A 72,089-nucleotide genomic window follows, 5' to 3' on the forward strand; every position below is an offset into this window, starting at 1 on the left:
GACACGCAGCAAACATCTGGAATGGAATACGTTTACTTTCCACTTAAACAGTCAGAAACTACAAGAAACAATAGAAAGTTACCCACTTGATGAAGTAGTTAAACTACACTCTGTTGATTTATCCCTGAACGTTGATGGATTGCCACTGTACAAAAGCTCCAAAACATCTATGTGGCCAGTCCTTTGTGCAGTCATGCTCGATCCTGTTACCATTTTCCCCACAGCTCTGACATGTGGTGCAACTCGACCAACAGATCTTGGCTTTTTGGAAGACACAGTAAGGGACCTGGGTCATCTGATGAATGATGGGATTTCCTTCATGGGAAGAAAAATAAAAGTCAATCTGAGGTGCTTTGTGTGTGATGCTCCAGCTCGTGCATTAGTGAAAAATATCAAACAGTATTGCGGGTACTTTGGCTGTGACCGATGTGAGCAAAAAGGTGTGTGGTTAAACAGAGTCACATACCAAGAGACTGCTGACCTCATACTCCGGACAGATGAAGCATTCAGAAATCAATCACAATTTCAGCATCACCATGGGAACACACCTGTGTCTCACCTCCCCATAGACATGGTGAGGTGCTTTCCCATTGATTACATGCACCAGGCTTGTCTCGGTGTAATGAAAAGGCTCCTGCTCATCTGGACCAGAGGAGACAGAGCTGTGAGGGTTTCGGCCAGCCAAAACAAAGAAATTAGTGCAAGACTGCTGTCTCTTCGGGACTGCATACCATCTGCATTTGTGCGAAAGCCTAGGGGTCTTGAGGAGCTGGACAGATGGAAAGCAACCGAGTTTCGTTAGTTCCTTTTATACACAGGAAAGATTGTGTTAAAGGGAATACTGCCAGATGACGTGTACTTACACTTCCTTTCTTTCAATGTGGCCATGGCAATCCTAGTATGTCCATGTCTTGTGCAGGAACATTCCAAATATGCCAATGAACTGCTGCAGTACTTTGTGGAAAAAGGTAGGACACTCTAGTTCCTCGTGTACAACACCCATACCATGCTGCACATAGCAAGTGATGCAGAAAACTTTGGTTGTCTGGAAAATTGTAGTGCCTTCATGTTTGAAAACTACCTGCAGTCACTGAAGAAGATGGTGCGTTCTGGCAGACACCCACTGATTCAGGTTTCTAAGAGATTGGAAGAGATGAGCAAACAGAAAAAAAAACTCCAAACAAAACAAATGTACAGAAAATCTCTACAAAGGCCAGAGACTGTGCATACATCCTCAGTGGGGGCCGATGCTGTAAGATTCTTCAAGTGGCAGACAAGGAAGAAAGAGTGCTTTGCCGTTTGTACAGTACACCGTACCCACTGTTCCACAGCCCGTGCACGTCTTTTTTGATTGGAGCCTACACGTACAACCAAAAAAACAACACAATTAAATGGATTTCAACATCAGAACTCACAAATCATGCGATAAAGATGATTACAGAAGACAGGAGTGTGATTTTTCAGTCATTGCTCCATAAGTTATAATCAAAGGTTAAAGGTTATGTTGTATGATGTGATATGAGGCGATTGGTAAATATAATCAGCTCCTTTTCCATTTATAATTATTTTTCTTGCTTCTTGCAGAATGTATGCAATAGTTGAATTTTTAGAGGAGGAGACTTGTGATTTGGTTCTACAGACCTGGCTTTTTGAAGAAGACGAGGTATTAAATCTCATTTCATATTTTAGTTTGAATTTATTTTCTACTTCTACAATATTTATTTCATAATTGAATTGTACTATTTTAATGCAGGTACAATACTGTTACTGGCCACCAATTAATGTGACCAAAAACAGGTATCTCATTTTCCTTAAAAGGATCATTCAAACAAAATGTTAGTGCAACTACTGTAACTAAATGCTAAATTATACTCACTGTATTTGTACTTCAGGTGACTATGAAACTGCTAAAAAGTGGTCCAAAAGAGCAGCTGTGCAGTCTTCTGTGGAGAGCTCTGATGACGTTCCCAAGAGGAAAAAACGTCCAGTGTGTCTCAACAGCTCTGATGAAGGTATGAACCTGAGAATGTGAAATAAGTTTACAAGTAAACAATTAAAGTAATTCTAAAATCTTTTTTTTTTCTTTTCTTTTTTTAACAGATACTTCAGTACCACACCCCAAAAAGAAGAGCCGGGTGAACTGTATAAAACCTGGTAGGCCTTTATTTCTTTAATTCTTTTACTTTATCACTTGTGCACATTTTCATATTAAAAGCATTTTCCAGAATACCACAATTTCATTAGTTGATTGATTCCAATAACGGTACATTTTATAGCTATGCGTTTGTTCTATTTTTTTAGTAATTAACTTCTAATTTACAGTGGAACCTCAGCTGCCATTTCCCCCAGCATTTAAACCACACAAACCAGCCACACTAACGCCTTCAAGACCTGAAGATTCAGCATCAATTCTTGATGCAACATTAAGACCTGCGCCTCCTAGAGAAACCCAAAAAAATGGTAAATGTAAAACATAATTTGAAAATTATGTTTTAATAATTTTATAATTATACAACCATAATTTGTTTTTACCTTTATTTGAATGAATCAATATTGATTCTCCCAGATCACCTCCTGAGCCTACTCACTCAGAGAATCATCAGCATAGAGAGTGAGATGAAGGCGATGAGGAGCTCAACAGCAGCCCTGTATGAACTCTATGCTCGTGCCCTGGGTGATGGGACTAGTCAGCGAGTGGAGGAGATGAACCTTGATGTGTGTGGCACTATGGAGGAACTCATCTCTCTTGAGGAAAAAATTAAAGAGGAGACATTTCGGAATAGAGTGGTATGTCAATAATGAACTATCTGTAGCAATACGTGGCCGTCTAGTAGTGACTACGCCACCCCGAATTACCGGGGAAATAATCTAATAAATAGGACACAAGTCCGTTTACTCAGGAGAGGCAAGAGACGTGAGTTCACATTGAAACAGGCAATTTTTATTAAAGAAAGCAATTAACCAAATAACACAATCAATTGTGTCATTTCGTAATCAAAAAGGCAACCAAAACAAAAAGAATATGATCACTGCAGGGGCTGAGACCACAGAGAAGCAGGCTAGCTATAGGTGCATATGGCAATCAAACACACTTTGAAGAATCACTCCACTACAAAATGGTGATAAAAAGTCACACCACACTTGTAACCCCTACTTAGGGTGAAGGCCTGCAGCTAAAACCACCAGCCTGCCTCCAGGAAAACCCAGCTCCTGCAGAATACAGAAAAGAAATAAATATAGAAATTATTAGAGATAAACCAAATCACAATGAGACAAATAATGAAAACAAAAATCAAGTTATAAGATAAATGGTCATCTATAATAAAGACAAAGAAAATAAATATAAACCATTCAAACGGTCACAACACAGAAATCACACAATCAGTCCAACCTACACAAATGATGGGACCAGTTTGGTAGGCTAATTATCACTCCATGTAATAAATCACAGTTATAACAGTGATGATCATGCGGCTAAGGACTGGTAACAAGACCAGCCACATTCATACGACATAAACAAAAAAACACGAAATTATGAGACCAAGTAAAGTAATCCTTCTGGCCCACTTGAGCCCGAAAGAACAAATAAATGGCCTGAGCAATAGTAGATAAAGTGGAGTCCAGCAGTAATATTCGGCTTCCACAAAGCAGCAAACGTGGCTCAATGAAGCATGGATTGCTGACAGCAAGTTGCTAAAGTAGCTGCTCAGCCTGGCTTTAACACGGGCAAAAGAGAACTCCTAAACACAAATATTCATTAACTATCTAATTAAAAACAGTTGCAGATTAAAAGAAACGATCGTAAATGTACTCACCCTGATTCAATTTCGGCGCGCGCACACACACAATCACAGGCACACGGAAATCATATGACAGTCATCTGATGTTAGTCAATAAACAGCTGATACTCCGACGCAGCTATGAGGAGACGTCACACCAATGGGAGACCGAAGGCACGCCACACTAAAACGCATTGCAGGTCGCTTAAACAAACAAACTACACAAAAAGTTAAAAACTAACATTAGAACTTACCACGATGTGGGTGTCGCCACGAGAATGCGCACAGCCTCGATGGCCGAGTGTCACACTAAACAGATACAGATGAAGGCACAATGAAACATCACTTAATACTAACATCAAAACAACCGGCTACACGGCTGACACACATACCTCCGCGGTCTCTTGGAATGAATGACAAAGGGGCGGGCTTTCAATGACGTACTGTATCCCAGGGAGCATCCAAAGAGTCTATATACCCCGAGGGGGGGGGGGGGGGGGCAAGATGGCGACCGGCGAGGAGGTAGTTTTGAGATGCTGAGGAGAAAAGTTTGTTCCTTCACCTCATATCGTTCTTTTTGTTTAATAAATTGACCAATCTGACAGCTAAATGTAAGATCTTAGTTTTTACCAGATAATTAACACGGAGAGTTGCTGTAAATTGCTTTTGAACGATTGTCTAGAGAGACTGCAGCATTGAATGGCGGAAAAACGAGAGAGGGAGAGTAACGTTAAGGTTAAAAAAAAAAAGCTTAACAAAGTCGCTGACAAAGATGAAGAGCAAAGATGATGAAATGCAAATTTGCAGCGCTGATCTTCAAACAGAGCACGGATATGTAGTGCAAGGCATCACAGTTTCTTTACCAGATTCAACGCCCAGCACCCCTGAGCCGAAGAAAAGTAAAAATGAACCGTCTCTGTCTGAAATTCAAGAAAACATCATGCGATGCATAAATGAAAGAGTCAACGGATTAGAGGAGCTCTTAAGGGCAAATACGGTGAGCATTGAAGCTTTAAAGAAAACGACGGAATTCCTCTTCAATGAAGTAAAGGATGTCAAAGATGATGTGAAAATTTTGAAAAAGGAAACGAAGGCGATGCATGAGGTCAGTGATGCGCATAGTAAGAAAATGACGGAGTTCGATTCCAGGCTTAACGAGGTAGAAAGGTACAAGAGAAGATGGAATCTGAGATTGTACGGTCTGACTGAGCAGACAGGTGAAGATGTAAAGGCACAAGTGGTGGATATCTGTTGTGCAGTTCTTCCAGAGCTAACTACCAAAATACAACAGGATGTAGATATAGTACACCGGCTCGGAAGGAAACTTGAAGGAAACGCCACGAGAGGGAGAACCGTTATCATCCAATTTGTGTCCAGATCCTTACGAGATATGCTTTGGAAAGCGGCGAAAACCAGCACCTACCTGAGGTCCAAGGAGCTACGGTTCGGAGAAGATTTAACGACTATGGACAAAGCCTTACGCAGACAGCTGTGGCCAAAAGTGGAGGCTGCTCGGCAGGTAGGGAAGAAGGCTTACTTCGTCGGCGTACGAGCCTTTGTTGATGGAAAGGAAATACCTCCCTAGGATTTTGATCATGATTATATATGTGCATAATTCTTGATATAGAACTGCATATGGACAAAACTTCTGCACGTGTTAGTACACGGTTACAAGTGCAGTCACAATCTGGACGGAATTTTGTGACTTTTACAACAGAATATTTCTTTCAGTTTACGGTCAGAATGGATCTTTGTTAACTGATCTACAATATATTGCACTTGCACAGCATAGTTTTCGAAAGGTTTTGATTTAGTTCAAGTATTATTAAGGTCAATTTGGGTTGTAAGTTCTACTTTTGAGGTGTAGGAACTTGTTTTGTTTCATATTTGCTTAATCTTAAATTGTTAATATAGCATACTGGTATCTTTGTCAGTTTTATCGTTAAATGTCAGGGGAATTCGAGATTTGCTGAAAAGGAAAGCAGTTTTTTTGTTTTGCAGGAAATTTAAATGTGATTTTTATTATATTCAAGAAACACACGCATCTTTGTCAGATTATAATTTTTGGAAGAGCCAATGGGGGGATGATTTATGGATGTCATATGGGAGTAATCGATCAGCTGGTGTTGCAATATTAAAAGGTACATTTAAGGGGAAAATAATTCAAAACAAAATGCATGATTCAGGTCGATGGGTGATACTGGTTATAGAAAATAATTCTGAATTTTTTATTTTGGGGAATATTTACGCAAGTAATTTTACCACACAAAACAAAACTTTATTTTTGGATTTTGAAGACCAGATTGAAAAAACAGTGGAACAATATAGCAATGCGAAATTAGTACTTGGAGGGGATTTCAATACAATATGGGATTCTGAAAAGGATTGTTTTCCACCTCGTCTGAGTAACAGGTCTGTTCTTCCAGAATTGAATAGTATATGTTCTACTCTGGACTTGATTGATATATGGAGACATACGTATCCAGACAAAATTCAATTTACATGGTGTAAAGGAAACCTTTCTCAACAGTCACGCATAGACTATTGGTTAATTTCAAGGAATCTATTGGATTATGTTAATGAGGTCTCTATAGAGCCTTCTGTTCTTACAGATCACAAAGCTATTTTTCTCTCGTTAAATACAACTAAATCCAAAGATGTTAAAACTTTTACATACTGGAAAATGAACCAGAATATATTGACAGATGTGCAGTTTAGAGATAAAGCAAAAGAGATTATCATAGATTTTTGGAAGGAGGCAAATGTAACGAATTTATTTGGGGTAAATTGGGAATTAATGAAGTATAAGATTAGAACTTTAGCCATAAGGAGAGGAAAAGAATTAGCCAAATATAGAAGAGAAAACGAAGAAAAAATTATACAGGAAATTATAAGACTTTCTGGAAATTGTAATATAGATCAAGAAAATAAAAATAAATTACTACAACTACAATTAGATCTAGATAAAATATATGAATATAAAGCAAAGGGTGCCTTCATAAGATCAAGGAAGAAATGGTTAGAGGAAGGAGAAAAAAATACAAAATACTTTTTTAATATGGAAAAAAGGAATGTAGAACTTGCATCTATGGTCAAATTGAATATTAATGGACAGTTAACAGAAAATTTTAAAGAAATATCAAGATATGTGGCTGAATTTTATGAGAAATTGTATTCTTATGATAACAAACTGAGTAATGCACAGTCATTCTTAGATTCTATTAAAGATGACATTCAAAAGATAAGTGAGTCTTCTATTGAAATGTGCGACCAAGAGATTTCTTTAAATGAAATATCTCACTGTATTAATAAACTCAAAGACAATAAGTCACCCGGGAATGATGGTTTAATTAGTGAATTTTATAAATATTTTCAAAATGAATTATCCCCGTTTTTGTTAGCTGTATTTAGAGAAGCGATACAACAAGGTTATTTACCCAATTCACTGAGACAAGGTTTGATAACTTTATTACCAAAGCCCAATAAGGACATTTTATTTGTAGAGAATTGGCGTCCCATTACGCTAATCAATAATGATGCAAAAATTTTTGCACAAATATTTGCAGAAAGATTGAAGAACTGTCTTGATCCCATAATTGATGAATGTCAATCAGGGTTTATGAAAGGTCGTCACATTTGTAATAATATTAGGCTCATTTTGGATTTAATCGACTACAATGAATTTATTACAGATAATAGTTTTGTTTTATTTGTTGATTTCTTTAAAGCGTTTGATACTATCGATCATAATTTTATGTTGGAGACCTTAAATTATTTTGGTTTTGGAGTATACTTTAAAAAAGCTATTAAAACACTGTACAATGATTGTAACAGCTCAGTTAAGTTATCATATGGAACGTCATCAAGGTTTAAAATTAATAGAGGTATACGACAAGGCTGTCCCATTTCACCGTTTCTTTTCTTACTGGTAACACAAACCATGGCCATACATATTAAAAGAGATACATTTTGTGGTATTAGACTTTTGGAGAAAGAGTTAAAATGCTCTCAATTAGCGGACGACACTGCTATTTTTTTAAAAAGTGAAACTGAAGTTAAAAAAGCTATTGAGTGTCTTAATGTTTTCTCTTCTGTATCTGGTTTATGTTTAAACATTAAAAAATGTGTGTTATTCCCCTTGAAAACATGTAATCATAATAACATTTTTGGTATTCCAGTAAAGGAGTTAGTAGATTATTTAGGTATTAAGATCTGTAAAGACCAAAAAGAGAGAAATAATTTAAATTTTACACCAATTATAAGGAAAATTAAACAAAAATTTAATTCATGGTTAATGAGAGATCTCTCATTAAAAGGAAGAATATTATTATCCAAAACTGAAGGATTGTCACGCTTGGTATATACAGCTCTTGCATTAGATGTTCCACAATCAATTATAAAAGAGGTGGATACTATTTTGTTCAATTTCATTTGGAAGAACAGACCTCATTATTTAAAAAAAACTGTTTTATGCAATCCAATTGAGGATGGTGGTCTAAATGTACTTGACTTTAATACTGCTAATTGCGTATTTAAAAATAAGTGGATAAAGAACTACTTTAACTCTAAAGGCAAAATTTGGAATATCATCCCTGAGTTCATTTTTGATAAGCTGGGGGGCTTAGAATTTTTTTTGAGGTGTAATTTTGATGTAAATAAGATTCCGATAAAGCTTTCTTCTTTTCATAAACAGGTTTTTCTATTATGGATGCTCATTTTTAAGCATAATTTTTCTCCACACAAATCTGTGATTTGGAACAACAAATATATTACATTTAAAAATAAATCTTTATTTTACAGAAATTGGTACAATAACGGTATAATTTTGGTCAGACAGTTATTTAAGAATAATGGACATCTTTTTAATTACTGTGAATTCCTTAACTATTATAAGATCCCTGTAGCGGCTAAAGAGTTTGCAGTGGTTTTTGATGCCATTCCTAGTGGCCTTATTCAACTTTTATCAGGCAATGTATCTTCCGAAGCTATCCCCATATATACTACTAATCAGTTAAGTATTGATGGCGTGAAAATTATAGATAAAAAGTTTAACAACTTTTATATTAGAGAATTATGTAGGATTACGTTATTGCCTAAATGCAAACCTTTTTGGAACTCAATGTATAATCAGATTGATTGGAAAGAGGTCTGGAACTTACCCAGTAAATACTGTCTGACCAATAAAGTTAAAGAAATTACATATAAGATTATTCACTTGATTTATCCAGTGAGACAAGTAGTCTCAAGATTTTTTAGAGACATGGAAACTACATGCAACTTTTGTAATACAGAAGAAGAATCAATAAAACACTTATTCTTTGAATGTGTATTTACCCAACTGTTTTGGATTGATGTTGAATATCTGATATTTAAATTCACAAAATTAAAGATTCAACTATCTGGTAAAGATATATTTTTGTTATACAAAAATAAGAGTGTGGAACAAAATTTTGTTGTTAACTTAATAATTATGTATGGAAAATACCATATACATAAGCAGAAATGGACAAATAATAAACCTAACATTATATTATTTAAAATTGAGCTTAAACATTATATTGAAGCCCTAAAAGATGTTAGAAATAAAAAAGCAAAACAGATGTATAAAATTTTTGAATCCTTTTCTTTGTAATTTTTTATTTTTCCCCTGTTATTTTTTTATTTTATTTTATTTTAATTTTATTGTTTCTTTGATGCTATTATGAATGTAATAGATAATAATACATTGTGTTTCCTCTGTATATGTATGTTGTTATGCAATAAAAAAAAAAAAATATATATATATATATATATATATATATATATATATATATATATATATATACCCCAAGGGGCTTCCCTGATATTATGGCAATTAATTTACCCTTTAATTATATATTGTTTGTATAAGATGAATTTACTATCTCTGTACTCTGTGGCTATTTTTATTTGTATTTTATTTATTTATTTATTTATTATTTCTCTGAACTGTATATGTATGTTTGTGGGTTATTTTTTTAATATACTTACATGTTTGTGATATGAGAAATATGTTAACTCTTTTAGTTTTGTTCTATGTTCACATGTGTCTGACAAATTTTTGTAATCTATACTAAAATTTAATAATAATAATAAAAAAAAAAAATATATATATATATATATATATATATATATACCCCAAGGGGCAGAACCCTATTGGCCATGTAATGAGGGTGACGTGGCAACGAGTCACTCACTTCACCACATATCCATGAAATGTTAAAAATGTTAGAAGTAAGTTAAATAACAAAAGTTATTACCATTTTGAAAATGTATTCCATCTTGTAGACACACCATTTAAGTCTTGTTGGAGGTCCAAACCCTGGGGAAAACACCCGGCGGGTGATGAGGGCACTGGCCTCCTACAGTGTTTGGAAGGGATTTAGTCTGAAAGGGAAGAAAGGGAAGAGACCACTACTAAACATGAACATTATGAAGGTCATAAAAAGTAAGTCCAATATGTTAGTGACTCAAAAAACCTGTATTGCCAGTACTTTTTAAACCACTGCTGTATATTTATGGTATTTAATTTTACAGAGGCAGTGATGATGTCCAATACTAAAATCCAGCAAGCAACAGTGGAGGACATTGTGGCAGACACACTTAAGCATGCTCCAGCAAGGTGTCAGAATGTAAGCTCCTTTGGTGCAGTTTTCTGTAAAATAGTTGTTATTAGGGATATCAATTTTCACAAATTCCCATGATCGATCGTCGTTTAAATTAACGATCAATTAATCGTTAGCCTTAATACTGTGATATGCGTCTACTACTGGAGTGGCATAATATGGCCAACAGCATGACAGTCTGCAAATGCTGCTCAAAACGCTATGTAACTTACATCATATCTTGGCCACAACATATCACGTTACAGTGATGAAGTCTAATAAAGCCAAACATTGCTCTCGTGCTATAAGCTAACATGATTAGCGCATCTCACCCATAGACAGAATATCTCACCTCGGCATAATTTACATGTAGTTGACATCTGACATTAATAGTAACAAATAAAATATTTAAATGAAAGATATGAATCATGGTTACTCACATAGAGCGCAGCTGCAGTTTTTTCTTGTTTCGTTCACCAACAACTGCCGAACAACCGTCCGTTCTTCTTCATTTGGTTTAATCATGGTTTAATGGCGGGTTGCGAACCATGTTATCATTTCTGATAGGTGCATGCCGCCACCTACTGTTATGAAGTGTGAAGAGAACTGGTTTTCTCACGTAATCCCTATATCCTATTTTTTAATCCACTTTTCCTAATAAACTGACTATTGCATTTATTTGTTTCCTGCATTTTAGCCATTTAGTAAATACAATTACATGTGTTCGTTTTAAAATTTGCATTTTTCGATGTATTTTTTAAGATTAATTTATTTATTTAATTATTAGTTATGGATTTATATTATATTTATAGTTATCTTACATGATTAATATAATTAAACCATCATATTTGTAATAAATTATATTGACCAGCTGAATCTAACACTTAATTTCAACAAATGTAAAAGTCAATTGAAAAAAGATATGTGCAATTACTTGTATATACTGAAATATACTTTTCATTTTGCAGCAGCAGGACCAGAGAACAGGTGTGCAGCAGCATGACGATGACGATGATGATGATGATGAAACACTCCTACTTTTTGACGACGAATAAGACTTTTTTATTCAGTAGAAATTTGTTTTCATTTTTTTAAGATCAAATTAATTAAAATTAATGCCAAATTGTCACTTCTCAATAACTTTGTCAACTTTTAATATATATATATATATGGTAAAAAGTATATGTTAATTGTTTATTATCTGGAAAATGTCATTAACTAACTGCTGATTAATAAATTATATAAATGTTTTCTAGTTGATTGATTCTTGAGGCACACATGTGTGTGACACATTGATCCATGCGGTCCACACACACAATAGTACAGGTAACACACTGAATAAATGCTGATTAAATGTAGGCCTATGCAGTGTATTTTGGTCGTTGCTACGACGAATACAGGAATCACAAAGTTACGTTGCTGGAACGTTATGTGGCACGTCGCTACGACTAATATGGTCCTTTGATGTTACGTCCTCGCAACATACCAGTTTGGTCACTGAGACGTCCTCATCACATTCTTGTGACGTACCACATAACGTCGCCACGACGAATACAGGAATCACAAAGTTACGTTGCTGGAATGTTATGTGGCATTTCGCTACGACGAATATGGTCTGGTCCGGTTACGTCTTCACAACGTAACTGTGTTAGCTGGGAAGGAGCTAAGTAGCAGGCTGGGTGTTTAAAGACTGTACAGACTAGGGATGGGACGAAATATCGTTTGACAAAATATCGCGATACAAAACGTGACGAAACGCATCGAGGTCGGAAAAAATGGATCGCGAAATAAAGATAGATGGCACTGCTGCATGATTTGCGTAGTATATAAATAATTTAGTGTATTTTATGTGTGTGTATGTATATATGGTGGCAGGCTGGCAGCACCATCTGCTGATCAAGCAGGGAAAAACTAAATGAAAAAAAAAAAAGAAAAAAAAAAAATTATATCCGGGGAACGTCTACAGCGAGCTAACAAATATTAGCAAAACAGCCGACCATGGAATCAAATGAGGTCGAAATTGAGGACGCTCCGCCTGGATACAAGTCATATGTCTGGCAGTATTTTGGCTTTCTCATTAAAAAAGACAAAGACGGCAATAGAGTAACTGACAAGACTAAGACTGTGTGTAAGCTATGCCATGCTGTCATTCCGTACACCACATCCAACACATCAAACATGATCCACCACCTTCAACGTCACCATAAAAATGTGAAGACGGCCCCGGAGAAAACGAGCCTACCGAAGGGACAGCTGACCATGAAACAAGCGCTGACACCAACTCTACCTCCGTCAAGTCCGCGTGCAAAACAGATAACCAGGCTCATTGGCGAATTCATAGCGGACTATATGGCTCCATTTAACATGGTAGAGAACAGAAAATTCATCCAAATGTTCAATGTGCTGGAGCCCAAGTTTAAGATGCCATGTCGAGGACATTTTTCAGAGAAGGTAATCCCGGAAATTTACAATGAAACCAAACAAAGCGTGAAAGAGTATCTAAAAAATGCCGACTGTGTCGCCCTGACCACCGACGGCTGGACCTCGCGTGCAACACAGAGTTATATAACCATCATGGCAGAAGTCATCAACGATAAATGGGAGAGAAAAAGCTTTGTGTTGCAAACTCGTGAGCTAAGTGAAAGTCATACTGGTGTTAACATAGCTCACGTGTTGAGAAATGCACTGAGTGAGTGGGACCTAACGAGGCCACAAACAACCATTGCTTGTGTCACAGACAACGCGAGCAACATGGACATTGCTGTGAGAGAGAGCGGTCTTCACCCTCACATCAAGTGCTTAGCGCATGTTGTGAATCTGGCCAGTAAGCGAGGCTTGGCTGTATCCCGCGTCGCGCGCCTTCTTGGTCGTGTGCGAAGAATAACTACATTCTTTCACAAGAGCACCACGGCCACCGCCGTCCTGACCAACAAGCAAACCCAGTTAGAGCTGCCTTGGCATAAACTCATCTCCGATGTCCCGACCAGGTGGAATAGCACGTACGACATGCTGGCGCGCTACCTGGAGCAACAAGCAGCTGTCTCAGCAGCGCTGAGCTGCCCAGGAATCCGAAGGAATGCGAGAGAAATTGACACTGTGGATAACACTGATATATCAGATGTTGAGGACATAGTGAAACTGCTTAAGCCACTGAAGACAGCCACAACAGTTGTCTGTGATGAAAAAGAGCCCACTGTTTCACTGATAATGCCACTGAAGTTCATGATCGAGCAAAGCATGTCACCAGACGAAAATGACACACAGACCATCGCCAACATGAAAAGCGCTATTCTACTCGACATCTCGGACCGGTACTCTGGGGACTGTAATGACATGCTGCAGGAGTGCACTGCGCTTGACCCACGATTCCGAAGCCTGTCCCATCTGAATGATGAACAACGCGAGTCCGTCTATGCCCGAATACGTGAAAAAGCTTCAGCAATTCATGAGCAGCGCAACCAGGTAGGCTAACTTTTATTGAAAAAAAATGAGGTGCCCTGCGCGTGTGTTTAACTCTGTATGTGTAGGCCAGAGCCCGAAAACTTATTTCTCATATTGTTTTTTTGTTTTTTTATTAGTCAGAGAGAGAGAGAGAGAGAGTGTCTCTGTGTGCGTGTGTCTGTGAGAGAGGGAGGGAGTGAAGGATTGAAAGACAGAAATGTTTGAGCTAGTTTTATTTTATTTTTTTCAGACCAGTGACATAGATGAAAGAACCACTAGGGCCAGTGCTTCAACATCAGGGGCAGCAGCAGAGCAGGCCAGGGTCATGGTTGAGGCAGCACAGGGAGCAGAGCAGAGCCAGGAAGAGCCAGTGGAAGGAGAAAGGCAGATGCAGGACGTGACACAGCCTCCCCCACCAAAAAAGACAGCGTTAGAAGATCTCCTTGGGAGCTCCTACACTACTGTTGTTGAGACAGTGCAGTCCAGCAGAGGGATTGAAATGGAGATACTCTCCTACAGAAATGGGATTCCTATCCCACTCAATAGTAGTCCACTTGAGTGGTGGAAAGTTAATGCATATGCTTACCCCATACTTGCCCCCCTTGCCAAAGCCTACCTTTGCATTCCTGCTACGTCAGTGCCCAGTGAGCGTGTCTTTTCCACAGCAGGAGACATTGTGTCTGCTCAAAGATCACTGATTACACCAGAACATGTTGATATGTTAGTTTTTTTGAAGAAGAACCAGTCCTGAGATAACTTAACCTAGGATTAGAGCAGCACTAAGGGAGTGTACTTGTTTGTGTTTGGCCAGTTAGGCCTTGTGTTTCCCTGTGTGCAGCTGAAACAAAAATAAATAAGTTGTTGTTATACAGTAATATTTTTTTCTTTTTTTCTCTTTTTTGATATCGTATCGTGACGTATCGTATCGTGACCCTGGCATATCGAGGTGCATCGTATCGTGAGTTTAAGTGTATCGTCCCATCCCTAGTAAATACAGGACCAGTATCGCCGATACCGATACTTTTTAATAATTAAGGTGGATGTGTCTTCAACCTAAATCTAAATGAATTTTCATGACTTTTAATTTGTTTTTGTGATTTGCATTTTGGGTTATTAATCAGTACTACAAAAGCTTTTGTTCAGAAACAACTTTTGGTTACTTCAGTTTTATTTAAATAAACAAAGTTACAAAATTATTACTTCACAAATATAACAAATGTAAAAACAAATTCTCTTTTCAAGTAGCATGTTAACAAAAAATGTTTCTCCTCTTTAGTGCACTTCTTTTCAGGATTTTTTTCTTAAATAAACAAAGTCACAAAGTTTTACTTCACAATAAATATAAAAAATGTAAAACAAATTCTCCTTGTAATAAGATATAATGAGAATAAAATAACGTTTCTCCTCTTTAGTGCACTTCTTTTCAGGATTTGAAAAAAAAAATCATAAATAAAAAACAATTACTGTAAATACAAAATATAAAGTGTAAAAATTAAACAACACCCAAAGCCTTCAGTTCAAAGAAATACTCCCAGAATCCCCTGTGGTCCCTGTTTCCCTGTGCAGAAAAGAGGTTTTGGTTAGAGGTTTTTGTTCAGGAACAGAATCATGTTCACATTTTTTGCTTTTATTGCAGATCGCCTGTGACTAATTAACTGTCCTGCCTTTGAAAAAATCCTCTCAGCTGGCACTGATGTTGCAACCACTCCCAGGTTTTTCTTCGCAAGTTTGCTAAGAGAGGGGAATGTTTGTGCGTTGTTTTTCCACCAAAGTAGTGTATCCTGATTATGAGAAATTGGCCTCTCTTCTGAGTACCTGCGCAGTTCAATTAGTGCATCTGTGCTAGTTGTCCGATGCCGCTGAGATGCAAGGACCTGAGAGTCAAAATTTTCCCATATCCCACCTTTTGCTGCAGGTGGGGATGCAGGAGCCCCTGCAGACAAGCTTGAACTAGTTGTAGGGGCTGAAGCAGAGCTGGTGGCAGAGCTGGTGGCAGAGCTTAATCCAGATGTAGAGGGTGCTGAGGTCTCACTCATTGACTGCATTTCTGTAATGAGTCGAGCTTTTACAGGCTCAACATTTGCAGAGTCACGGAATCCCAGGTTTTTAAATCGAATGTCCAGATAGGTGCTGACAGCAAGACCATAAAATGTCTCAATAGCCCTGAAACGATGATGGCATTGTGCTGACAGCTCAGCAGCTAGCTTGCTACCTTGTCGCTCAGAAGCTGAAGCAGTTTTCATGAGCACTGAAACCAGGGGAATCCCCTTCGAAACTGAAACATGTTTTTCAGTAGATACCTCCCTGGTTGCTTCTTCAAATGGTCTCAGTGCGTCAATAGAGAGAGTGATAACAGACCATTGCTCCTCATTCAAGCAAAGCGAGCTCTTGCCAAGTAGACAGAGGGCTGTGGTAACTGCCTCTTTTTGCTCCAACAATCTCTCCCACATGTAGAAGACAGAGTTCCACCTTGTCTCAACTGCTTGAAGAAGTTTATGTTCAGGGAACTTCTGCTGCTTTTGGATTGCTTTTAGCTTGTCTGCAGCTCTAGTGCTGTGGTGAAAGAAAGTAACTATAGCACTACTTCTCTTCTGGAGTTCTAGTATGTCAGGGTGAGCCTTGATAGAGTCTTTCACCACCAAATTTAAAGTGTGTGCAAAACATGGGTAGTGTGACCAACCTGCTTTACGCACAGCAGCAACCATGTTGGCGCCATTGTCTGTTACTACAGCCTGAATCTTTTCTGAAATGCTCCATTCTTCCGCAATTCTGGTTAACTGCGAACAAATATTGTCTGCAGTGTGTTGTCCAGAAACAGAGCACGTTTCAAGCACGTATGCCAGCATTTGCCAGTTTTCATCTATGATGTGGCATGAAACTGTTAAATATGCCTCTGTCGCTGTTGATGTCCACATGTCAGTTGTCAGCACAACATTGTCCACACTGCTTAATGCCTTTCTGACCTTAGATCTGTTTCTTACCAAACAGATCTCAGTCCCCATTGACTACCATAGTATATATTTTTTCCTACTATGGAAGTCGATGGGGACCGAGATGATTACAAACGTTCTTCCAAATATCTTCCTTTGTGTTCAGCAGAACAAAGAAAGTCATACAGGTTTGGAACAACCTGAGGGTGAGTAAACGATGATAGAATTTTCATTTTTGGGTGAACTATCCCTTTAAGGGTAAAATTTTTTTCGATGTTCAACAAATAAAAAACAGATATAATACGGATGAACAAATGAATATTCGATCCCTTACTTCAAAAGCACTTATTGTTAATGATATGATTACAGATTATAACCTAGGTGTGCTGTGTTTGACAGAAACCTGGCTAAAACCAAACGATTACATTACATTAAATGAGTCCACCCCGCAAGATTACTGTTATAAACATGAACCTTGTCTGAAAGGCAAAGGGGGAGGTGTTGAGTCTAGTAGAGTCAAATTGTTGCTGCTTAATGTAACACTAGTGTAAGTGATAAATCCCCTTTGACATGTGTGCCTATATTTCATTCAAATGTACTGCTGTGCCAACTCACTTACTGAGATGGAATTAATGTGGTTTCTAATGGGGAATGGATCATCATAATCTGCATGGTTGTGCATGCACTCTTAGGGTACGTTTACACGACAAAGATGTAATAATGTTAACACTTTACAATAAGGTTGTTAAAGCAACAACATGGAACTTTTCCTCAGTGGTCGCCCTACAGGTTGGAAGCGGAATTGTCCATTACCGCTGTCGTAAAATGATTTACGGTTACTGTATATGAAGCATGTAGGCTTCTTTTCATATGGGCAATGATAATATTATTAATCTTCCTCCTTTTATAATTTATACATATTTAGTAGACTAAACATTTTAACTCAAACATTTGCGATTTGCATGTCGATTACAATGCTCAAATCTGAACGAGAATAATAGCGATAGCATCCTAACCATCTAAAACTAACGCATGTTAGTGTTTACTAGCTACCAGATTGATAATTCGCTCATCTACTAGCTGATTCATGAAGATAAATAAATGGAGGACCAGATAGTTTCCGTAACGTAGCCAGGCAGACAACAGATTAGAAAAACTAAAGATAGTATGCAAGCAATTTACAGTTACTTACTAGTTCAACAGCATGACGGCCAAGTCAGCATCGGTCTGGTAACACTCCTCCTCCATTAGCTCACGCCAGCGAGCAAACGCTCGACCTATATTGATCCTCGTCCTGCCTTTCAGTTTATCACTCTCCCTTTTCCTCTTCCGACTCTACTCCGACAAAACCTTGGACTTCTTACGTTTCGCTGCTGCTTCAGCCATGACGAAAACAGACGCACGAAAACAAACGCGCTGGTTGGCCACATTTGAGGAAGTGTTGGGCGAAGTGACGTATGCCGTAAAGCAGTCGAATTTTGTAGTTCTTTTTGAGCGCAGGTTACTACCCGCACCCCGAAGTTACATAGTGCCAGTAAAAGCGATACAGACCCCGTCAGGCTCTGGCAGACGTCTCATTCAACCTATTGTAAGTCGATGTACCATCACAAGGGTCTTGGAAATATATTATGAAGGTTGAAAAGTTACATGTTGTTGCTTTAACATTAGTTAATGTACAGTATTAACTATATTTAGTCACTAGAATAGAATTTATAGGGAATGGAATAAAAGAGATATTTGTCAAATAAATATGCAACGTGATCTTTTACGTAAAGAGTAGTTCTACCACACGTACATTTACTTATGTTTTATACACACAGAAACGTATAATACTGACGTATTTACAGCACAAAACGTAAAATATTTACGTATGAACTCTACCGATGTACAAATTTGTACGTATTCCTATTTATGCATACTAAAATTGTGGCATTAATGTTTTTACTATTTTATTCAATTGTTTTATCAATTACGTTTTCAGTCATATTTATTAAATGCAGTTTACTCATTTAAGAAATAATAACATTTCGTGCCTTCTGCTGCAAACTCATTTCAGTGGATTAGCCAACATGGTGTTAAACAAGACTACACTTTAAAACCCTAAAAATACCTTCTTTAATTGTTTAACCATTTTGTAATATTTAGTTTATTTACCGTGAGACACAAAAGGAGTTTTGATTAACAGACCATCACCTGCCTGTTAGCAATCCATTGACTCCCATTCATTTTGGCGTCACTTTGACAGCGAATAACTTTACATCTGAGGCGTTTAAAGACTCCATTTGTCCATTATTTATTTCAAAATGTGTTGATGTGATCAATTACGGTAGTGATTAGGGGCGGATAAGGTACGTTCAATGAGTATAAAAGATGAGATTGACATCTCACTAAGCGCGTCTTTCTTGGTCCTGGGATTGACGTCATTTCAGGCTCGCCGTTTTTGTCCAGGACCCAGATAGCAATTACATGTGGGTCACATGTGGGTATTATCAGGCACATATGGCCTAGATGTGGCATGGCTGAACAGATATGGGCCAAATCGTAGCCATATTTGTTTTGCCATAACTTTAAAATCTGCGGGAAATGCTCTCTTGGTTCACAACTGATTTTGAGGTATATGGCCCAGATAACAACGAACACATGAGGACCATATGTGGTTGAGCTATGGCACACAGTGAGAAACACCGACTTGTGGTAAACATTTGGCTTATACGTGGAAAAACACAGGAATCCTGAAATCAAGTGCGGCAAACATCCGCCGTTCCACACCTCAGGTTGCTATGCATCTTCCCTCCTATTGGTGGAGTGAGACTACGGCGCGAGTTTGACTGCGACGCTGGCCAGCTGACGCCATTTACTCTGCTTTCCTCACGACTGTGTACATTCAGGTAAGTGATGTTTTGGCATTTTAAAGTCATATAAATGAAATATACAGCATTATGTGTCAATATTGCATGTTATTATGCGTTTAGTTATTCGTTCCATCGAGGAAGGGGTTGAACTAGCTAATATTTTCTTCAGTTTACTGCTATAACTTACAATAAAGTTTAATGTAACTTAACCGTTAACTTAGGCTATATTGCAGTTCGCTGGTTTGCCGTTTTAAATTAAGATGTTTTTGTTTATAAATCAACAGCTCACTGTCGTACACAATAAAATAGTATAGTTTGTCATTGTGTTGTAGCCTATTTGTGAATTAAGGCGACGCGGTCCCAATGTCGGTGTTTTGGCGTTACTGTTTGTCAGAAAACCTAAATCCTAATTTGTGTTCACAATCATTCAACTAATCATAATAATATAAAAATGACAAGAATAAACACATTAATACGTGTGCATTATTGTATGTATCTTTATTTAACTCTGAAATGATATTCAACCAAGACTTTTTCTCATGACCTTTCCCTCTTTAAAATTAAAGTTGTAATGTTAACGTTAGGCTATTAGTGTCAAGTCACAATACCAAAATTATGACTTTCGATACAATACCTGAACATTAACATGAACTAATAATGAACTGCACTTCTACTGCATATATTAATATGTGTTAATGTTAATTTCAACATTTACTAACACATTCAATATAAAAAAATTGTACTTGTTAACTTTAGTATGCACTGTGAACTAACATGAACAAACAATGAATTGCTGTATTTCTGTTAACTATCAATTAATTGAGCAGCCATTCACTGCCATTATAAAGCTTGGAAGAGGCAGGACATTTTTATAATTACTCTAATTTCTCACGATATAGTTTATATACCATGCTATGGTATACTGTCATACCACCCAGCCCTAATGTGTGGTATGGGTGGGGCAATGACAATAATTTCCATATTAAAAACCTAGAAAATATGGTTTCAGATGGAGTAAATAATAGTTTATAGTTCATTTTTGAATATAAAAGCACTTTCATTTTAGGGTGGGGGTGGTCTATTTAAATGCATATTTCAACCACTTACACGATGTTTTTTTTTTCGTATCAGATTACCTATCTGGGTCTGGTTGGTGGCTTTGACCTGGATAACACCGTGTGGAGAGTGCTGAAAGGCACTTTTACAACTGCTGTGGCACGTTATGAATCGGAGAGAAGTCAATGGGAAGATTGGTGTCCAACGCCTGGTCGTAAAGGAAGTTGTCATTGGTGAGACCTTTTTTAGAAGTCCCTTTTATTTGTATTGCACTTTGCACAATTCACAACTTTTCAAAACCGCTTTACAGAACATTGTATTTTTATTTCTGTTATCTCAGTATCGAACCAAACAACTTTTTTTGTCATTACCTGATCACATCCGTGGCTCACTTAAGTGACTGCATTTTTTTATTTAGAAGTTTTATGTTTTGTTTTTAAAGAAAGTTATTTTTTATATATTGCGAATCATATTGTTTCAATCATACATTTTAAAGCTGTAATCACAATATAAGATTATCATTCTGTCAAAGTCTCATACCAGCGCATGCCTACAACTATCTGTATTTAGTTCATTATCACTGTGTATTTAAAAGGTTAGTTTACCCAAAAATGAAAATTCTGTCAGTAATTACTCACCCATGTTGTTCCACCCCCGTAAGACCTTCGTTCATCTTCGGAACACAAATTAAGATATTTATGATGAAATCTGAGAGCTGTCTCACTCCTCCATAGGCCTTCTCTGTTATTGAAACTTGCCAGCCCAGAAAGTTAGTAAAGACATTGTTAAAATAGTCCAAGAATACAGTGGCTGAACCTTAAGTTTATCAAGTGTCGAAAATACTTTTTGTGCGCAAAACAAGCTAAAATAAAGACTTTATTCAACGTAGTGTAACAGCACAGCGCTTCTGTGTTGTACGTCAGAACGTAGGCTCACGACTGGCCAGCATCCCACACATGACCAGCGTCGGCCAATAGTGAGTCTACGCTCTGACGTACAACCCAGGAGTTGGAAAAACTTGAGGGTAATTACAGATAGAATTTTCATTTTTGGGTGAACTAACCCTTTATGTTCCTCCTTGCATTCAGTACTTGGCCCATTATTGTTTGTGTGTTTCTGCTTCCAAATTGTCTCGCATCATTGCAGATTATTTTGTGTTAGTAAAAACACTTATTTTTGTAGACTCTGTCTTTGGACTAAAACATGACATTAATGCTATCTGTGTTGGTGTGTTTTTACATTAGAGTGTGCATGTCTTTTTTTTAAAAAAGAAGCAGAATACATGCAGTGCTGTAAATTTTATCCGGTTGTTGGTGCAAAAGTATTCTAAAAATCGAAATAATTTGTCATAAAGGAATTACGGTATAATTCTGGCCCACATATTGAAAAATACAATTTGCAATTCCTTTTGAAAATTTACTGGAAAAAAACTTTCATACACTGGTAATTCAGAGGTGTTTAATTTGTTAATAATTGCAATTAAAATATTAAAGGATATTTACATTAATGATTTTTTGTATTATCCTGCAGCTCTAGCTTCCAGGTTGTATTGCTACTAACATTATTTAAATTCTTCTTTATTGCAGGTGCAGTCAGGCAGAATCCCCTTACTGGAAAAGGCCAACACATTGGAGACTTCTCTGCACATCAACACACTTCTCAACTCTTTACCTTTCAAGTTTGCTTTAACTTTCTCAATTTCTCTTTAAAGTTCTCTTTACCAACTGTGATTTATTTGTATTACACTCATTGGACTAATTAACAGAGGTGGAAAGTAACGAATTACATTTACTCGCGTTACTGTAATTGAGTAGTTTTTTTGTGTATTTCTACTTTTTTAAGTAGTTTTTAAAATCTGTAATTTTACTTTTACTTAAGTATGTTTTGTTTAAAGTATTGTAATTCGCTACATTTTAAAACATATCCGTTACTGAGTAAAAAAAACAAAACAAAAAAAAACACATTATTAAAAAAATGAACTAGCCTACTATGGGTAAAACAGCGCGCGCGCTCGTGCTCAGCATTGATTGATTGAAGGGCGGGAGAACAGACACGCAAAAACCACAAAAAATATGGAGACGGACAACACAGATTCTTTACACACACACGTGAGGCAAACCCCTGGTAAGTATGGGGATACTTTGGATATAGAAAAACGAACGCGTGGTTGTCCTCGAGGCTCGAGCATAGCCTATTCATTTTGCAAAAATTGTGGACGCAAATTGGCTGCAAAAGAAGGAAACACATAGAACGTGTTCGGGAACACCATCCCTCCGTGCAGATTAAGATATGTCCCGTAACCGTTTATAAGTTAAGGCCGAATGATTTCTGTGATGCAGAGGGAATCCCGGAGTTTCATTATCATGAAAATGGAATTTAGCCTACAGTAACGCAGACGTCACGTAAAACACATGAAAGTAAAGCTGTACAATAAATAAATCAAATTGCGACATGGTCTGTAGTCTATATATTAAAGCACAAGAGACTGCTATATAAATGTATAATCTGCGTGTCTGTGTGAATCAGTGCGAATGAGACGAGACGTTTCGTCTACTACATACTCAAGTACGCGACGTGCTAAGTGTTTTCAGCATCTCACAAACAATATGAGAACATGAAAACATGAACATCTCCAGAGCTGCTCTGAGAGAATGACCTTTGAGAAAAACCTTGTCAAATAGCCTACACTCTGAAACAGGACTTCATTACAACCCATCAAAATTTTGGTTTAACTACGAAGAAATGATGACATAGCCTAACTGTTGTGGGCCTACAATAGAATGTACTTCTCATAATAATATTAACAACAACAATAATAATACAGATTATTTAAACATTATTTAAGGATTTTTGTCCATGGTTTAATTGAGTAAATCTGTTTTGCAGCACTTTGCCAAAAAATAAAAGGATAAAAAAATGTGTTAAACTTTTATTTGATTACCACCGTTTTGGATAATATATTTGTTTTAAATCATAAAAACAAAAAGGATTTTTCTGAATTAAATACATTTCATAGAAGTCTATTGTTATTGAACATTTTAATAAATTATTAATGATAAAAAATTAGTTAAAATGAAAATGAAAATTACCCCATGATTTATCAGCCCTGAAATCATCCTAGGTGTAGGCTATATTTCTTTCAGACGAATACAATCGGAGTTATATTATTAATAAACACTCTGATGCTTCTGAGCTTTATAATGGCAGTGGATTGCAACCATCAGTTTAAAGCTCAAAAAAGTACACCATACGCAGTCTACTTACACCTTAAACGCAACTTATGCAACTCATGACGTCAGAAGTAGTGTAGTGCGTCCTGGCGTAGCGTAAATATCAGCAGTACGTCGCATTACTCGCATAAGTTGCGCTTTAGATTTAAGTCGAATACATATGTTCGTTTGGCCGGAAGCTAGTTATTTTATTTTAGAAAGTTTTAAATATGAATATCTTTCTTCACAAACTCAACGTTTTGTTTCAGAAGGCCTTTATTAACCCCCCGTTGCCGTGTGGAGCACTTTTATGATGGATGGATGCACTTTTATGATGGATAGATGCACTTTTATGAGCTTCAAACTGATGGTTGCAATCCACACCCCCGCTGTTAAAAAAGTAACTCAGTTACTTTTACTCTGAGTACATTTTAAATGAGCTACTTTTTACTTTTACTTGAGTAGATTTTTCGACCGGTACTTTTACTTGTACTTAAGTAAAAACAAATTGTAGTAATAGTACTTTTACTTGAGTAGAATATTTTATTACTCTTTCCACCTCTGCTAATTAAACATAACATTAATACAAGCTTTGATCGAGTGTTTCGAACTTTGTTGTAAAAAATTAGCTTTGAATGCTATTTATATTATTAATTTGTATTCTTGAATGTTTTCAACTGAATTCTACTTAAAATAAGTACAACTGAGTAGCTGTAATTCTATGTATTCTTAAATGTTTTCAACTGAATACTACTGTAATTATTAAATTCAACTCTGTTGCTGTAATTATATTTATTTTGATAAATGTTTTCAACTGAATACTACTGTTATTATTCAACTCTTGCTGTAATTATATTTATTTTTATGAAATGTTTTCAACTGAATACTGCTGTAATTAAGTACAACACTTTAGCTGTAATTATTTAAATGCTTGTCAAAATAAATAGTTTTGAGTCCATTTGTTGTTGAGTGTTTAATTTACCTGTGAGTTAAGACTTTAAATACTGTCAGCTGCATGTGGGCCACATAAGGGCCGGTAGATTTTAACAGAACTCAACCATACTAAAGTTGCATACCAGGCCCACATATGGGCCACATGAATTTGTAGTATTTGGCTCATGCTTGGTGGAGTTATGGCAGTCCTTTGGTTCAGTTCTGGCAAAGGAGATGTGGGCCATATCTGGGCCGGCAAACACAAACTAATCTGGGCCACAGCTCAGCTGTTTATCTGGCCCACATCTGTGCCAAAGGTAATTTGCTGACTGGGGAGTGTGTGGCTGAGGAGTACATTAGTGTCATGATATACGAAGCGGAAGCAAAGATGCAAGTAACTTTTTATTTGTAGGGTCAAAAGAAACAAAACAGTTCAGGAACTCGGGTGGGCTGGTGGCGCAGGGACAAGATGGTCAGCGTGCAGGTGAAGAGTGGTGACGGTGAATCCAGTGTAGGTGAACATCCAGACGAGACGAGACGAACCCACGAAGACACCGAACAGGAAACTCGAACCAGGAACAGGACTGTAGACGGCACACGATGAACACACACTGAGGACACCAAACAACGATCTGACAAAGAAATGAGAGTGCGATGAGTCTTTATAGGAGAGTGAATTGGCAGCAGCTGGTGCGGGGAACGAGATCAGCTGGCGTGCTGATCAGCTGAAACGAGCAGTCACGCCCACTCACACACACCCACCCACACACACAGAACAACAAATACACGAGACACGAAGAAAACAGTGAATTCATGAACCGTGACAGTTAGACATGTCGAACAACTATTTGTCAATGTGAGGCCATAATTCGCCTTTGGCTAAGCCCCGCCCTAGAATGTAGATTGACCAATCACAGCGCAGCCAAGAACGAGCTCCGACAGAGGTCCGACACTTTTTCACAGCGCTCCATTGACTTTAACGCAGGCGTCTCATATTTTTGGTTTCGGCAGGCTATTACAGTCATAGTTGTATCAAAAATATGGTTAAACGTTGTGCCTGGGGCATTTGTAACACTGATACGCGTTTTCCAGAGAGGTTGGAGGGGGGTGTCCGTTTTTTCCCCTTCCCAAAACCGAAGTCAAATCCTGACAAGTGCCGTCTTTGGATTAAACTGTGTGGACGTCCTCACAGTCAGCTAAACCCCTCAAGGATCAACAAGCACACTTTTGTGTGCTCTAAGGTAAATTTTGCTTTTAACCTTACTGTGAAGTTATACTAGTTAGACAGTTTTATGCTGTTTTTAGGTTATGATTTCGGTTCTCTACTCTAATTAATGAAGAATCAAGGTGCTAGCAAGCAAGCTTAGCTATAGTTTAGTTATCACGTAAGTCAGGATTGTGTGTTTTGAATAGCGGCTGGATGTTAGCTAACTTTGTTATTCAAGATACAAACACATAACATTAATGTTACAGACGCTGTTGTGGTAGTTTTGAAGGTGACTAACGTTAGCGCCACCGTGTTGGCACAGTCCAACAATATTTTATATTACTATTTCATAGGGGTGTAACGGTACCCTCATGTCACGATTCGATACATATCACAATACTGAACTCACGATACGATATTATTGCGATACTCCAAGGCATACTGTATGGTAAAAGGTTAACAAAAAATGTATTGTTTATTAAATTTAATTAATAAGTTTATTAAACTGATAAATTTGATATTACATTGTGTGTATAAATAAAATATTCTTGGACTTGGAGCTGAAACCCAAAGCACAGGACAATAGAGACACCAGAATAAACAGGCTATTCACGATTCTGAAGCTTTTTCTCTGTCACTAACTAGATACATTAAAAATGGTGTAGGCCACTTTTTTTACACAGATATTCCCCTATTGCATTATTACACATTATATTCAACATTATCTATAATATTTGAATGTAGTACTGACACTAAAACTCTGAAAACCTTAACTTTTTCCTCACATAGTAATTTTTATTTTGAGTGAACTATTCAGGATACATATTGTTGCATTTTTGTATTGCCCTATATTGTGACACGATATATTGTTACACCCCTACCATTTCAGCATTTTGTCAATAGGGAACCAAGTCCCGAATTCCCAAATCCAGTCCCTGCTATTCATGTTGAAGGAAGTGCAGTCAAAGGTCGAAAACTGCCGACTAAAAGGTAAGAGTTATAATAAAATAATTAAATTGCAGAAAGAATATTACAGCCACAACACAGTATCAGAATAATTTCAAACACTTTAATCGATTTCACATATGTATTTACAGAGGCATTTCCACAGTATCAGGCTCATCAGTGCAGGATACCACATCAGAGGAGTTGTCCATGGTCATTGAAACAGGTAGGCTACAGTTCATTTGACTGTTGTGGACTCTCACTGCACATTGTAGGGAGAAAGTATTCAAAAAAGTACCAGTCAAGTTTATCTTTTATTTTCCTCCACATCTCAGGATCAAACCAAATTCGCTCCAGGTGATAGTCACTTTCACATAACAAAAAAAGGTCACACCATGGCATCCCAGTTATCCCCAATTGTCCCATGATTTGGAAGTAATATTCGTGTGTACGATTGAGCCTGTAGGTGTCATCACTAACCTGTTTAAGGTACTGGCAATCGGTGTAACTGATTTTCATTGGACATTTAATTTCTAGAAGTCCATAGGTCTCTTAACCCTTCTGTCAGGGGATGTACCCAAATAGGGGGTGTTAGGGTTGATGACAAACCCACACACTTGAACTTCATTACCAGTGATGGCAGCATACTGTACTGCAGCGGCTGGCTCAAGCTCCAGGCCTCTCTTCATGACTTTTGTCATAATGTTCTTCTTCTTCCTCTGCATGATGGTGGCAAGTTGTTCAAAGTCGGCTCTTCTAGAAAATATTCTCTTGAAGGAGGATGAGGTTAGGCGAATAGAGCGGACATGATGCCAGATATTGTTGCTACTCTGCTGTCTGTTTTTTTTCTCAAGTGCCTCTGCCTCAGGTTTTGAGACTACCATGGTACTGAACCTTTCCATCTGCACTTCATTAATATGAATCGCGAATACAAAGAAAGATTACACTGGAAATATTGTTACAATTTTAAATGTTGTTGTAATTGTATAACCTTAATTGTATATATATATATGTGATGCGATCTGGGAAAACCCACCACATGGTGAAATTTTACCTATTACAGGTTTTGATATCATATGGATGCTGGTATCAAGCCCTTTCCAAATCTGTTTTTATTTTTATCATAGCTTGTTGCTAGCAGAAGTTATGTTTATCTGAAGTCGGCCGATCTCTATGATTTTCTGGAACGGAATTTTGAGAAAAACAGGTTTAAATAACTGTCACCGTTGAGACGCGTCCATCTCGCGATTGTTATGAAACTGCGTGACGTTATAGTTTAAACAGGATTGGCGCGAAATGCGCACTATACACATTCACTGTACATGTATGCGGTTTATTTTAAAGGTAAACTATCTTTGTAGTGTTACGAGACGGACAGGTGTATGGGATATACGGCGATTGTTTTTTTGTTTTTTTTTTTTCACCTCTGCCGGGCGTTAATGGTCGCATAGAATGCATTAGAGAAAGAGAGTATTTTCAGCTTGACACTATAAATCGCTGTTTTTCTGCACTAAACAAGGGAATTTTGCCAAGATATTTTCAGAGATAAGAGAAAAGATGTTATAGAATAATAATTTAATGGGAAAAAAAATTTGACAAAAAAACTGACATTCAAACTATTTTGGAATTTACTGAAAACGGCCCAGCGCGACATCCGACGGGTTTTCCCAGATCGCATCACATATATATATATATAAGGATAGATGTAAACAAAATCTTAAAAGGTCATTATAAGCCTTCTCTTTAAATAATTTTATTATGCTTTATTAGTGACACATTTGGGAAGAGAATATATTCCAAATCTGAAAATACAGTATGAGAACAATTAACTGCACAATTACTAGAAATGTTTACCTTGGATATTGTACAATTTGCAAGCAAAATTTGTGGAAAAAAACAACAAACCAGTTATATATTGTCCTTGCATTTTTGTGGCTCATTCACACACCTGAATGAAAGGCTCATTACGTATGCAGCCTCATTATGCGGGCCCCATTGACTCCACAGGTGTGAATCACGCCCACCCGCATATGGCCTTTCCAAACAAAAAGTGTTTTACAAGATTTAAATCAATGTATTGTGTTATGTGAATGATTAGGCAGGATGATTTTCACATAATTTTGAAGAAAAAAGCCTAGGCAACGTCATCCATTAGTCAAAAGTCTTATTTACATATATTTAGAATGTGTTTTATGGCCTTATTTCAGAAACTTTAGTTTTTTGTTTTTGAAAAAACCATGCATAAACATTATTCTATCAAAAATACAAACATGTACATGCAAGTTGTTCACATATTATGGTAGCCCTGTTTGTGCTAAATAGAGTGAATTTACACCTTTGCCATTAATATGTTTATAAGCAACTGAAAAAAGCACAAATGTCAGGGCATGTCAGAACATCTCAAGGACCCCAAAAACCCCTCAGACCCCAGAGGGTTAAGGACAGTACAGAAAGAGCCTGGCTGTGGTGGCAAAGGGAATGCTGGGAAGTCAGTGGAGTTTGATTGGGAGGATGCTTGTGAAGTGTTGTCCAATAGTGGGAGCTGTAGGAGGGGAGAGAGAGAAATACATTTATTATTTACATTGTTTCCTGTTTTTATTTATTTATTTATTTATTTATTTTTAACTAGGCCTCATTTAAATAATTTCATTGTAATGTTTTTTACACAGAAAACCAGATTCACACAGCAGACCAGATTCACACAGAGGATCCACACCAGGATCACACAGAGGACCAAGAGGAAGAGGAAGTAAATCGATTAAAGAGGCAACTTGCCGATAAAGGAAAAGAAAATGCCTTGCTGAGGGAAGAGATTAAAACTTATCAAGCATCTCACCCACACCACACCCACTCAAGCTCATTACCAACTCACACCAGAGACTATATCTAACTGCAGTGTGCCTGAGTACTTTAAGTACTGCACAGGTTTTAGTTATGATGAGTTCAACAAGCTGTGTGCATTTTTCAGGATACCCAGCACTGCAACAGATACACAAACACTTAGCCCTGTGACATACCACAGAGTAGATCCAGGGTGTCCGCAGGGTTTTAAAAAGTATTAAAAAAGTGATAAATCAAAATTGTCAAATTTAAGGCCATTAAAAGTGTTAAATGTTGTCTCAGAGGTATTATTTTTTCCAAATTAGGTATTAATTTTTCAGACTATCAGGTGTCCTATTCTGATTGAAATTCTATCTGCGTTCGCGTTAGTTCGTTTAAATATGGGCTTTAGCATATCTGGGCACATAAAGATGTTTCGTCTCCGTCTCAACAACATGCTGACGTCATATTCAGTGGTCGTTCGGCATCATCTCAGAACACTGCGCGCTCAAAAAAAAAAAAATCTCAGAACACTGCGCGCTCAACAGAAGTGGCTGGCTTACGTTTTATTTTAGACTTGCTTCAAGGCATATCTTCAACGACTGGACAACCATCGTCGTCTTCATGGGCAAATGCAAGTTTTCTGATAGATGGGTAAACGACCCAGCGTTTAAGGACTGGCTCAGGCCTGTAGTAGGGAATAACAGGCAGGCATATTGTTCGGTGTGTAAAAAAAACATCAATGTCAACTGGATGGGAGCTAACGCACTTAGGTACATCATCAGATTTGGATTAGCATCGTTCTTCAAAAAACAGCTTGTTGATGGCATCAACAAGGCTGGGCCATTCGTGCTGATGTTTGATGAGAGCCTCAATCAGGCGTCAAAGAAAAAACAGCTTGACATCCATGTTCGATACTGGGAGGGTGACCGTGTCCAATCCAGATACTTTGGATCTCAGTTTTTGGGACATGGAAGGGCCGAAGATTTGTTGCATCACATAAAGGTAAGTTATTTTTTATATAGCCCTACTTACGCGGTATCGTGTGATCACTCATTTGAAGAGTTATTTATTCACAAAGATTTTGTATATTATAGGATGATGTTGGCTAATTTACTGTTGGTTACACAAAATAATAAAATTGGCCAAAGTCCTGCAGTTACTTGAATGAAACCTGTAAGCCCACCTGCATTTATTGACCTGTGGGGTATAGCTCCAAGCTACAAGACAATTATGTTTTTAGTATTTTGTTAAATTCAACAACTTATCACAGTTATAGAAATGTATACTACAGGGCCGTTGAATGCTTGAATCTGATTGGTTGACGAACGTTCTAGGTGTGCATTATTTTCAGGGAAACGCACAGCTAAAGTAGTTCCAGGCAGGTCTTGACCGTATTACAGTTCCATATCACTTCGCATAGTTAACGGTAATAACAGAAAAAAGGATACAATTCATAACAAGAAAAAGCATTTAGCCCCATGCGCTTGATCTGCAATTTTCAATGTCTAGCTTCACAATCAATAGAATCATGCAGTTTAATTTGAATAAATAAAGTATATAGTCCTATCTATAATCAATAGAAAATTAAACTGACGCACATGCTTTTCTGTCTCATTATTGCAACATGTCTCTCTAATAACTGCACAAAGCCGGGGACACACTTTAAGGCCGGTTATGAATGTAATTTGATACTTATGAATGATCATGCCCAAACGCGTGTTCAGCGCGTTCAGTCTGTGTTTAAAGTCTGTGTTTAAAATCTGCTGCGATGAAAACAGTCAGAGAATGTGTCAGCTAGTCGTGTGTCCCCAGCATTAGTCTGCTATCAGTGGCTCAAACCTCCGTTACTAACTCTAAAATGACGTTTTGGAATTAGCAACGTAGGCATGGGATTAGATGCGTTCGAAATTAGTCCTACATACAAGAGCGTTATAATGACAAAAACTTTACAAACGTCTTGAAATACATAATCTGAACAATGTTCCGTTGTGTGGTCACTGTAGTATAAGTATTTCGTAATATTTGGCTCATGTTTTGTTGTTGGAAAAAAACACTAAATAATTTAATTGCTGAATTACCAATTATTAATTGAAATCAAATGTGCATGCTGTAATGATTCTCCTTAACCAACCTTTGTGAATGTTGAGATATATTTTACTGTGTCTGAATGATAACTTATAACAGATTTCCTCCTGGTGTCGATTCACAGGAATGTGCCACACAATTGAATATGAGGCAACTGCTATCAGTTGGAATGGATGGCCCCAATGTAAATTTCAAGTTGGTGGATCTACTCCAGAAAGAACATGCAGAGCTCTATGGAGGTGCCCAGGTTGTCACTGTTGGAAGCTGTGGACTTCACACCGTCCACAATGCTTTAAAGGCAGGCTTTACTATGTGGCAGTTGGAAAAACTTCTGCGAGCCATGCACTTCCTCTTTCATAATGTTCCTGCCAGGACGGAAGATTTCACTAGCCTGACGGGGTCCTCCTGCTTTCCCTTACCATTTTGTGGCCATAGATGGGTGGAAAACGTTCCTGTGGCGGAAAGGGCAGTTGAAGTTTGGCCAGTGCTGAAGACGTATGTGGATGCTGCAGAGAAAAAGAAGGTTCCAGTCCCCTGCACAGCTTCATATGACACCATAGTAGCTGCACAAAAGGATCCTTTCATTATTGCAAAAATCCAGTTTTTTCTGGCAATTGCAAGAACTTTCAACCCCTTCTTGACAAAGTTCCAAACTGATGAGCAAGTGTTGCCCTTCTTGGCCAAAGATTTGTCTGAGCTGCTGATGGTAATGATCATTAAATATTTTATCAAATTGATTGCATTTGGTGAATCTGTGTTAATTGTTGGATTACTAACTGCTTGTTTTGTCATTTTAAGAGTTTACTGAGGCGGTTCATTCAACGAGAGCTCACCCAGGACCTCACACCCCTGCAGCTGATCAAAATAGATCTAACAGATGAAAAGAACTTGGTCTCCCCAAAGAGTGTAGACATAGGCCTACTACTACTACTCGAATTAATAGTAAGAAGAAGAAGATGAAAAAGAAATAAGGATAAAGAAGTAAAAAAAAAATTTTTCCAAAGCATTTGCAGTGAACATTCACTAATGTTCCTCATTTGTTAGGAACTTCAGAGCAAACCAGGATTCAAGGTTGGTGAGCTTTCTGTGCTCACCTTCAGGCGAGAATGTTTGCAGGGCCTGGTTAAGATTGTTGTGAAGCTACAGGTGAAAAGCCCCCTGAAATACCAAGTGGTCAGGCAGATTGCATGTTTGGACCCTTCAAGAATGCACAGAGATCCCGATTGGTGCATCAGACAGATGAAGGGAATAGTGCAAACATTCCTCCAGGGCAAACATTTGGCAGGTGGCATCCCAGCTGGTAAGAAGATATTGTATAGGGACAGTCAAAGTGCATAGGTTATTCAGATTGATTAAAACCTTTTGTGAGAAGTGTGTGTTAGCAAGGTGGTTTTCTGCATTCTCCTCTCAACAGTCAGGAAGTGTCAATGCTTTATCAAATTAATAAGTTCAGAAGAAGCCTTACACATTCCTAGCTCTACTTAGATGTTATAACATGATGTTGTGATGTATGTATTGCCAAATGGTCTGATAGGCCAACTGGGACTACTAAATTTAAATGACCTATTAATTAACTTAATTTCTTTGTCTATGTTGTAGGTGATGTAATCATTCAGCAGTTTACATCATTGCTGTCTCTTGAGGGCAGAGGTGAACAATTCCGCTCTTTCCAGCCTTTCAAGCAACGTGTGGATGTGTTTCTACACTTGACCCTCAGCCCATCCTACATGGACCTGTTGAGATTCTGCCAGAGCGTTTTACTTCTTTCACATGGACAAGCCACCGTGGAGAGGGGCTTCTCCATTAACAAGGAGGTGGAAACCTGTAACCTTCTAGGTGAATCCTTGGAGGCACTGAGGTTAATCTGTGACAATGTCAGTAGCTGTGGTGGTGTCCTCAAGGTGCCTTTAACCAAGGACCTGCTGGCTTCTGTGGCCTCAGCAAGATCCCAGTACAGGCTCTACCTGGAGCAAGAGCGTAAAAAGAGGGAGAGTGATGCTCAAACACAGAAAAGGAAGGCTGCAGAGGACGAACTACAGGAGCTCAAGCAGCAACGCAGAGTCCTGGACGAAGTTTGTGCCATCCTTGAAAATGATGCCAACAAATTGGCTGAGGAGGCAGAGGGGAAAGCTGGGTCAAAAATGGCCCAGCTAATCACCAAATCAAACACACTTAGAAGGAGACAAAAGGAGAAAAAAGAGGAACTGGTCAAAATGGACAAAACTATTGAGGAAAAGGCCATGGAATTAAGGCACTTGCCATAGGATTTTATGCGCACAAGTTCATATTAGGCCTATAGCACAAGTGCAAACAATAGTTCACCAGTTCATGTAGTGGATTCCAGTTTGTGAATCAGCAACAGTTCATAGAAGATGTCAGTTTGTAATGCATCAACTTTGCCAGCCAGTGTGCTGGAACTATCCATTCTCTCCATTGCACATTTTATGTAGTTTGTTTTATTTTTATTTACTAAGTGAAATAAATATGTGCAATATGTTGTCAATATAAGTCTCTAAATTTATTCTTTTTTTGTATGTTATATATGTCAAAATCGGTGTAAATAATAGAAAGGTCGCTGATTAAAACTTGCAATTCAGTGTCGTGATGGTTTTAAAAAAAAATTTGAAGGTAGTAAAAAAGGTATTAAAAAGTAGTAAATTTAACTTAAGGATTGCTGTATATACCCTGAGATCAGCAGATCAAACTCATGCCTTTACGACAACAGTTTCTACTCGTGCTTATGAAGCTGAGGCAAAACTTTGATCTGAAAGAGCTGGCCTTCAAATTTCAAGTTCCAGAACGAACTGTTAGTACTTTATTCAATTCATGGATTGATTTCATGTATGGTAGACTAGGCAACATGTCTATTTGGCCACACAGGGACAGCATAACAGAAAACATGCCTGACAACTACAGAGCAGAGTTCCCAACAACCTTTGCAATTCTTGATGGTACAGAGATTAAGATAGAAAAACCAACATCACTGTTACTTCAAAGTCAGACTTACTCAAACTACAAATCTGCCAACACACTTAAATGCCTTATTGCCTGTGATCCTCGTGGCGCCATTATCGTTGTATCCACACTTTACACAGGATCAATCTCAGACCAAGAGATATTTAGACAATGTGGAATCAAAGATTTACTGAAAGGTCTGCTTCAGTGTGGCTACCTTAAGGCAGGTGATGGGCTCATGGTGGATAAGGGTTTTCTTATTGAGAAGGATGTAAAGGAGCTTGGGCTTAATTTGAACATTCCCCCCTTTGCCAAATCAAATAGTCAGATGCCAGCTACAGACGTTGAGATGACAAAGAAAATAGCCAAACACAGAGTACATGTAGAAAGAGCCATAGCCAAAGTGAAGAAATTTAAAATGGTTTCTGGAAGGATCCCTAATGTCAGGCTTGGAAACATAAATCAGGTATGGTTTGTGGTCTGTATGCTGTCCAATTTCCAGCCGAACATTATAAAAGCATAGGATCCAGCTCAATGATCTGTCTGTACACACAGCTAAGATAAGCTCCTGAATTTGAATGCTTTTATGTTTTAACTGACATGGTTGATAAATCAGTTACTGTGTTGTTATTGTGAATGAAATCAAATTTATGTTGGCTATGTGACTGTAATAAAATGTCTCCCTGCAAATGGTAAGAAATGAGTCATTATCTTTATCAGTTTTACATTTGCTTTACCTAGTAGCTCAAGCCACTTCCAAGAGGGTACTTCTCCTGACCTATTACAACATCTATCGGGGGTTTGCTTGCTATGTAGCTCATAGGTGTCCCTGTCAGCTCTCTCAATGACAACAAATCCTGATCTGTTACCTCAGAGGTGGCCCTGTGACATGGAAAAGTCATACATTTCTACTTATGTCAAGTGATCTGAAATACAAAATACATTTCTGCTTATGTCATGTGCTCTCAAACACAAAGGCTACATAAAATTAAGTTGGTTATTATGGTGGAAGGACACAATGGGATAGCCAGCCTACATGGTGTTAAAAATCAACATAGTTGTGACTCACCTGTCATTGCTGTATTGGCAGAAGATGGTTCTCCGTTTTCGTTCCGTCTTGGCCCTGGCCACAACGACTGCTGTCACAGGCTGTGGTGCTACTTTGGCACCTCTTGGCTTATGCCATTGTTGGGGTAAGCTTGTGGAGGACTGGACATGCACCGTGTTTATATTTTGTGCTTTGCAGAGATCCAGGGTGTGGATAAGCCCGATGATGTGCGCGCAAAACCCTGTGGAGCTAACCAAAACATCACCTTGTCAGCTAACATTAATGGGATACTCCACTTTAAAATTAAAATTCTGTCATCATGAATTTCTTTCTTCTGCTGAACAGAAAGGAAGATATTTAGAAGAATATCAGTAACCAGAGAGTTTCTGGTCTCATTAACTTCAATAGTAGGAAAAAATATATACTATGGAAGTCAATGAGACCAGAAACTGTCTGGTTACTGATATTCTTCTAAATATCTTCCTTTCTGTTCAGCAGAAGAAAGAAATTCATACAGTTTTGAAACAACATGAGGGTGATTGAATGATGACAGAATTTTCATTTTAAAGTGGAGTATCCCTTTAACGTTACCTAGCAATACCGGTTGTTGATACGAGAGCACATCGCTGCTAATAAATACAACGTTATACTCGCATAGTCCGTTTGCTTTGTAATAACGATTATAGAAGAGAATAGAGACCTACCCAGCTTTGCATGAACAGTGTTGCTCCTTGATATTGTTAGTCCCAGCCTCCGTCTCGATTAGTAGGATATGCGGTGGTTCATTTTTTGAATGTGACCGGTATGCTTTTGCCTCTATTTGGATGCCTTGTTGTTCCTTGCGTTTCACCTGTACGTCTTGAATATAGCCTTCGAACGCATATTGCAGCCCCTTTTGCCTACTTCTATCGGACACTTTATTTGCTGCTTTATAAAAGTTTGATGAAATTTCAGCAGGAAGAGCTGTCACAGCATAAGCCATGTTGATAACAAAACAGAGCCCAGCTGTTTGACCATTTGTTTGTCGGACGTAGCAACAGTAACTAAGGGGGGCGGGGCTTAGCCAAAGGCGAATTGGCACGCTATCGAGTGCACTGGGCGGTGTGAGCTACCATATGCAGTGACACGGGAGGCCAGGTGTTGCAGCAGGCTTCGTGGGCGCTGTTAGGCTTTATGCGACACATTGCTGGTCTGGTGAATTTAGGATTGCCTGCAGCTAGTCATTATTCGAGCTGGAGTGCTTCGGAACTGAGTTGGATTCTCCTCTGCAAGCTGTCTCCGACCATTCCTTTGCATTTTACTGGAATGACGCATTTACTGCCGATCTGTACTTTCACTCTAATTACTTGACGATCTCATTTTAGCGAACGAGGGTCTTCTTGACGACCGGAACGACGCATCTGTTGCTTATCTGTACTTTTACTCTAACTACTTGACGATCTCATTTTAGTGAACGAGGGTCTTCTTGACTACCGGAACGACGCATCTGTTGCTTATCTGTACTTTTACTCTAATTACTTGACGATTTCATTTTAAGGAACGAGGGTCTCCTCGACTACCGGAAAGAGAGCGCGTTCACAGCCGTAGTGACGCATCTAAATTTAGTCTTCTCCATAATTGACGTTGATACTGAGTGATTTGCAGTGGCGAGAAGCTACTGATTTTCTTTGCCACTACTGTTTTATTTTGTATATTCTGTCTCTTTGAATGTCGGTTGTTTGTGACTGTGCTTTTGAGTACTGTAGTGCGAGAATACATTTTTATAGGGCAGCGCTGGGCTGACAGAGTTAACTAGTACCAGCCAGTGAATGATTGCATCATTTTGATAAACCGATTCTTCTGGCAGCATGTGACAAGTGTAATTGATAGACCATTACATGGAATGTGTATTTGTGTGTTTGTTTGTATCTCATTGTCTTCTCTCCCACTCAGAATTGGGGTTCCAGATTAGTCAGAGTCCTCTGTGTGTGGTGGTGGTTCGGCTATTGATCTGGGCCCGGTTTCCCGATAACGCTCACTCTTAGCGCGCTAAGAAAGCTCGAAAGATATATCTTACCAAAGGTGTTTATGTTCCTAAGTGTGTTCCCCGAACCATACCTTAGGAAGCTGCTTAAGATATACCTTCTTACGTGCGACGTTACCCGGCGCTGTCCGTGGCGATGGTGCTGAATTGTTTGATATTGATGGCTCGGGAATCAATTATTCTCTCGTGCAGGGGCTGTTTATGTGAGAAAGCGGTAATCTTTATAAATGAAGCACTTCAGAAATAGTTGAAATTGCAATTTATTATGATTATTGGTTATTATAAAAAATAATCCAAACTATAATAGCCTAGCCTACATATTTTAAAATTGTAACATATATTGCTGCCACAATAACCTTTTCAAAAATGTACGTGCCTTCTTCTCTTTCCCATTTTTGTTCGCTGAGGTGGAGCTGCGATGAAATATTGTTCTTGTAAATACTTTCCAGCATTTCAGTAATAAAAGTTTACATCTTGCGTACGGTGCTCGGCAGTGATCAAAAAGGATTTAAACCGTGAATTTTGAATCTCTTGTAAACTCAGAGATGTGGATTCAGACGGCAATTAAATTACCACACGACCTGTTTGTCAAAAAACAGAAGGTACTAATTTGGCCAGGGATTTTTACGCGGGTTGGGTGAGAAAAAAACTGATATTATGGATTCGGACAGCACTAAAATCACCGACTTACCCCTGTAAATGTTTAAAATACCGGACGAGCCCATGAGAAACAATATTAGCGTCCGAATAGGACTTAACTGACAGTAGCCTATGCTTTCACTGGCCTTTAAAAGAGCGTTTTAATTAAATTAATAATATTGTATAATAATATAATTAAAAATCTAACAACAATCAGTGTAATGATAATTTTATTCTTTGCATGAAAACACTTGAATTAGCCTAATTTAATACTGTCCGGGTACATTAAAACTTCAGAATTATATTCATATAGACCTGCAACAGTGATAAGGTAAAGCTAAGAGTGGTCCAGACCAACCTTATGAAAGTGTGACTTACAAAAGATATACTTAGCGTACGAACGTTTCGGGAACCGTCCCATGAGGTTAAGAGAGAGGTTAAGGAATAGGTTAAGAACTACTTAGAGATAAGAACGCTTTGGGAAACTGGGCCCTGCAGTGTTCACAGCGGGTGAATTTGGTGTGGTGTTGAGAGCACAAGTAGTTGCTGTGTTTATTGGATAGGCAAGACGAACTCCCCAATTCTGAAGTGGTAAAGTGTGTGTGACTAAATGTAAATGTAAATGGCTCTCGCCTGCTTCGTCACAGTTTCAGTCGGTGAACTACATTTGAAATCAATAAATAAATTATTGTGATTAACGTTACACACGTCTGTTGTTTTTCTTCATAAATATAGCCTAAGTAGTTTTAAGAAATGTTATGGGTAGGTTTAGGGGTAGGAGTAGGATTAGTGGCTCAATTCAGTGCTATATTGTTAATAAAACTGCCATTTCCCTACACATCTCTGTCCATTACGTTTCATCCTTTTTATATTCTGTATAAAATGGGTATGTTTGGGAGTAGAGTTAAGGGATCTTACATTTATCTATAAAATGGTAAAAGGGAAATTATACAGATATCTTTATGATATGAAAGATTCGTAAATAGTTAATATTTTGTAGCTGTAAAATCGTAATAATGTTACGTTTAAATGTTCCAGATATGTCCATATCATACGTTTCAGCATCTATCCAAATGTACAAAAAGTACGTTTTCTACCTTTGAAAATTAGGTATTAATACCTATGTATTAACAATGAGACCAGGCTGGTTTATGATGTAGATTGGCTGAGGGAAGACACTTTTCTTGTGCCTGTATTGTGTACTGTTCTGGTGTTCAGTGCTCTGTGGCGCCAGATGGACGGCAACAGTTCAAAGAGAAAGTGACTTGGATGTCAGGGATCCAGAGTGGCGGTTTGTGTGGCCACAAAAGCTTATTAAAGTGGGACTTGGCAGCGCCTGACAGAATTAAGGCTGTATTGAAGATGGAGATAGGATGTCTAAATCTCTTATCATGTGTAACTCTGTGGTGTTAATTATAATATTCCTGTGGTTCTACAGTTTAAGATCCACCAGTGTTGTGACGATCAAAACACCTGGATGATTTCAAAAGCACATTGTACACAGATAGTTCTGAAGTACTGCAAAGTTTAAATACAGACATTAAGAATCAGTGTATGAATGTCAACAATGGTGACAATCAACAAAATATACAGATAAACAGATCAACTCTGAACATCACAAAACAAGCAACTAAAGTCACAACAAAACAACAGCAATTAAAAAGCAAATAGTAAGAATAAATGAAAATACTAAGACAATTCATCTGTATAATTTATTCATGCCAAAATACATGCTGCGAGTCATGGATGTGTTTTGTAAAGGCTGGTACCCAGCATGCATTGCAGCATGAAGCTTTTTGTTGATCGTCACTGTTCTTGATGTCTGTGTGTGTCTGAATGATCCAGAAATCCTTTAGATTATCACAACACTGCTGGATCTCAAGCTGTAGATTCACAGGGCAGTATAATCAATAATCAATAATGGACAGTAAATAAACATCACCTATTTAAAGGTTGTATCAGCGATTTCAGGCCCAAACATAAATGATCACATTCATCTAATCTTTCCTAACGGATCCGCTAGCTGCCTACCCCATAAGCAGGCCGTCAAAAAAACGTGTCTCTGTAGGCAGCCTAGGCTCTGAGATCTGCACACAAAAACAATTGGTTTCACCAACCACTCAAAACCAAAATAAAGTGTTCCAATCAATCACCGACAGTTGATTGAGTGTTGTGAGGTTTTGCGCTTGTGCACGGCTGCACGCAAAGTCGGAGCTGAAGAAGCCAGCGGCTATCAACGAACAAGAGAAATTGAACATGGCTGAGTCAATCCCCAAGAGGAGGAGGAGGATTAGGGCGACGGAATACCATCGTGTTAATTCCAAGACACGAATAGTTATGGGAAAGGCTTTTGAAAGGTGGAGAGAACTAAAAGAACTGAACATTTTTAAATCGGACGCCGAGGTTGCACTGTTTCTTCTGGACAGGTGAGTAGCTGCTAGTGCTGACTTGTTTGGATGTGAACTGTGTGTGAAAATATCCTTAAAAAAATATGAGCGAAGCTCGACTAAACTTGGGTAGCTCTAGCTAACGTAGGCGACATTATGCTGAACAGAGTGAATATCAGATTGTAGGGATCTAGTGGAAAGCTGGAAGCGAGCTATGTAGTTGATAACATAATGTTCATGCATACAAAGTAAAAAAAAAAAAAAGCGAGCTAACTTGGTTTGTTTGGGTTCTCGCTTCAAACACAAACAGAAGTGACGTCACCCACAATCGCTGATACAACCTTTAACCAGATATTAAATATGGGTGAAATCAGTGGATCAATGATTATGTCATCGTCAATACACAACTAACATCACCTCATCATATTTTTTTCTTGCGATATTAAATGTGATTTAAACACACACACACACACACACACACACACACACACACACACACACACACACAGCTACAGCAGACAGAGAAAAGCTAATGTGAATAAATCAAGTGTCAAGAGCCCACCTAAAGCAAACACCGATCAACATAATGGTGACTTAAAATACTTGATTTTCAATAAACCATCATCATCTAAACCTCTGTTAATTCTCAATAACTTTAGTGCATGTGTTAAAGAAACTAGTTAGTAGTAAGCGAAGCTGTTGATTTTATCTTTGGCCTTAAGTTGTAGTTGTTGTGTTTCTGCTCATCTCTTCTCTTTTTCTCTGTTCTTTTTCTTTTTAGTGATTCTGCATGTTAACAGCAGCTGTTCATCACTGTTCAGGGGTATTCAATTAAAGTTCCAAGAGGTCCGGTCTCTATATTTCGTTCCCAGCGGAGGTCCGGACAATACTTTTTTGGAACCGTTGTACATTTCCATCGGAGCAGCAGCAGTACTTTGAAAAAGAAAAAAATCCTACAAACTCAAAATAGCAATCAAGGAATCTTTGGCCTAGAGAGCCAAGATGTCTACGAATTTCCCCCCCATATTTACCAAAAAAAGTTAATATTTCTCTGTATGTCTACATACACCACACGTTCACAAATATAAAAATAATTGTATTTACTGCATTCTCATTTTCTGCAGTGTTTTAGCACAAGTATCTATTTTGCATGTTTCTGCTACTGTTTTCAGAGTAAAACATTTCTTTTCTCAAATAAACAACTGGTGATTTAAGGCTATGGCATACATTAATACACACATTAGTGGTGCACAGAGTGCTGGATGCGTTTCCCAAAAGCAACGTTAGCAATTATAGTTGCAAGTTCCATTGAACTAACGACAGAACTTGAAAGCATAGTTGGCTTTGGGAAACGCACCACAGGATGGCAAACAGACATATCACAACCTCCAGTTGTTCCAGAATAACTGAATAGTTCTGCATGTCCGTTGAGATAGACACACATTTCCATACAGAATAATCTTATAGTGAGATTAAATGGAAAACTTTTCTGCGTGAGGAGAAACCCATGAGACCCTTAACGGGAAAAAAAACATGCATTTCAGTGTGGTGATTTTTGTGTGGTTTTGGAAATTTTCACTTCCTCCCTAGCTCTCTAAACTTAAACTTTGTATGTTACATGTTTCCAAATTTCACACCCTGAAGGAAAAGGAATATATAGGGAAATGAACAAACGCTGACGGTTTGGGACAGCATGCCATTATAGCAAGGTGTGTTACAGTGTCACATTACAGTATACACTCCTGAAAAAGATGTGTTCAAATTGTTAAAATCTTTACACATGAGTTTTGGGACAACGCTTTGCTGGCCTGGTCTAAACCCCTCTTACTTACTGTTAATGTATTTTCTTATTTCTTAGGCTCCCCTTTTGACTATTGCTGGGAAAGACTGGTGCTTTCACTGCAAAAAAATGCATTTCTTGAAACAATCAAGATTAACTTGATGTAATGATGCAGAGCAGGAAGCAAGAAGCAGGATCCAAGTGCAACGGTGTTTTTATTAAATAAACTAGAACTTTGACATAAACTCAGACTTCGGAACAGAACAAAGAACATGCAACCTCACAACATCAATAACTCACAATGACTGAACTAAAACACAGGGCTTAAATACAGACAACCAAGCTAAACAAGATAACAAGGGGGCGTGGTAAATAAGAAACACCTGGGAAGACTAATCAACATAACAGGAGACAGCTAAACATGAGAAGACAGGGGAACACATGACAGACAAGAACAAGACACAAAACCCACACCGTGACACTTGAATCCAGTTAAAGTGAACTAAAATCAAGCAAAAAAAATCTGCCAATGGCGTAAGCAAAACTGACTTGATAAGAATTCTTGAAAATAGCATAAATATCTAGTCACTGATAAATACAATTGAATCTTAAAACTAGAAAACAATGCTTAAACCTATTCAGTTTTTACTTATTATAAGAAATGAATAATAAATCAATTTAGTGAAAATTGCATTAAAACTAGAATATTTAATCTTAAATCTAATCACCAATATACTGTTGGTCTTAAAACTAGACAAACATGCTTAAAACTATGCAGTTTTCTCTTTTTTTAAGCACTGAATATTAAGTCATTTTAGTGAAGATTGCATTAAAACTAGAAAATTTTTCTTAATTTATCTTAAATTCAGCTTATTTTGATTTTTTTTTGAAGATGCGAGACCTGAAAATAGATGAAAATTCTTGAAACAACCCAGTAAAGAAATATAGTACAAATATTTACATTTAAATGAATAATCAAACAACATATTCAGTTTTGCTGAAGATTTATTAAAGAACATCCTCTTTAACAAATGGAACATATAAAGCAGGATTGAAGGCTGACTCTTGACACTTGAAAAAAAAACAAAAAAAAACATGGCACATCAACAGCAAAGTTCTGCATATAAAAGCTATGCCTCAGTCTGTAAGCAGCATACACTGTATTAAAGGAGAACTCCAACAAAAATCAGTGTTGCCTACACCGAGTTATCCTCTTTTTAAAATTTGCACCCTGTTGACTTAAATGGGGCAAGTTTTAAACCTGCTTTTAGCCTCTTAACATCCTTGATGTGTCATTACAAGTGCACAGCCATGTGAGTGATTCCTTCAGAGTGATCACGGGTGAATCTGACTGCAGTAGATGTGAAAGATATGAATAAAAGTGATATTAATTCAGCCAGCGCACATACCTGTATTTACTTCCTGTTTTCGGTCGAAGTCCACAGTAGTCGATTGTCGAGTTCACGCGCGTGATCATAGGTAACTAAACCAAGGATGTTAAGAGGCTAAAAGCAGGTTTAAAACTTGCCCCATTGAAGTCAACAGGGTGCAAATTTTAAAAAGAAGATAACACGGTGACAAGAGTGTAGCAATACACTTGGGATAGGTCAGGTGGAATGCATAGTAATATGCCAGGAGGTAGAGAAGCTTCTCGTGGAGCAAATCTTTCCCAAAGGTTACAACTGGAGTTGTACCTACAACCACCATGCAGTTCTTCTCACCAACCAGCAAGACAGGACTGGAAAGCACACGCCGGTGGATGAAGGTATCAGGATCCTCTGAGGGCTAGAAAACCAAATATATAAATATAGAATTTATACTACAAACACAGCAAAAAAAGCTAAATAAGTAGTCAAGTCATCCTCATTTATATAGTGCTTTTAACAATATAGATGGTTTCAAATCACCTTTACAGTGATAATATGGAATTACAGTAACAGAGATTGTTTATGCTTTACAGCAGCTCTAGAATAAAGTTATTGTCCAGCTAAAGTTAGTTTTGATTGATTCACTTCCGCTTAACAACGTTTTAACTGAAAACAGAAAACTTTGATGTGTTCTGGCAGTCCATTTGCATAGCAACAGTTTTTGGTCAAGTAATGTTTTTTTCATTTGTTGTGGGATGGAAGTGGTTAATGAATAAATATGGAAGCATCCCAGAGCAAGACAGTTTCAACTACTCTAAATATGTCTTTTGAGAGATGGGTTCTTCTTTAATATGCTCAGATTATTTTTATTTTCAGTAAATGTTATATTAATTTTAAATATACATTAATTAACAAATTAATTTGTTATAAGCTACTTTTAATTTGTTTAAGCTACTTTTATCACTACCACATTTAAGCTATTTTTATCAGTTTCAGTTGTTGGTGTACTGCTTTGTGGGACTGAGGGTAGTATAAGTACATATATGTGATGCACCCAATATAAAACATTTATAATTTATGCCATTTACATGTAACAGCATTTAAAGCTTTTCAGAATGATGGGTTATAATGGGTATTTTTTTCTACCCAAAGGCTGGGATGAGGTAACTTTATCGGTTAGCCAGATTAGGATGTTTTTAAACCAAGTATTTTGTTGAGAGGGTGTCATGACTGAACAGACAGGAAACAGTTGCAGGTACTCAAAAAGTGTTTAATATCTCAATAAAGTCAGAAACAGTACAGGAACAAAGAAGGGCGGCGACTCAGGCTCGTGCAGGGACTTTCCGATGGTCTGTGGTGCTCTGGTGCTGTGATAGTGCAGAATCCCGATCCCGGTGTTTGAGTGCGGTGAATCCAGTGACGAGGAACAAGACGGCGAGAAGACAAGGCAGGCGAACACGGACACGGCAAACTTCACGGGAAACACAGACACGGCAACACAGGACCTCAACAAACAATCCGACACTGGAACAGAGAATGGTGTGAGTATATATAGGCAATGGGAATGAACAGCAGCTGTGAACAGTGATTGTGATGATGATGATGATCAGCTGGAGCGCTGACAGACACGTGAGCGGGACAACGCCCACTCACACATAAACACAACGACACGAGACAAGAAAGAAACAATGCATTCAACAACCGTGACAGTACCCCCTCCTCTAGGAACGCCTCACGGCGTTCCCAGACTCCCTTACCTGTCGATTGTAATCATCGATAAGAGAGTGATCCAGGATGTCACGAGCCGGAACCCAACTTCTCTCCTCCGGACCGTAACCTTCCCAGTCCACCAGGTACTGGAATCCGCGTCCCCTCCGCCTAGAGTCCATAATGCGACGGACCGAATAGGATGGTTCCCCATCTACGAGTCGCGGCGGTGGGGGAACCGGGGCAGGCGGATTAATGCGGGAAAAAAAAACGGGTTTAATTTTGGACACGTGGAATACCGGATGAATTCTCCTGTACACTGGAGGGAGGTTGAGGCGGACTGCCACCGGACTAACAATCTTGGTGACAGAAAACGGGCCAATGAATTTAGGAGCCAGTTTATTGGATACGGAGCGGAGCGGAATGTTCTTAGTAGAAAGCCACACTTTGGAACCGACGACATATACGGGAGGTCTAGACCGGTGGCGATCGGCTTTGACCTTGGTGCGCGCCCGCACACGGAGGAGAGTCTCACGGGCCCTTGTCCATGTGCGGTGACACCTCTGGACGAAGGCGTGAGCGGAGGGGACCGCGACTTCGGATTCCAGACTAGGAAAGACCGGTGGCTGGTATCCTATACTACACTCAAAAGGAGATAGGCCCGTAGCTGACACTGGCAACGAATTGTGGGCGTACTCCACCATAGGCAGTTGCTGACTCCAGGAGGAAGGATTCCTGGCAGCTGTACATCGCAAGGTTCTCTCCAGGTCTTGGTTGGCTCTCTCAGTTTGACCATTGCTCTGAGGGTGAAACCCGGAAGACAGACTGACCGTCGCCCCCAGTAACTTACAAAACTCTCGCCAAAATTTGAACACAAATTGGGGACCCCTGTCGGAAACCACGTCTGTCGGGAGGCCATGTAACCGAAAGACGTGATTAACGACTGCAACCGCTGTCTCCTTGGCTGAGGGTCATTTGGGCAAGGGAACAAAGTGGGCTGCCTTCGAGAATCGGTCCACCACGGTTAAAACTACCGTGTTACCCTGGGAGGGTGGGAGGGCGGTAACAAAATCTAGAGCGATATGGGACCAGGGTCTCGAAGGCACCGACAGCGGTTGGAGTAACCCATCTGGGGGTCGATTGGAAGACTTACCAATAGCACAAACTGAGCAAGCCAAAACAAAATCGTGAACGTCGCGAGCCATAAGCGGCCACCAGAATCGTTGTCTGACCAAATAGAGGGTGCGACTAACTCCTGGATGACAGGCTAGACTAGAACAATGACCCCACCGAATAATGTCTGGACGTAGTTCCTCCGACACAAATAAGCGGTTCGGTGGGCACCGGATCGGAGGCGTTACCCCTTCTAGAGCCTTCTTGACTCTCGATTCGACCTCCCAAGTGAGCGTAGAGATAATTAGGGTCTCAGGAAAAATACGCTCGGGAGTAGGTGCGTGTTCGGATCGATCAAAAATACGCGACAAAGAATCGGGTTTGATGTTTTTGGAACCCGGACGATACGAGAGGGTAAAATCAAATCGGCCGAAAAAAAGTGCCCACCGCGCCTGCCTGGAGTTCAACCTTTTAGCGGATCTAATGTACTCCAGATTCTTATGATCCGTCCAGACGATAAAGGGTACCCCGGACCCTTCTAACCAATGACGCCATTCTTCCAAGGCTAACTTGACCGCCAACAACTCCCTGTTGCCAATGTCGTAATTTTGTTCAGCTGGTGATAAGCGATGGGATAAAAACGCGCATGGATGCATCTTGTTGTCTGAAGGTGAGCGTTGTGAAAGAACTGCGCCTACCCCCACCTCTGACGCGTCGACCTCCACCACAAACTGACGTGAGTAATCAGGGGCGATTAAGATGGGAGCCGAAACAAAGCGGCTCTTGAGGTTGGAAAAAGCAGTCTCGGCTGCTTCCGACCACCTGAACGCAGTTCTGGGGGAGGTCAAGGCAGTCAGAGGTGCGGCTAGTTGGCTAAAGTTGCGAATAAAACGCCGGTAGAAATTGGCGAACCCCAGAAACCTCTGTAGGGCCTTACGGGAATCTGGGTTTGGCCACTCTACCACAGCCTTAACTTTGTCAGGATCCATACGCATACCCTCAGCCGACACGATGTGTCCTAAGAAAGGGACCGACTGTGCATGAAAAGCGCATTTCTCCGCCTTGACAAAAAGCCCATTCTCTAGCAACCTTTGGAGAACTCGTCGGACGTGCTGCACGTGTTCCTGGAGAGACGAGGAAAAAATCAGAATGTCATCCAGGTAAACATAAATAAACTGATCGATCATGTCTCGCAGCACGTCATTGACGAGTGCTTGGAAGACTGCGGGACTGTTGGACAAACCGAAAGGCATGACCAAGTATTCAAAGTGCCCCCTAGGGGTGTTGAAGGCAGTCTTCCACTCATCCCCCTTTCCTGATACGAACCAAATGATAAGCATTACGTAAGTCCAATTTTGTGAAGATGGATGCTCCCTGCAACCTCTCGAAGGCTGAAGACATCAACGGCAAAGGATAAGTATTCTTTACCGTGATGTTGTTCAGCCCCCGGTAATCAATACAAGGTCGCAGCGATCCATCCTTCTTCCCCACAAAAAAGAACCCCGCCCCCGCCGGAGATGAGGAAGGTTGGATGAACCCGGATGCTAGAGAATCAGAAATATATTTCTCCATAGCCTCCCTCTCCGGAACCGAGAGTGAATAAATCTTGCCTTTAGGCGGAGACTTACCTGACAGTAAATCTATAGCACAGTCGTAGGGACGGTGCGGAGGAAGAGAAGCAGCCCTTGACTTACTGAACACTTCCCTCAGGTCACGGTACTCCGCGGGCACGTTTGATAAATCCACTGCTTCCTCCTGCAACACAGGAACAGAGACAACAGAACAGGCAGACACAAGACAAGAACTATGACATTCAGTGCTCCAGGCTGATATGGTTCTTTGTTTCCAGTCAATGCGGGGGTTGTGTTGATTGAGCCAGGGGTGACCCAATACAATGGGGGTGTGATGGGAGTCCGTGATGTAGAATGATATTGTCTCTGCGTGGTTCCCTGAGATGATGAGTGTAATGTTCTCGGTGGCCTGGGAGATGGTGGGTAGTGACTGTCCATTGAGTGCATGTACGGTGATTCTCTGGGGGAGTGTTCTGAGTGGGACTTGAAGCTGTAGTGCAAAGGTGCGATCCATAAAATTACCTTCGGCCCCGGAGTCCACCAGTGCGGTGCAGTGATGATCGTGGACAGACCATCTAAGTCTTCCCGGGAGGATGGTGGATGTAGATGAGGACTTTTCGGCGGAGATCCCACCCGATAGTAGCCTCATGCTTACTATCGGGCTTGGCCTTTTACCGGGCAGTTGTTGGCAAAGTGTCCCGCTCCCCCGCAGTACAGGCAAAGGCCAAGGGATCTCCGCCTCTCCCTCTCCTCCCGGGAAAGCCGAGCTCGACCCACCTGCATGGGCTCAGGATCGGAGGGACCGACCGCGTCCATGCCGCTGGACCGCTGATGTTCCACCCCCCCACGAGGCAGGCTGGGTGGAGCGCGTGGTCCGACCCGGGCAAGTCGGGCGTCCACCCTCAGAGCCAGATCGATAAGTCCATTCAGTGAGGGGGGTAGGTCCAGGGCGTAGATCTCCCTCTGGACGCGGTCGGCCAGCCCATGCAGGAACCTATCCCACTGCGCTTCCTCGTTCCAGCGACACTCGGCCGCCAGGGTCTTAAACTCAATGGCATAATCGGAAACCGATCGATCTTGCTGACGTAGATCTGATAAGACCCTGGCAGCCTCTCTCCCCGCGACCGCGCGGTCGAAAACTCTCCTCATTTCCGAGGAGAGCTCCTGGAACGAGGAACAGCATGGTTCTTGATTCTCCCACACCGCCGTCCCCCATAGTGCCGCTCTCCCAGTCAGTAGTGTCAGAACGAATGCCACCTTCGTCTCCTCTCTCTCGAATGTCCGTGGCTGGAGAGCAAAATGCATGCTGCATCGAGTCAAAAACGGCCGGCAAAAGTTAGGCTCACCAGAGTAAGGCTCAGGAGTCGGAAGGCGTGGTTCCGACTGGGAGGCGGGCATCGGTGGTGTGGGAGGGACGGGCGGAGCGGCTGGCGCAGCGGGAGGTTGCAGCTGTTGAAAACGCTGGGTCAGCTCGGACACCTGCGTGACGAGAGCCTGAATCGCGCGCGCCGCATCCCCTTGATGACGGTCCTGAGCGTCCATCCTTTGAATACTTGCACGAACAAAGTCATCCATTGTTGCTGCGGCGCCACCTGCTGCTTCCATCGTCTGGTCGGATTGTTCTGTCATGACTGAACAGACAGGAAACAGTTGCAGGTACTCAAAAAGTGTTTAATATCTCAATAAAGTCAGAAACAGTACAGGAACAAAGAAGGGCGGCGACTCAGGCTCGTGCAGGGACTTTCCGATGGTCTGTGGTGCTCTGGTGCTGTGATAGTGCAGAATCCCGATCCCGGTGTTTGAGTGCGGTGAATCCAGTGACGAGGACAAGGCAGGCGAACACGGACACGGCAAACTTCACGGGAAACACAGACACGGCAACACAGGACCTCAACAAACAATCCGACACTGGAACAGAGAATGGTGTGAGTATATATAGGCAATGGGAATGAACAGCAGCTGTGAACAGTGATTGTGATGATGATGATGATCAGCTGGAGCGCTGACAGACACGTGAGCGGGACAACGCCCACTCACACATAAACACAACGACACGAGACAAGAAAGAAACAATGCATTCAACAACCGTGACAGAGGGTAGCCATCTTAAAGGGTTAGTTCACCCAAAAATGAAAATTCTGTCAGTAATTACTCACCCTCAACCCCGTAAGACCTTCGTTCATCTTCGGAACATAAATTAAGATATTTTTGATGAAATCTGATGGCTCAGGAGGGGCTCCATTGACAGCTATTAAATTTACACTTTGAAGGCCCAGAAAGGCAGGAAAGACATTGTTAAAATATTCCATGTGACTACAGTGGTTCAACCTTAATGTTATGAAGCGACGAGAACACTTTTTGTGTCCCAAAAAAAACTAAATAATGACTTTATTCAACAATTTCTTCTCTTCTGTATCAGTCTCCGATGAGCGTTCACGAGAGCACCATGACGCATGCACCTATGTGTGTGTGTGTGGTGATGACGGAGGAGCTGGCGTTCTGACATATGACCAGAAAACGCAGGGCTATGTTTACAAGCAGAGGAAGACGCACGAACAACATAAAACGGTTCAGAACTATGTCTGCAGATTTCGACAGAGGATGAATTGCATTTTTTTCAAATCAGAATATACAGAGAACGAACTAAAAGAGACAGAAGAGGCTGGAACACAACAACAGCCACAAGCTTCTGAAAGACAGAGAGCAATGAAGAGCTAGTAGTGTAGATGTCATCAGTGCTAAGCGATGCCTACTGAACAGGAGAGTGTGTGCTACATCGATTGTGATATTGTCATGCCACATCTTGAAAGTTTGGATAATTCAGACGATAAGGCGACACATTTATCTCGTTGTATAACAGAGGATCCCGGCTTTCCACACGCATGTGTTGTGGTGCTCTCGTGATCACGGGTCGGAGACTGATACAGAAGAGAAGAAATTGTTCAATACAGTCATTATTTTGTAATTTTGGTGCACAAAAATATTTGAAAGGTTGAACCACTGTAGTCACATGGACTATTTTAATTATGTCTTTCCTACATTTCTGGGCCTTCAAAGTGTTAATTACATAGCTGTCAATGGAGACAACTCACACTTAAAACTCACCGTAAGAACATGGAAAAGAGCCTCACTGATTGGGACCACTTTCTTGGGTACTGCAGAGCCAGATGGGAAGAGCAGTGGCAGGGCGGTAAAAACAGCAATGGCATGTTCAACTAGTAAAACAAACACACAAGAGAGGAAATCTATATTGATATGCACTAAGAAATTTAACACTTTATAATAAGTATACAGTAATAAAGTACTTGCAAAACATTAGCAAACTATTAGTTTATAGTTAATTCATAGTTAATATATTGTAGTATCTACATTGTTAATATATTAATAGGCTTTATACAAATAGTGAGTTCATTGTCATTGTTATTAACAATTATTATTGTTTAATTAGCTTGTAGTAAAGGAATTTGATTGGTTATTAGGAGTAAATAGTTCTCTTTAGATTGAGAAAGGAAAATGGAAAATTTCAATAATTAAGTGCTTTAAACCAACCTTTATTAGACATTAATTGCGTTCATGTTCAGTGTTTATTAAAATGTTTACAAATACATGTAAGCAATAAAATACAAATACTGAGCAGTTAACTAACTATTAGTTTGCAAATGATTTGCAAGTACTTTATTACTGTATTCATTTTAAAGTGTTACTGAAATTAGGTGTGTGGGTAATATCTATAAAGAATCAATCAATCAATAAAATACAGCTTTACCTCCATTTAATGTCCTTGGAGGCTTCATGACTTTCTTCACGACACCATAAAACTGAACCTTGGAGTAGAAGGTCTCCCACCTGCCTTTCACCTCAGAAATGTATTGGCAATTGTTTGGCTCAATGATTCTCTGCAGTTCATCCATTGTCTGAGAGAAATAATTATTGAAAGTTATAAGAATCATCAACCTGTACGTCTGCAGTTAGGTAGATGATATGTTTTACATCATACATATAAATGATGCTTTTGTGTACTCACATGGTCCAGTTCTTTGAAGCACGGGTATGCCTGTAACATTTGTGTGGGTCTGTCTTGCTCCTTCAAAGTATCTGAGTCAATGAAATTTCTTCTGGACTGGAACTCCAGGTCTAATAGATGAGTTACAGCAGCTTTGTTTGGCTTCTTTGCTTTGTACATTTCTCGTAGAGTCCTGTAATGTCGTGCCTGTGTTTTTTGGCTGTCAAGGCTGTTGTCTGGACCATCGGTTATAATTCAGGGGCCGTATTCACAAAGCATTTTATCTTACCACTAGGAGTACTCCTAAATCGCACTAAAAGATTTTTGCTAGGAGTTTTCTCTTAAAAGTTATTCACAACGCCTTTCAGACCTACTCTTAAAGGTGCTGTATGTAGGATCCAGCGGCCTCTAGCGGTGATGTTTCAGATTGCAACAACAGCGCTCGTGCGCGTGCTCAAACTCAAGAGCGCGAACTCACTACCGGCGGCCACACTGAGACTTTCAACACAACGGAGAAAGCATCACACAACATGCTGGAAACTCTTGTAAACTCCCACTGCAACATTACCATAATAGGCTACTTTTATCAGCTTGACGTAGAACTAATGCTCCATGCTCGTACCATGATAACGTTACATTGACTGTATTTTGCCGACATGTGGTGTTATCTAGCATTATTTCACTAACTATTCGTGTATCTTTCACAATCAGCAATGTCAACATAGGTCAATGAATGAAAACGAAAACGGTTAGTCAACTAGACTGGACAATTTCAGTGTAACAATAAGACAGTAGGAAGTAATATTACTGTACTGTACATGTCTGGAAATGTGTATTATAAACAATATGATAGTAGTGGGATGAGTGACGTTAGACAGTAGATCTAGTACATAAAATAAAAGTTACATCCTAAAGCACCTGCTTTTTGTTATCATGGAACAGTCTTTTGTATTCATTTCATGTCTTATGTATGTTATATTTTACCTTGCTATTTCAAAACGGAGGTCTCTCCATAATTCAAACGCTCTGCCGATGTTGATCCGTGTTTTCGTCCTGAGTCGATCCGATTGACGTTTGGCCTGACGAGCTTCAGCAGATATATTTATATATATATATATATATATATATATATATATATATATATATATATATATATATATATATATATATATATATATATATATTTGGAGTTTGTGTTGGAGTCTGTGTTGTGCTGGAGGCAGGTCGTTTTTTGGTGTTATCAGACTCCATGTCGTTAGCTGCAGTGCAGTTGCAATAGACTGTAGGCTCGGGAGCGCGCATGCACGTCACATCCGGTGGATTTCGCAGAAAATCCGACCCGGAGACTTCACATAAAAATAGGATTACTGGCCTTCAGAGGTAATAGCAAAACACGAAAAGTGGATCAATGTAATGTGTGATTACAACCCCTTCACAGACGGCCAATAAAAAAAGGATTCATTTTATAAAAAAAGTTACATACAGCACCTTTAATAAAGAAAAATGACAACTCCTAAACTAAGAGTGAGTCTTCGTTGCTATGGATGACGTCATTACTCATGCACGAGCTTGACTGAAGTGACCACCTTGATTGGCTGATGATTGTAACGCGGGAATGATTCCAAACACCTCCCCTACGATGATGAGTGACAGGTCTGAGAATGCGTGCGCTACACAAGTGCGAAGGACGGAAGATGATGAATAACTGAATAAATAGCCTAAATGAATAAAGAGTAAGGCAAAACAAATAGCCAAGTAGCCTAATGAAACATATGGATTGATCAATGCAATATCTTTGCAACATTATTGAATTAATCTGTCACTATATGCCTCTGCCTACGTTTGCAAAGAGAAGAACATTTTAATTTGATTCACAATGAAACGTTACAATTAGTTTACATGCAATGAGTAGCCTAGTTTTGCTTGTTGTTATTGCATCCCTAGTTATGCCTACAATACAAAATTGTTCCCTCGCGATTGCAAGCTCCTGTAGCCGCCGCGAACGCATTTCAAAACGTGAAATGCCACAAAAAGCGGTTTGTGAAGGTCTTAGTGAGTTAGGAGTCCTCTCGACTTCTTTTAAGCTGTCCCAGGCTTAGGTGCTACTTTTAGGGCTAAAATGCTTCGTGAATTACTCTTAAGGCCCTTTCACACCGGATGCGTAACGAAAAAGCGAAACGAAAAAGCGAATAGTTTGTGTGCGAATAGTTCGCATCAAAACCATTCACATCAGCCGCGACGCGAATTTGCGACGTCTGTGACGTTCAGAGAGCTTCAACATTCCAAAACTTTCGCGCGAATCGCGCCGACAGCTGAGAAAACATGGACACTTCATCATCATCATCATCCAGTCATAGTCATAGCATCCAGTGAAGACGAGCTTTTCATTTTATTTAAAAGACAGAAAAGAAGGTTTTGGGTGCACCCAATCTTACAGAACAGAAAGTCTGAAGGGGAGTATGCTTATGTGCAGGTTTTTTTTTTTTTTTGCGTCTTCAACAGTGCGTTTTGTAATGTAACTACATATTACATGTAACACACGAAGTAAGTTAAAAATCATTCGACTAGAAATATCACACAAAGAATGTATAGTATAGCCTACTAAAAGCAGCCCTAAATAGTCTCACTGCATTTTGTTACGTGTTCAAGGTAAACACGGTCTCTGTCTCTATCTTTGACGATAATAGTGTTAGCTTTCTATCCCAAATGTAGTTTGGCCTGCTAGCCTACACAGCACAGGACTATCACACAACACACTCACAGTCGTGATAACCGGTTGGTTGGCAATGCTACGCCACACATTGTCTTTCAAATCGTTGTCCTTGTGGTATGTGAATTGGCTGAAGCCTATTCTGTCGCCGCAAAAGTAAAAAAAAAATCGACATCGAAGCGAAAAAAATAAAAGTCGTTTTTTCGCCTCAGCACATTCGCGTTCGGTGTGGAAGCGCTCATTACACAAACAGCTGATCAAAAAATAAACCCATCGCGCGAATTATTCGTGCGTCAAAATCGCGTCCAGTGTGAAAGGGCCTTTAGTCAAAAAAAATAGGAGTCCTAAAGTTACGAGTGACACGCCCATTATTTTTAGGAGTTGCTCCTAAATTCGCCAGTTAGGAGCTACTTTTAGCCTTAAAATTCTTTGTGAATACGGCCCCAGGAATACAATATAACTAGAATATATCATTGAACAAGATGCACAAAATCAACAATTCAAGAACATATGCCACATAAAAATAAATAAGGCAGAATTAGGCTTACATATATTACCAAATATTATGGTATTACAAACCCTAACATTTTATAGTACATCTGTATGTACATACATGCTTCATCGATGCTGTCATTTTCTTGCCGCGGGGTGCTTGATTTTGAAGGTGGGGACAGATGAAGTGTTGATGCACTGGAATCAGCATCATAGTCACTTGCCACTGCAGCAGAAGGTTCTTCGTCCAGACGGGCTCTCTTGGAAAGAGGGTGTTTGGCCTTCACGGGACTTCGGATATTTGAAAGTTGCTTCATGAGCTTTTTGGCAACAGTGTCCTGTATGACAGAACAAAAGCATCAATGAATAGTTTTGAAACAATGTTAGCAGAAAAACATACTTTAAATATAAATATTCAAGTAAACAAAGTCACTTACCCACTCGTGACTAGATCCAGTTGACTTATCTTTTATCATAGGGTAGTATTCCACTAACCGCTTTGCCATGGCAAGAACTTCATGTTTAGTGGGGTATTTGTAGTCATCTGAAGAGGCTCTTGCAATTGAGATCATATTTGTCATGGTATTTCGGATGAGCCGGCAGAAGAGCTCCTTTGATAAGGTGACTTCACCCTTTTTTCCAAGACGCTGCTGCTCAAAGTATGCACGTCTCACATGTTGTAGTTCACTGTCAGTGAAGAGAACGTATTCTGGGCTGGGTAACTTCAAAAACGTTGAAGTGCTGGGGTCATCTCGTTTTGAACTTTCATTATGTTCATCATCTGCTGATGAACCTTCAACAGGAATCGTGTGCCCCTAAAATACAAATGTATACTGTACATTAATCAAATCAAAGTCATTTTATTTTCAGAATATCTCACTTGTATGTATAAGTGTTAATCTTTAACGACACCAACTTACATATGGTATAGCTAAAGTACTGAAAACAGTTGAAAAATATCCAAAACACAAGTATTTTAAGTAAAATTACCTGTTCTTCCTTATGAGTCATAAGCCAAATGGCTTTGCGCCGCAGGAAGTGCTCAGGACCAGGAAAGAGATCTCGGATATCATCTCGTGAGAGAGTTGGTAAAATCTCTTCCCCAATGTTAGCAGCTTAGATCAGAACACATGTAAATATGTTAGTTAGCATAGCTCAGGTTTCTAAGCGTTATACTTTGTATACAGAACTTTTCAGATATTGTAAAAATATATACACATCATTATAGCTATTTAGATCACCCAAATAGAGAAATGTATGTTTTGTAACATGAGCCTAACAGGGCAGAAATATTAAATCTATGAAATGATTTATGAGTGAAAAAAACAGTTAATGATAACAGCTTCATAACACTTGACAATAAGGTTATTTTTGTTAGCATCAGTATTATGAAAAAGCAATAAACAGTTGTAGAGCATTTAACAACATTGGTTATTTCATAACAATCATACAATGAAATATTTGTTCTACTATTAACCAATGTTAGTGTATACACATTCAAATAAAAAATGTATGTAACGCTTTATAATAACTGCATGCTATGAATCATTAGTTAAGCATTAGTAAATAGTTAGGCTAATTCATAATTTATAAAGCATTAAAGGGATACTTCACCTCTGGGAAGATGAATGTGTATTTAAAATAGGTCATTTAAGTAGAAGAAATCTGGAGAAATTTTTGAATTTGGAGCTTTCTAGACTGAGAAAAGCCAGAAAATGTATTTTTGGCTTATGTGGATGAAAGACAACAACTCCCAGAATGCACTTGCTTCGCTGCCTTAGGAGGCCACGCCTACCGGTTAGAGAGCACAGTTGAAAACAACAAGGCTAGCCTAAGTAAGTGAGTGATGAGTTTGCCAGGGATTTAGAGACCCAAAATGTCCGGGATTCGGCTTTTGCGTTCTACAGTCGCCATTCATCATGTTTATTGTGGCGAGCAGGACGAGGCTGACGGCCGCGGGAGAACGGCGCGAGGCCGGTGGCGTCATTATTGAGACGCGCCGGGTCTCGCATCTCTCACGGAGGAGCGGAAATTTTCTTAGCAATGGTAAAACGCACATCAACCGATCACTTGTTTAGCGTTCATGTAAACACTACAGTCAGATTCACCGATCGGAATTAATTCAGTTAGATTGAAACGAGAGAGGTGTGCATGTAAACAATGAATGGCGACCGCAGAACGCAAAAGCCGAATCCTGGACATTTTTAACAGTCTCGCCCGCCGGACAAGTCCGGGAAAAGGAAGATGGTAACCCCTACTTACTCAGCTTTCTCCTATTATTCAGCTTTCTCCACAGAACAAGAGCATGCTAGCTTAGCTTCCAAAGAAAGACGGCTGACACTGTGTACATTCTGTGAGTGAGATCCCACCCTCTATGGGCGGGCTGAAAACATGCGGAACAACGCCTTCTACTGGCTGTAGTCTTTAGCCTCTGGACAGAAAATCCTCCGATGACGCAAAATGACGATTTTTGCGTCATCGGAGGATTTTTTCCAGACAAAAAATACATAAATCTCTTGTCTCAGGGGGATATGAGGGGGGAAAGCATGGTAATTCGAAAATACTACAGGTTTTCTACTAATACAAAGCTTAATGCTAAATCCTGAAGTAACCCTTTAATAGACATTAATAAGCAGTTTATAAATACAGCTATAAATGCTTTATTTTTGATTTATAAGCATATCTATTATGTTAAATAATGGTATTCTCATACTATTATTACTGTATTTTCAGTTATTTAAGAGTTGTCAGTGGTTCAATATCAGTTTAAATGTGCAAGTAAATGATTAATAAACGGTTAAAAAGGTACATGTATACATATTATTTAGACATAGCCTACTGTATGTGTTAAAAAATACGTTATTGACATGAATTCCTACTGTAAATCATGATTAATTCAGGTAGTTTAGTATTTAGTAGTGCTCAGTTAAATATTTTTGTGAGCTCATCTAAAGTGAGGACTAGTTATGCCTCGTAAAGCATTTTCAAAAGAGATTTAAAAGGCTCAGTTATCTTCTAAAGTTTAGGTTGTCAATCCTGGTCCTGGGGACCCACACCTCTGCACAGTTTATACTCTCCCTCATTTAACACACCTGATTCAGATCATCAGATCGTTAGGAAAGAGCTCTATGAACTGAACTTGGTGTGTCAGGCTACGTTTACACATGGCCAGCTATTTTCATAAACGGACATTTCACCCTCTCCGTTTTCAAAAATAACATTGTGCACACCTGTCAGTTTTCAGAAAAGTGTTCGTTTACACGAACCCGTGTATATATGCCGTTAAGAGCATGCTAAACCTGTAGGTGGCAGTGTAACTAGAAGCTCAAGCCCACGTTAGCCAATCAGAATCCCGAAAATAGCAACAACAGCAACGAATCACTCGACATAATAGAGCAGCTGTATTTGCAAATGCAAACAGACGAAAAGGGTTTGCACCAACATGCAAACCGGAGTGTACATAAATGAACATTTGACTAAAAAGAATGCTGATATAGCACGACAAGCGCGTATTCTCCGACGACAAAACAAAATACATGCAACCTGGACTAGGAATTGTAAAGTTATGATTCGCCAAATTGGCCCTTCAGAATCCGCAAAAGTCATATGGATAAAAGAACTTAAGGACTTGGATCCATACAGGAATTAAAATCCAAAATGGTGCATCACATGAAACTGTTCGGTAATCAATTGAATGTGATAATAAAGACTACCAAACATGACTGGACTGTTAAAAAACTCCACTCTTACCACAGAGGAAAGAGATGACGCTGAACACGATCAATTTGAATCATCCGACAGCGCTGCGATGAACGATATACGCAGCATGAACATGAAATGTTTTGAGTTTACTGATCACAAAAATTACGATATGGAGAATGAAATAGATCCAGAGAACCACTTCTATACAAACATTTGCCACTGCGAGTATTATACGAATGAACAATTCAAATCCAGTGTAAGAATGAATAATGCTTTATCAATAATTCACTTCAACAGTCGAAGCCTGTATACTAACTTTGAAGAAATTAAAGACTACTTAAGACAATTTCCTAACTTTCATATTATTGCCTTATCAGAGACTTGTGGCGCTTTTCCACTGCATGGTACGGCTCGGTACGGTTCGACTCGGCGCGGAACGGTTCGGCTCGCTTTGCTTTTCCACTGCGTAGTACGACTCGACTCAGAACGGCACGGTTCGGCTCGCTTTAGCTCGGTTGCTTTTCCACTGCAGTTAGTACCGCTTCAAAGTGGGTGGGACTGATCGTTATAGTTGCCGTCTCTACTACCATGACATCATCATATTAAATGCGAATTTTTCATTCCGTGTTTCCCCATCCACTCCTCGGCAACCAACGAGAGGAACGTCTGCACCTCGTCCACTGACCACGATTCAGCCATTTCTCTTTTTTTTTAAGTTTATACTCTTTTTTTTTTTAAGCAAATACTTTTAAAACAGGTGCTACAGCGTTGGCTGTTGTCTACTGGCTATTTAAATCTAGCGGGTTTAGTGTCTCGTGTCATAAATACAATGACGCTGGTAGAGATGATTCTGTCTGACCAATCAGTGATCTTCAGTGTTTTCACGTCACATTTTAGTATCGGTACGGTACGCTTGGAACCTCAACAGAGGTGGTACCATTTAAAGCGAGCCGAAGCGAGCCGTACCGTACCGTACCGTACCATGCAGTGGAAATGCACCATAAGTGAGCCGTACCGAACCGAGCCGTACCGTACCATGCAGTGGAAAAGCGCCAAAGCGTGCCGTACCGAGCCGTACCGTACCATGCAGTGGAAAAGCGCCATTGGCTAAATGTGAATAGAGAATGTGACACCAAACTCGATGGGTATGATTTATTTAATGTGAATAGAACTAACAAAAAAGGAGGTGGTGTAGCTTTATATGTATGTAGTGGGTTTAACTGTAAATTAGTAAAGCATATGACAACCAAAATAGATAATATGATGGAATGTGTTACAGTTGAAATAATGGTAAAAAAAAAAATCGCAAACAATCCTGGTAAGCTGTATGTAGGGCTCCAGGGTCATGTATTGATGCATTTAACAGCAGAATTGTGGAAATGTTTGACATGTCAAAGTTAACTTTTGTTTGTGGAGAATTTAACATTGACCTATTGAATGTGCACAAATTACAAAAGCACAGAGATTTTATGGATACTATGTTTAGTTTAGGTCTTTTTCCCACTATTATAAAACCATCAAGAATCACAGCCAATAGTTCTACTTTAATCGACAATATCTTTACAAATGCAGTTGGCAGCAGAATAGAAAGTGGCCTCCTTATAAATGATATAAGTGATCATCTACCTGTCTTTAGTACACTGCAATATTTTTTTCAGAATCAAAATACAAAGAAACAAGGAGTATATAGTTTAAAACGACTCAAAACTGCAGTATCCATCAAAGCCTTTAAACAAGAATTAAGTATACAGACTTGGAATGAAGTCTATTTAATTAATGATCCAAATGAATCTTATAATAAATTCTTGTCTATTTTTACCCACTTATTCAACAAACATTGCCCTATGCGCATGCAAAAACAGTCAAACTATGAAGCCAAACCCTGGATCACCAAAGGACTTCAAAATGCATGTAACAAGAAAAATCTCCTATATAAACTTTTTCTAGAAAAGAGAACAAAGGAAGCCGAACTCAAATATAAACTATATAAAAACAAGTTAGTAAATATATTAAGGAAAACTAAAAAGGCCTATTATAATAATCTACTGGAGCGACATAGAAGCAACATTAAAGAGACTTGGAAGGTATTAAATAGTGCAATCAAAGGAAACACTAAGAAAAGCGAATATCCAAAGTACTTTGGGTACTATAAAACTATAACTAAGCCAATCGATATTGCGAATGAATTTAATAATTATTTTGTAAATGTAGGTCCCAATCTAGCAAACAATATTGTGCAACCAGAATTAAAAGTAGGTGTGGATGTCGATATAATTAAATCAAATACAAACTCAATATTCCTAAAGTCAGTAGATGAAAATGAAATAATAAATACAATAAATAAATGTAAAAATAAAAAAATCAACATATTTGAATGATATAGACATGGCACTAGTTAAGGATGTTATGATATTTGTTGTTAAACCATTAACCTATATTTTTAACTTATCTCTCCAAACTGGTGTTTTTCCGGACAACATGAAAATAGCTAAAGTCATCCCCATCTACAAAAATGGTGACAGCCATTTACTCTCAAATTACAGACCAATTTCCCTCCTTCCACAATTTTCAAAAATATTTGAAAAACTATTTGAAACAAGATTAGACAGTTTCATTAAAAAATATAAACTATTAAATGATCATCAATATGGCTTCCAAGCAAATCGATCCACAGAAATGGCTGTAATAGAGCTGGTTGAAAAACTGACCTCGGCAATAGAAAATAAAAATTGTATAGACTTAAAAAAAGCATTCGATACTATTGATCATAAAATATTGTTAAAAAAACTTGAAATATATGGCATCAGGGGCGTTGCACAAAGATGGATTAGTGACTATCTTAGGAATAGATTTCAGTTTGTGCAATTCACCAATGGCAGGTCTAAGCTACAGAGAGCTTTGTGTGGGGTTCCACAAGGATCAGTCCTTGGACCAAAGCTATTTTTATTATATATCAATGACATTTGTAACGTGTCTACTCAATTAAATTGTGTTTTATTTGCAGATGATACAACTTTATTTTGTTCCAATCAAAATTTGGCACAGCTTCTGGACACAATGGAAGCAGAAATGAAAACATTAAAAAAATGGTTTGATGTTAATAAATTGTCTTTAAATATAAATAAAACTAAATTTATTTTATTTAGTAATAAACAAATAAATACAAACGTCCAGATAAGAATTGATAAATTTGAATTAGAAATGGTAAATGAAATGAAATTCTTAGGTGTCATCATCGACCACAAGATCAGTTGGAAATCCCACATAACCTATATAAAGTCCAAAATTTCTAAAACTCTGGTCATCCTGTCTAAAACAAAACACGTTCTTGATTCAAAGGCTCTAAACATACTGTACCAGTCTCTAATAGTGCCATACATGACTTATTGCGTAGAGATCTGGGGAAATACATATAAAACAATAATAAAACCAATTGTTATTCTGCAAAAACGTGCAATACGAATTATAAATAAAAAAGATTATTATCACCCAACAAACAAATTATTTATGAATTCTAACCTATTAAAATGTAATGACTTAGTGGAATTTAAAATAGCCAAAATAATGTATAAAATAATAAATAATAAATTTCCAGACTGTGTCCAGAACCTGTTTCAGATGAAATCTACTCCTTATGAGCTCATTTATGTTCAGCAAACAAATCAGAACCAATGTCAAACAGAGTTGTCTGTCTGTTCAGGGGGTTAAACTGTGGAATAGTCTCGATGATGAACTGAAAACATGTAAATCCATTAGTAGTTTCAAGGAATTATATATATAAAAAAAAACGATTATACTATACAAAACAGGATGAATTTAGCTTCTTTTTCTTTTAGTCATTGTACGCAAGATGACTTTGGGTCTTGGTGTTGTGTGTAAAATAAATGATATGTAAAAAGGATCGGCGCAATAAGCATAAGCTTCAGCCGACACCTTTTCGGTCAATCAACTTTTTTTTTCCTTTTTAAATATTGTTTAGATTGTAATTTAAAGTTTGTTTATATGTTTGCTTATAAATTGTTTTTCTTTCCTTTTTTCTTTTGAAGTTAAACTTTAATTTAACTTTAAAGAAATAAACTTTAACTAACTAACATAAATGCGACTGCTACTCTGAATTAGAGATGCGCGGTTGGCGGTTACAGCCGCGGACGCCGCGGATAAACCGTGGATCGGGCGGATGACGTGACGAAAAATAATATTTTAATTAAATTCGGGCGGGTGGCGGGCGGTTGAACCAATCAAATGAAAAATATATGTATACATACAATCAGCGGATGGCGGGCGGGTGCGGTTTTGAAAATTGGTCAAAAACGTTGGTGCGGATGGATGGCGGACGGATGATGAGTTTAGTGATGCGGTTGCGGATGAATTAATAGCCCATCCGCGCATCTCTACTCTGAATGCATCCATGATCACCATAGCCAAAGGAAAATGTAAACATAGGTCGCACTTTTGACGCAGGTGCAAGTTCTGTCACATACTGTGGCGTCGGCTGCCTAAACCTCAGTTTTTCTCAGTTTACATGCAAACGTGCAGACTAAGTTTTCCAAAATCTCCACTCTGGCCGGAGTTTTTAGAAAGAATCGTTTTCAGAGGCAAATTCTCCGTTTGCGTGTAAACGAAGGGCACAAACGAATGGAAATGTCTCTTGTTTTTCAAAACCTCAGATATCCTCAGATAAAGGAGACATATAAAATGTGCAGTTTAGAAAATAACTGAGCCTTTAAATATCTTGTTAATAAAGCATTTATTAACACATGTATATATAATAAGATGTATAAATGTACAGTACTGTGCAAAAGTCTTAGGCATGTTAATCCAAAAAATTTCGATCTTGATTCAGTATCAATTAGTGTGAATAAATATTAGGCAAAGTAGAAACATGTTAATTTTTCTTAAGAAAAAAATCTCTCACCTAGGCCTAATTGTGTAAACATAGAGCCCTGTCAACTGGTATTATTTTAAAAGTTCAAAAATAACATCTTCATTAAATATAATGCGTTTTTTATTACAATAATAATGTTATAATATTTTAACGATATAAGTAAAAAATATACAATAAATATAGTGCATATATTTAGCAAAATACTCCTCTCTATAGGTAATTTTTCAATCCAACTAACGTGCTATGGTCATTACACGGCTTTCCTGTACGTTAAATGTCACTTTATGTGACATATTGTTCTCCAGCTGTTCATTCATGTGTATTTACTACTAACTAAGTTAGTAGTGAAGGAGATATATTATTAGGTTTAGTTGCCATTTGAACAGAGGCTTCTACAACAGCAGTCTGTCACGTCACATTTACAAGCACAAAAACGGTATTTATTGTTTGAATTTTGTAATAAAATTTACAGAATCTGAGAGCTGATGATTTGTTTCATATCAAAAGTAACCTGTCTCATGTGGTGCGAGAGCGTGCTGAATGCGTGAGATTTGGCAGCCCTGTCAGCTAATTTCTTCCGGTTACAGGAACGTGTTGTTTCCAGTAGGAAGCATTTTCGATAACAATTCAATTTCAAATACATAGAATGACCAATAGAGGATTTTTTTTTTTTACAAATGACCTACCTTTTAAAGTTGAAATCGCAACATCATCGAGTCCATCCATGGTGAGAATCTGGCGGGAGGAAGTGCCACTGACTGACTTCGTTTCCTTGCTCCTCATTCGCTGCACGTTGGCACGTTGATTGCGTATGCGTATTACAAAACGTCGTGCGTCACAAGATCAACGCGGTTCTCTTCCTCCTGTGTTGTAAGTTACGTGTTTTAGTTTGGCACGTTGGTTGCGGTGGTAAGATACAATTTTAGAATCAACTCTTTCGGTTTTATCTGAGGTACGATAGCTTGCTTTAATTTCACCGGAAACAATGATTTGGCGCTGTGTCATTTGTTATGTATTTGTGGCTCTTACTCTCAAATCTTTATTGAGTCACATCAATTTTGCACATAGCCGTAGTCCAGATTTCCGCCTGGTTTGTGGAATAGATGGTTGCACCAAAGAGTACCGTGTCTACAACTCTTTTTGGTATCACATCAGACGAACACACTCACAATATCTAGACGGCCTGGGTAGCTAGAAGCAGATCACATCGGAGAGAGAGGTCAGCCAGTGAACCTAGAAGAACGGTGAACAGTAACAACTTGTGGGCATATAACGTTAGTGGACCAACGGCGGTGGATACTCAGTATACTCGCAACTCAAGTAACAATTCGGATAGTGAAACGACGTTGGGGCGTAATGTGGATCTACAACCCACTCTTGCTGATCCTTTGGGACATTTTGGGGATTTTGATGCTTCTGACACTGGTGAAACAGTTTTCGCTGGCTTAAGTTAAGCAGTAACAGCGTTTTACAGTCGCCTCAGAACCTGGACCCTCAGGATGTACCGAATGAAACTTCAGATTCAAATCCCTCTCTACTCGGTCCAAACAGGCCTTCAGATGACTCCTGTTCTTCTATTATAATTTTAGATTTTAATATACTTTAAAATATAATTTATTTTTTGTGAATCAAAGCTGAATTTTCAGCATCATTACTCCAGTAATACTCCATTGCTAAAGTCCAGTAGCGGCTCCTGATAATACATTTAGGTGGGGCAGATTCTGAATGATATTGTGGGCTATATAATTAACCCATGATAGATTGACAAATGTCTCCACAGATGAGAATCTTGCGCTGGCCAGTGTTACACAGTGTTACACTTATACTAACACCGACTGGTGTGCGTCCGTGCAGCATCATCATGCAAAAATAAAGGTTTACAGTAACGGTTGCGACTGTTAATGCATTATTCGTAGTGACCCATGAGAGATTTATTTCGTGTCTTTCCTAGAATGGGCAGTTTGCGACTTTGCGTGATAAACAACATAAAGTAGCACTGGAATTACAAAACACTCAAATACAGAAGTGACACAAATAACATATTTGAATATTACTGACTTGAATGTGTTTAATTAATATTTAAAATATCACTAAATTAGGTTATTTATTTAGGATTTTGTGTCACAATTATGTCAGTATAGCTGCTCGATTCATCTGTCAGTCACTACTGGAGGTGTCATAACATACGGTGAAATGTTCCACGGCTCGGTGTTTTGCGACAATGTCAGTGGCACATGCCACTATCTACTAGCACACGCCAATGAAGACCGGATATGTCACTATGCATTAGAGTGCGGATCGGGCCGAATTTTTCTGTCCTAGCCCGGCCCGCGTCCGACAGAGCAGTAACCGAACCCGACCCAAGCCCGACAGGCATCAAGATATTTATGTCCGAGACCGACAGTTAAAATCCCATTTTTTTCTCATACTAATGACACATGTACGTTTGTTTGTGTGGAAAGCCTGCTTTTATTAAGCAACTGTAGGAAGGCATTGGGAAATGTCAACAGGATGAGTGCATCAGCGCGCACGGAGCAACAAGCGCACTTAACACAGACGCACATGCACGTGTTTCGTTGTCACGGCTACATAAGTAAATTTCTGCACAAAGGAAGACAGATGTAATGGTAATATTTTACATGTAACGTTATTTTAATCACAAAAACGAACATTTGCATCAAGTAAAAGCATCTTGCACATTGGCTACCTACATAATAAGCTGTTTTAAATTTAAAATGTTCAATGCCTTATCGCGCTGATGTGACCGAACCCGACCTGAACCCGAACATAATTTCTAACCCCCAATTTCCACCAGATGCGTAACGGCTGCGGAACGGCTCCGCTGCGTGACAGCTCCGTGTTCCGTCGTCCGTCAATACCCACCAGGTCCGGATTTGTTGCGGAACGGCTGCGGTCATGACTGACAGCTGAAGTCACAAGGACCCACGAGATCTCGCAAATTCACGTATGATCGCGCGATATAAGTGCTGAATTGCTGCGGAGCTGTCCGGCATCCGGCAAAAATAGAAGCTCTGCGTATCTGCTCCGGAGGGCTGCGGATCGCCGTAGTCGGAACGCAGCTGTACCGCATTCAGTGGAAATACACTCATTGACTTTAATGGAAACCTATTGACTCCGCCGCCGTGCCGGAGCCGTAGCGCAGCCGGTGGAAATTGGGGGTAAATATCTGTCCGAACCCGGCCCGGCCCGTCGGGCTCGGGTCGGGTATCAATCCTCTACTATGCATAGCGACGAGCCATTGCCTTCTGTGCGCCACACAATGTGATTGGCCTGACCTAATTTTGTTTTTTCCAGCTTGACAGTCAACGGAGAGTTGCTAGACTACCCTGGCTGCAAAATCAAATTTCCTGCCGCTAAGGTGCGTCTAGATTTCTAGGCTACTTTAACAGTGTTAGCCGGGTCAATATAACGGAACACTACTATGAGTTTAACTGTCCAGTAAATCGTTCTGAATGGTTTTAGAGGTACCCTTAAAAACAGTGATGTGCTCAAGATGTTCCTGCATGATAGTGTCAAGGGAAGCAACAAGATCCACAAGACCTCTAAAAACACCGGGATTGTTGGAGGTTTCAAGTCAAGTTTCAAGTCAAGTTTATTTATATAGCGCTTTTCACAACACAGGCTGTATCAAAGCAGCTTCACAGCAATAAATTAGAACAATACATCAATGTTTGTTTCTAGTGGAACGTCTACGTTTGGTAATGCTGATCAATAGTATCGTTGATTGATTAATTAAATTAAATATCCCCAACTGAGCAAGCCAAAGGCAACAGTGGCAAGGAACCGAAAAACTCCATCAGGTGACCTAATGGAGAAAAAAAAAAAAAACCTTGGGAGAACCCGGGCTCAGTCGGAGGCCAGTTCTCCTCTGGCGTTTATAAGCTAGAGGTCGGATTTAACTGTAAGATTAAAAAAAAAGCTAGAGGTCGGATTTAACTGTAAGATTAAAAGTATTATATGAATGCCTGGCTGAAGAGATGCGTCTTTAATCTAGTTTTAAACTGGGAGAGCGAGTCTGAGCAACGAACAGTATCCGGAAGACTATTCCAGAGTTTTGGTGCTAAATGTGAAAATGCTCTCCCTCCTTTGGTGGATCTGGATATCCTAGGTATGACCAAAAGCCTCGAATTTAGTGACCTTAAAGAGCGCGATGGATTATAGGGCGTTAGAAGATCCGTTAAATAGACTGGAGCTAAGCCGTTTAGGGCTTTATAAGTCAGTAGCAATACCTTGTAATTAATACGGGACTTTATAGGTAACCAATGTAGTGATGATAAAATCGGTGTTATATGATCATATTTTCTTGATCTAGTTAGAACTCTAGCGGCGGCATTTTGGACTAACTGTAGCTTGTTTATTGAGGATGCAGGACAACCGGCTAATAACGCATTACAGTAATCTAGTCTCGAAGTCATGAATGCATGAACTAACTTTTCTGCATCAGAAACAGATAGCATATTACGTAGCTTAGCAATGTTTCTAAGGTGGAAAAAGGCTGTTCTTGTTACATATGAAATATAATTTTCAAAAGACAGGTTGCAGTCTAATATAACACCCAGGTCTTTTACTGTAGAGGATGAAGTAACAGGACATCCTACTATGTTAAAGTTGTATTGTGAGAGGTGTTGTGGGTGGTTTTTTTTTGAACCGATAAGTAGTACCTCTGTCTTGTCTGGATTTAATAAAAGAAAATTACGCGTCATCCAATCTTTTATATCTTTAACACACTCTGTCAATTTGGATAATTTAGCGTTTTCATCCGGCCGTGATGAAATATAGATTTGAGTGTCATCAGCATAACAATGGAAACTAATTCCATGTTTCCTTATAATATTTCCAAGTGGCAGCATATATATTGAGAATAATAGAGGGCCCAACACAGATCCCTGCGGCACTCCATAGTTTACTGGAGTTATGATAGATTTTTCTCCATTTAAATAAACAAAATGGTAGCGGTCAGATAAATACGATCTAAACCAGCTTAATGCTTGTCCTTGAACACCAGTATAATTTTGTAATCGATCTAAGAGTATTGTATGATCTATAGTATCGAACGCAGCACTAAGATCAAGTAAAACTAATATTGAGATACAGCCTTGGTCAGAAGCTAAAAGTAAATCATTTGTGATTTTAACGAGTGCAGTTTCAGTGCTATGATGCGGCCTGAACCCAGACTAAACTTTTCATAGACGTCATTTTCTTGTAAGAAAGAGCCCAGTTGAGCGGACACAACTTTTTCTAGTATTTTAGACATAAAAGGTAGATTTGAAATGGGTCTATAATTTACTAGATTATTCAGATCTAATTGTGGTTTCTTAATGAGAGGTTTTATAACTGCCAGTTTAAATGTTTTTGGAACATGACCTAAAGATAAAGACGAGTTAATAATATTGAGGAGAGGCTCTTCCACTACAGGTAACACTTCTTTCAATAGTTTAGTTGGTATAGGATCTAGTAAACATGTTGTTGTTTTAGATGAAGTAAAAAGTTTATTTAACCTGTTAACCTTTGCCAGTGCGCCCGCGCACTGAAGCGTTTTTTTTTTTTATTTAGTTCAAATTTACTATCAGATTTAATGTTATGCCTTGACAAACTATACATCATTAAAAAGATATAATACTCAAGTTTCAGTATTTGACCACTATTGTATTCTGAGAAACTTATAGCGACAGTTATTTCTAAATTTCTGTCAGGAGTTATGAAATGAAAAAATGAGTCGATACCTTTAATATGAATTATGCGCGTCAGCCGCTCCCATTCATAAAAAACTCCCGTGCTGTCGTCATGACAGCGATACACAAAACAACGTCCCTCAGGGCTTTTAGCTCAAAAATGTGCAGATTTGGAGAAATATTGATAGATTCTCATAGGTTTACATCAGATTTCTATTGACAGGAATAATATTTATTGAATTTATACCCAAATGCGTCGATGTAATCTTTATGAGCGTTTGGCACTCTCATTTACTGGGTTTTCAATTCATACCAGAAGCCTGAGGGCGCTATAAGCACAATAATAACCCATATATGGGACATGAAGAAGAGCCATAATCATGTGACATTCCAGGACGTCACTGATACCAGAGATACACACAAAGCTAACAAGAGATAGCGCTGTATCATGCAGATACAGATATTTTGAAGACAATAAACATGATTGCAATGATATTCGAGTTACCTGTGTTTTTCAAGCCACGCCAGGTATTTTAATAATAATAGATTATATGTATAATGTAATGCTAATCTATAGACCATCATTGTGCAGAATATGATCAAATAGTATATTTTCTGTCAGATTTTTTTTATCTGATGTCAAATTAGATCACAGAAGATTATTTAAAACACTTCACTTGCGTTTTAAAGTAAGTTTGAAGCACAAACATGGTTTTAATCTCATAAATTGTCATGTATTGATGGTGTGCTAAGCTAACATGCTAGCTAGCTCTAGGTGCTTCTATCTTGAAAAAAATGAACTAAATACAGAGTTTTAGACTTATCATCTTCAGATTTTAAACATAAAATGTTTAGACATGTGGCTTTAGCTGTAGTGCATTTCTAGATTGCTACAGGGTCAACTTCAATTTTATTTTCATGAAGATGTTTCATAAAAATAAATTTCTAATAACTTTACAAAACTTTAAAGCTATTTATAAAAAAAAAATTCATTATGACAATAATTAATTCTACATTTACAATAAACTGCCAGGTGTCAGCTTTCAAATGAGATCATACTTGTGCTTTTAGTGCAAAGGGTTCATGAACTGTATCTGTTTCAGTGTGGGTATGTCATTTCTGGGGATTTTTCAAAAGTGGGCTTGCAGCTTAACAGGTTAACTCTTTTTGTTCTATAGTTGTAAAGCACTGTAATTGTTCTTGCGGGGTGATAATTGAGGCTGAATTATAAGGCGCGATTGAGGATTGAACGTTTACAATTGTGGTTCTGATGTTTTCTATTTTCTCAGTGAAGAACTTCATGAAATCATTACTACTAAACTGTAATGGAATATTTTGTTCAGGAGACATCTGTTTATTTGTTAGTCTCGCCACGGTGTTAAATAAGAACTTAGGATTGTTATGGTTGTTTTCTATTAGTTTGCGGAGGTGCTCAGCCCTGGCCGCTTTTAGGGCCTTTTTATAACGTGACATACTGTCTTTCCATGCGATTCTAAAGACCTCTAAGTTGGTTTGTTTCCATTTACGCTCTAAATTACGGGTTTCTCTCTTTAGAACACGCGTAGTATTGTTGTACCATGGTGCTTTACTTTTCTCTCTGACCTTTTTTAATCTAATGGGCGCAACAATATCCAATGATCCAGAGAGAATGGTGCTCATAGTGCTAGTTAATTCCTCAAGTTCATCTGTTTGTTTGGGTTCACTGAGCAGCTGAGACAGATCCAATAAGCTATTTGAAAAATTATCTATGGTGGATGGAAGGATTGTTCTGCCTAATCCATAACGCGGCGCAGCATGATATATTACAGTAGTACGTAATATGCAAGTTACCATGTAATGGTCAGTGACATCGTCACTTTTGGAATGATATTTATATCGGTTGGATCGGTTCCATGTGATATAATTAAATCGAGTGTATGATTAAATCGATGAGTTGGTCCGGTAACGTTTTGCTTGACCCCAAAGGAGTTTAATAAATCTGTAAACGCAGCCCCTAACGCATCATTTTGATTATCTACATGGATATTAAAGTCTCCAACAATTTCCTGATGTGTTTGCTTAACTGACACTGACACACAAGCTTTGCTGATGCGGAATGATATAGCATTGTCCGGAACTACATTCACGTAGC

General features: G+C 38.8%; 2 protein-coding genes across 2 annotated transcripts; one reads left to right on the forward strand and one right to left on the reverse strand.

The window, feature by feature from the left end:
• Window positions 1-12,400: 12,400 nt before the first annotated feature.
• Window positions 12,401-22,390, forward strand: LOC308686426 (zinc finger BED domain-containing protein 4-like; the record flags this gene model as incomplete). The annotated part of the gene is made up of 4 exons (XM_081394856.1): window positions 12,401-13,864; window positions 14,094-14,487; window positions 15,759-15,868; window positions 22,268-22,390. 4 exons carry the CDS (start codon window positions 12,401-12,403, stop codon window positions 22,388-22,390), a joined length of 2,091 nt encoding a protein of 696 aa, XP_081250982.1.
• Window positions 22,391-50,196: 27,806 nt separating this feature from the next.
• LOC308686427 (uncharacterized protein) lies at window positions 50,197-53,366 on the reverse strand (the record flags this gene model as incomplete). The annotated part of the gene is made up of 4 exons (XM_081394857.1): window positions 52,498-53,366; window positions 52,240-52,387; window positions 51,566-51,688; window positions 50,197-50,381 (listed from the first exon to the last, which is right to left on the reverse strand). The coding sequence occupies exons 1-4, from the start codon at window positions 52,654-52,656 to the stop codon at window positions 50,197-50,199; spliced, it is 615 nt and encodes a 204-aa protein (XP_081250983.1). The 5' UTR covers window positions 52,657-53,366.
• Between the last annotated feature and the right edge of the window lie 18,723 nt (window positions 53,367-72,089).

This window comes from Scardinius erythrophthalmus (assembly GCF_964197995.2).
Source record: "Scardinius erythrophthalmus genome assembly, contig: HAP1_SCAFFOLD_271, whole genome shotgun sequence".
NCBI classification, from domain to species: domain Eukaryota; kingdom Metazoa; phylum Chordata; class Actinopteri; order Cypriniformes; family Leuciscidae; genus Scardinius; species Scardinius erythrophthalmus.